This window comes from Polyodon spathula, chromosome 13, assembly GCF_017654505.1.
Source record: "Polyodon spathula isolate WHYD16114869_AA chromosome 13, ASM1765450v1, whole genome shotgun sequence".
In the NCBI taxonomy this organism is placed as follows: Eukaryota; Metazoa; Chordata; class Actinopteri; order Acipenseriformes; family Polyodontidae; genus Polyodon; species Polyodon spathula.
The window spans coordinates 28,671,518-28,734,970 of NC_054546.1; the positions used below are offsets into that span (position 1 = coordinate 28,671,518).

The window sequence follows — 63,453 nt, forward strand, 5'->3', positions numbered from 1 at the left end:
AGGAGGAGAGTCTCTGCAGGGCCTTCGTCATGTACAGGGACTTACTGGGGACCAATCCTTGGGGGCTTGTTATCTGAAACATACAGAGAAGCACACAGACAGAGACCACGAGCATGAGACACTCATCCCGTCACACAATCAGAGCCACACAGTGGATCATCATGAGCACTACATGCACTGTGACATCAGGGAGACTCCGATTGCATATCAGTGTAACCCATTCCTGGTTTTACTATTTCAATAAGACACAAATGAGCTTGTTCCCTCCACACTGTGGCTAATCTAGTATAGTAAAACCTATAATGGGTCATACTGTTATGCAACAGCAGTCTTATTACCATCCCTGTGACATACAGACAGATTCACAGATGCCTCCAGGTATTGTACCATCAGATTATTGTGGTAAAGAATGTCCTTACCAAGTTTCTCTCCTCTCCATCTACCCCAACCTTGTTCCATCCACACCTCCCCCTCTTCTGTTCCTCATCCCTCTCTCCTCTCTCCTTCCCTCTCTCCCACTCCTCCTCTCACACTCCTCTTGCCCCTCCTCTCTCCACTTATTTTCTCCCCCTCGTCCTCCTCCTTCTCCCTCTCCACGATATCCTCTCTATATCATCTCCCCCACTCTCTCACTTACCAGATCTGTCATCACTCCTCCTAAGAAGGCAGGTCTCAGTTTCAGATCTATGTAGCAACAACACCTAGAAAGAAGGAACCAAAACAACAATGAAGCCTAATGCAAGAGGAACGGCATCTATACACTAAGGTTTGTACACTTGAAAAAATCTAACATGGTTTGACAATGATTCCTTTGTACTGGACAACAGAGCATTTGGATATTGAAGAGTGTGTAGTCTGTATCATGGAAAGACTAAGAGGTTAAAATATCCTACAATCATAGCTTTTAGTATCAGGAAAAAGAAGGAAAGTAAATCAAACATCAATTACTAGTGTTAAAGAGAGTCCTAACCAAGTTCCATTCCAATTGGACAAGCAGCGCTGTATTAAAAGATGCAGTGTATTTGAATTGCATTTATTTATCTCCATAATTACCCAGTTTGTTCCCTCACATGCCTCACAATATCAGCTTTCTAGGAGCTTCTTGTAAAATGTTGTCTGTGTACAAAAACAACAATGTAAACAAAGGGGAATGGCGATCTCCTTTCTTTTTTTTCTTCCCTGAACTGAAACAGAGCTCACTGTATATACAGCGTTCCTATCATACCCCCCCCCCCCCCCCCGTGCTGCTGCAGGTCATAGGTGGAGGATGTCTGTCTGTCTGTTTAGTTTTCATGAGAGTGACAGAGAGCTTCAAGGATAGAGGAAGCTTGTGTGCCTGCCTGCCTGCCTGCAGCTAAAACTACCTGAGGGAATGCAAACAAACTGGAGAACCACATTGCTGCATTGTTTCTAATGAAGCAGTTTTGTTTCTACATTGCTGTATAAGGCACTGAAACCTTTAAATTAGTTATCAGGGCAGGTAGTAGTTGTATTAAAGAGTTTCAATAGTTGCTAGAATCACAGCGCCTAACAAATAGGGCAGAGGGAGCACATGCCCCCCCCCGCCTCTGTATAATCCTGCCGCATTTTGTACATCTTTATTACATTACAGCACTTTTTTCAGTACGTACTTGTGTATTTTTCATTCCCTTTTCACCAGCTCCACTGCCACTTTAATCCGTCTACTTTTTTTTTTGTTATTCAGCCAATCACAAAATCAAAATCGTAAATCCTACTCTTCTTATTGGTTGTTGCACGAGAACTGCCTGACACACACGTCAGTTCCCGCCGGCATCAATACAGCGGTGATAGCTACTGAGCTTTATAATTTGAAAAGGGATTGAAAGCAGACGTTTTTAAATTCGCAAAAAACAAACAAGATATGAAAATGAAGAACTTTGTACTGAAGCCCCAGTGCTCTCATATTCTGAGGGCGGCTTGTGCCAGGCAGCAAGTCCTCACATTCAACCGACACAAGTAAGGCATGTGTGTGAGGAGTAGGCCTAATAAAAACGATTCTCTTAAATACAGAAAATTAACTCTGTCTGGGAAGATGAGTTTTTCTTTATCGAGTTAGAAAATAAGCCCATCTGTCTGATTTGTCAGAAAGCCGCGTCAGTCATGAAACGGAGCACTCTGGAAAGGCATTTTAAAACAGTGCCTACCGATGATTTAGTCCGCTTTGTGATTGGATCTATAATTAGATAACAGCAAGTAAAGAAACTGAAAACACCCCTGAATTACCAGGAGCAGCTGTTAACTCAGGCAACTAGACAGGAATCGGTAGTTATTGAAGTGTCTTTTCAAATTATATGTTCACACACCATTTCCCAAACTTGCGTGCATCACCACTGAACGACCTGAGCTGATGTTTTTTTGACACACATGACTCAACTGAGGGAGAGGTTTGAAGCATGATTTGGTGACTTTTGTAATAAAAGGTTTTGTTCCATTTTTTGCAAAACTCTACTGAACTGGCACAAATGGGGGCAGCAAGAGTCAGTTCAGACTCTGAACTTTTGGAACTTCAAGCTGACTTTGACATGCAAGCGATACATTCGACATGCTCTGTGACTGAATTCTGGTTTAAAGTACCTCAAGAAAAATACCCCACATTGGTATCCATGTTTGGTAGCACATATGAGTGAAGCCAGCTTTTCGGCAATGAACTCAATAAAGAACAAGCACCGTACTAACAGATTGAGGAAAGACCGCCCGCAACATTGTTTGCGTGTCGCAACCACCTCCTACGAACCACGTTATCAGAATATTACAAGCAAGTTCACTCATTTCCGAAGTTACAAAGAATAAAGGTAAGTTAAAAACGTATTCCATGTTTAATGTTAAGGGGGTTATAATATGTACATGTGGCCCGCCAGTGATCGCAGAGTTACTTTTGTGGGCCTCCACATTATTTTAGTGACTATCGCTGTTCTAGGTGATGCTAAACTTTGGGCCAGAGCTGTTGTGGCAGAGTAAAGCTCTGCCCTTTATAAATTGGCAGGGATGGGGTTAAATTCCCCTACCTGTCTGGGTTTATGGTGTTCAGGTGGCTGGGGTTGATTAGTTGATTAGCATAATTAACGATCAATCAGCGCCCAGCCACCTGACATAAAAGGAGGCCTCTGCTTCCCATTAAGGGGAGGGAGCTGAGGAAGCAGGTTGTTGGTTGTTGGTTGTTGGTTGTTGGTTGTTGGTTGTTGGTTGTTGGTTGTTGGTTGTTGGTTGTTGGTTGTTGGTTGTTGGTTGTTGGTTGTTGGTTGTTGGTTGTTGGGTTTGAATTTTCTAAATCCAGTGAAGGCATTGCCCAGCCTGGAAACCTTTATTTTTGTAAGTTTTGCTTTTTGTTTTATTATTTGAGTTTAAATATCTTTTTTTGCCCTTGTGCCCTTTTATTTTGTGTTTATTTATAATAAAAGCATTATTTCTTTGAACTGCAGTTTGTCTCTGGGCCTCTATCCACTCGCCAGGCTGTCACAGCTGTATACACATTTTTCTATGTTTTGTTATGATTTTGACTTCAACAGTTTAAAACGAAATAACAAAGTGAAAAGGCATCCAGAGGATGCTGGAAGGGCCATATCGATAGAAAACTAAATGAACACACCCAACACAAGCATTTTCTATCCACAACCTTCAATAACAATCTTTAACTGCAACACAGTGGCTCTGTAGTATACTGACGAGCAGTGCTAACAAGTATGGGGCAGCAACAATGGGATGAGGCTGCTGTTGCTAGAATGGGATCACAGTTTGTTAACTATACCCAGGGGCGCTGGAACTAGGGGTGCTGGGGGTGCAGTAGCACCCTCTGGCTTTGCATGGGTTCAATCATATGCAGCGGTTACAGTTTTGTTCAATGGCTATCAGCACCCCCACTTTAAAAATCTTTCCTGTGCCACTGACTATAGCCTTCCCAAATGATCTTCAATGGCAATGCAGACACACAGAGAAACAGTGGCACTACAGCTGCAATGCTATAATTCTGTAATATGGTAGGGGGCAATGGTAGCACAATTATAGGATGGCTGCAATGACAATGCAGTGTGGGTAAACCCTTTTTTGCACCCCTGTGTGATGCTGAACTGTGCTTTGGTTTTCAAAAAACCTTCTAAGCAGTGCCTACTGTGCCTATCGACTATCTAAAACAGACTGTGCCTATACGCTTTCTCAGTAATTGAGCAGAAACTATGGCGACCTACAAAGGCAGCTTCAACAGCTTTGCTGAAACTCACTCTGAATTGCAAGGCAGCTTCAAGTGAGTTGTGTTTTATATTATTATTATTATTAGAAATGTTTTCAGATCTATGACCACTGCTTCTTTCTCTCACTGTGCAGCGCAAGTTTGTAAAGCCTGTCCACAGTACTGGGTGCTGGAGTCCAATGGAAAGTGCTGCTGCTTCTCAACTGATAGAAAGAACTGGCACTCCAGCCGGGCTAGCTGTGTGTCAATGGGGAGAAGGGGAGGGGGTGGTACCTGGTGATATGGAGAGCAAGGCAGAGCAGGTAGGATGATTAACTTTAGTGTTGCTTTCCAATCTGTCTTCCCAGGGACAGCGTGGGAGAAGTACAGGCGTGGAAAATGCAGACCAGTTTGAAAGCATGTTGACGGCTGCAGAAGCTAAACTTCAAAAAAAAAAACTATCAACATGGTCTTCAAGCCAGTAATCTGTGACACCTGCATGATGTGAGAAATCCGAGAAAACCCAGCAGAGCTAAACCAAGTGTGCATAAAGTGTCGCACGATCCAGGACTTGCATAAACTAGTAACTATGCTAGAAATGAAGCTGGAAGAAATGAGTCAGCAACAGGATCTTGAGGAGCTGGCACACCCACAATTCATGGAAGTCTGAACCACCCCTAACAGAAAGAAAGCCACCAAGGAGATAGAAGGTTAGAACAGCTGGGTTCAGGTAGGCAGAAGCAGGGAAAAAAATTAATTTCGTCAAACACAAGCACCAGAAATCAAAACAACCAACAAATTTGAGTCACTTCAAAATTTTGATGAGCAAAACCAACAACAAGAGAACGAAAGGAACAACATCCAGGACCCTATTGACAGTGGTGACCAGACAGCAAAAAGAAGGGAGGTCATGATTGTTGGGGACTCCATATTGAGAAACACAGCAAGTTCAATTCGCAGTTTGGACCCCCTCACTACCACAGTGTGTTGCCTTCCGGGAACCTCTGTCAAGCTCATCACTGAGAACGTGGACAGGCTCCTAGGACGAACAGGAGATGACCTGGTAGTAGTCGTCCACATCGGTACAAACAACATTGGAAGAGACAGACCAAAATCCCTGCAAAACGAATTCAGAGAGCTAGGAAGGAAATTAAAAGAGAAAACCAAACTGTCATCCAGTTTCAAATAACTTTAGCATAACTGAGGCAGAAGTGTTAAAGGGACTAGGAGCTCTTAAAATAAACAAATCCCCTGGGCCGGATGAGATCCTCCCAGTAGTACTCAAAGAAATGAAAGAAGTAATTTACAAACCGCTAACCAAAATCATGCAGCAGTCTCTTGACACAGGGGTGGTACCGACAGACTGGAAAATTGCAAACGTAATACCGATCCACAAAAAGGGAAACAAAACTGAACCAGGTAACTACAGACCAGTAAGCCTGACTTCTATTATATGCAAACTTATGGAAACTATAATAAGATCCAAAATGGAAAATTACCTATATGGTAACAGGGTCCTGGGAGACAGTCAACATGGTTTTAGGAAAGGGAGATCGTGTCTAACTAACTTACTTGATTTTTTTGAGGATGCAACATCGATAATGGATAATTGCAAAGCATATGACATGGTTTATTTAGATTTCCAGAAAGCTTTTGACAAAGTCCCGCACAAAAGATTAATTCTCAAACTGAACGCAGTTGGGATTCAAGGAAACACATGTACCTGGATTAGGGAGTGGTTAACATGTAGAAAACAGAAAGTACTGATTAGAGGAGAAACCTCAGAATGGAGTGTGGTAACCAGTGAAGTACCACAGGGATCAATATTAGGCATAAACGTGATTTAGATGCTGAAATTATTAGTTTAGATCCCGGTAAGTCAAGTAAACCTTCGCAGACGAAACAAAAATGTAGTCGACGGGAGTAAATGGAGAGGGTAATAATCTAGGTGGTATATAGGTTTGTGGGTTAAAACGGGTTTTAAAGGGTCTTATATGAGTGGTGTAATGTATTATGGTCTAACACTGTAAAATGTGGGGGTTAGTATATTAGGCTTTTTTACTCTTTTTTAACATTTAGTTATTTTTATTTTTTTGGGTAATCAGATTGTAGTTTATTTGCGAAGTAGGGTTACTCGTAAGTTATGTACTCCCGTTTACTAGTTTAGTACATATAAGTTTTTTTTCTTGGTTTTGATCTTAGTAATATACTTGTAATATGGGGTTAATAGTTTCAATGTACTTAGGTATAATATACAGTTTAAATTGGTAGTAGGGGTTTGAAAGTATTAATAGTATTTAAGTGTATAGCTTTATATTGTTAGTCATTTTATTGGTATAAATAAAAGTAAATAAATAGTTTAAGGAGCGAGGGTATAATATAAATTTGGGGGTGGGTTGTAAAAGGTGGTAAAGTATGGGGGTTAATAAAAGTATATAAGGTAATTTAATATGGTAATAAAGTTTAATTATAATAGATGTAAATTTAATAATATTATATCATGGGTAATAGGAGGTGGTTAAAAAGGTATTAAAAGTTAAAATGGGGGGGTCTATATGGTTATAGGGTTAGATAAGTTAAAATATTGAGTATATATAATATAGACAAAAAGTATTATTGGTTTTATTCGGTGTATGTATAGAATTGATAACTTTTAATTTTGAGTAAGGTATGAACAATGGGTTGTAACTTTTTGTTAATACAGTAATTTAATTAAAGTAAATAAATATTATGTTAATATAGATACGGGGCGGGTCAAAAGAGTAAAATTAGGTAATATAGGGGTTTTATATGCGTACTATGTTTAGTAAAGGGTTTTAGTAATAAATAAGAATTGTATATATTTTTTCAACTTTGTGTATAGAATAAGTTGTTACTAATTAATTATTTCCGCATTTTTTTAGAGTATAAATTAAGAAATGGTAATAATGAAGCTTCCCCTTTATTAGTATAACATTTTGTTCAGTTAATTAGTGTAATATGGGTATTGGTTATAGTTTTTTATATTATAAAATATCATATAATAACAAAATAATATAGAGTGTTATAGTTTTAAATAAAATAAAATAGGTTTTCTTTTTTCTTTCTTATATTTTGCATAAAGTGGGGTAAAGGTAGTAATAGGGTATTTAGCTTTAGTTTTTGTTTTTTCTTTTTTTCCATTATATTCTATATTGGTGGGTGTAATAATTTTAAGGCTAGGTGTGGTAGAATAAAATATTATTTGTTCTACGCGTTTTTTTTACTATTATTTTTTTATTATATGTTAAGCAACTGTTTAAATTTTGTCAGACGAACACAATAATAGGAGGAGTGGCAAACACTGTTGCAGCAGCAAAGGTCATTCAAAATGATCTAGACAAGATTCAGAACTGGGCAGACACGTGGCAAATGACATTTAATAAAGAAAAGTGTAAGGTACTTCACGCAGGAAATAAAAATGTGCATTATAAATATCATATCGGAGATACTGAAATTGGAGAAGGTATCTATGAAAAAGACCTAAGAGTTTTTGTTGACTCAGAAATGTCTTCATCTAGACAATGTGGGGAAGCTGTAAAAAAGGCTAACAAGATGCTCAGATACATTGTGTAAAGTGTTGAATTTAAATCAAGGGAAGTAATGTTAAAACTGTACAATGCACTAGTAAGACCTCATCTTGAATATTGTGTTCAGTTCTGGTCACCTCGCTATAAAAAAGATATTGCTGCTCTAGAAAGAGTGCAAAGAAGAGCGACCAGAATTATTCTGGGTTTAAAAGGCATGTCATATGCAGACAGGCTAAAAGAATTGAATCTGTTCAGTCTTAAACAAAGAAGACTACGCAGCTACCTTATTCAAGCATTCAAAATTCTAAAAGGTATTGACAATGTCGACCCAAGGGACTTTTTCGACCTGAAAAAAGAAACAAGGACCAAAGGTCACAAATGGAGATTAGACAAAGGGGCATTCAGAACAGAAAATAGGAGACACTTTTTTACACAGAGAATCGTGAGGGTCTGGAATTAACTCCCCAATAATGTTGTTGAAACTGACACCCTGGGATCCTTCAAGAAGCTGCTTGATGAGATTCTGGGATCAATAAGCTACAACAACCAAACGAGCAAGATGGGCCGAATGGCCTCCTCTCGTTTGTAAACTTTCTTATGTTCTTATGTTTAAAGCAATCTCTTTAAACTAAAATTCTTGATTAATGTTGCATGACCAAGGCTTTACATGAACTCACCCTCCTGAGCACAACATTCTCCCAGGCCCCTTCTTGTTTTACTGTTGAATTTGTTGTTTTAGCTTCAGGTCTGATGAATGTGATTTGGACACCTTATTGGCTCTACTCTGGAATCTGAAACTAAAACTAAAACTATGTCAGGGATGTCCAGCTGAGGTTTGTTTAGAGTTCATACAGAGCCAGGTGAGTCGAATCAGAGATTTCTTTTGGATTTGACTCTCTGAGGTCACAGAGGGAGAGTTTCTCTGGGTAGACAACACATAGAGTGCAATGAGAGAACATGACACTCTGTACTGTAGAGCACTGCACTAAAACCTGGTGACACATTGTTTTGTTTGTTTTATTAAGTGCAGGAGCTTGCTTGTTCCTGCGCATATCGCTGTGATTTGCTGTGTTAGGCAAACAATAGAGGTGATGAATGAAGCCTCACATCTGAGTTTTTTTGGTGTGGTTGGAAGGCGTGCAGTATGTGGTAGAGAGAAGGGAAGTGGGAGGGAGGGCAGGAAGTGAAAGTCTATTAGGCTTTGTTGTGGTCTTTGGTCCTCAAAGACAATTACTCTAGAGCAGTGCACCGCAGTTTATAAAAGTACGAAACAGAAAGTGAAATCCTAGACCAGTGGTTCTCAATTTGTCGTCTGCAGGCTCAACTCTCCATCATAAGTCTAAACTCTCCATAATATATAGTTTTGGATTGTCTAAAATGTCTTTGTTATTAGGGAGTTTTCGTGTATTGTGCTCACGTGCAGCTTGTACAGTAACACAGGACAGGGTGTATGTTGTGTTGCATTAACATACAGCTGTAGTTGGGTTGGATGCATGAAGTGAAGCAGTATATTTGTTGTAAGCATTGCACTAAACTGGAGATTTTCAACATTTCCATTTATTGTAATTAATTACAATGAATGAAACCTCCATGCTGGTCTCAATCACTCCATAAACACAGCTGGCTTAACCTGCAATGTTAGCCTTGTTAGTGATCAAGCATTTAAAAATGCCAATCGTATTTTTTGATAATGAAAAGATACAGAAAAGGAGTTCACTGTCCACGCATTACTACTGCTGACCTAGAGAAGCTAATATAAAAATAAATTATTGGCATTTTTAAATGCTTGGGCACTAATATCAGACTATGATTGCGGTTTATGTCAGCATTGTTTACGGAGTGACTGAAACCAACACAGAGGCTATCATAACAAAACTGAGTACTCTTGGCCAGCTGAATTACGCACTGAAACATATAATTATCATAGCAGACTGTTAGATTTCAAGACAAACTGTTTTTAAGACGATTACCATTTCTTTGTTTCACCAAATCAATAAAAACATCACCTGCCCAAGCATTTTAGTTTTCTTCGATTTCATTAAGTTGTTGACTTCTTAAATCTTTGTTTTTCTTGCTTTTTTCTTTTGTCAGGAGGTTTTGCTTCTTGTAATTATATGCCCTTATCCACTGTCATGCCTACTATTTTGCAAGGTAAAAAATTCTCAACAGCCAATCAGCGTGCACCATTCAAACATTCCATTGTATTAGGGCTGTGTCCGGAGGTTCGAAGGTTTGTTCGCTAGCCAGGGATTCGAAGATTGTTTTAAACCTCCGAAGGTTCGTCAGACAGCTTCACGCACTGTGTTATTATTTTTTTTTCCTGTTAAAAGAAACTGTTTGACAATGTGTGAGTACTATAAACCACACACTAAATGTCACTGACATGCAAAATTCGATCTTTTGATTTGTATAATGCATATTAAGTATTAAGCTCATGTTATCCAGAGGCAAATCTTTAATTTCTTCATTCGCCGTCTCGACAGCAAAGCATTGTAGCATAAGGCATAACTGTATTGAAAGAAATTTCTCAAAACCCCTCTGATGTTTGTGATTTTTTTTGTTAACTGCCCAGACAACCAAAAAAATAAAAAATGAATGCAGTGCAAGTGACGCGTATCAGTGAGGCATAACCAATGTCTGGGGTCACTTTACAAGCATAAGTTCATATTATTAGTAGTATTTTTAATATTTTTAGTAGTAGTAAAATGTGACTGATAACCTGCTTGGAACGGTGACTGTTAAAGAAAGCTTTGTCCGCAGAAGTTTGTTGCTGCTGCAATGCAAGCTTGTATACAGTGCCTATAGAAAGTCTACACCCCCTTGAACTTTTTTCACATTTTGTTGTGTCAGTGCCCTAGAGTATCATACATTTAAATGAGGATTTTTTTTCACTTATCTATACACTATACTCCACACTTTTAAGGGGAAAAACGTTTTTATTGAGAAAAAAATTATATGTAAAAAATACAAAACTGAAATATCATAATTTGATAAGTCTCCACCCCCCTTAGTTAATACTTGTTGGAAGCATCTTTGGCAGCAATTACAGCTGGGAGTCTGTTGGGATAGGTCTCCAACTTTGCACACCTAGATTTGACAATATTTGACCATTCTTCTTTACAAAACTGTTCAAGCTCTGTCAAGATCCTTGGGGAGCGTTGATGGACAACAATCTTCAAGTCATGCCACAAATTTTTGATTGGATTTAGGTCGGGCTCTAACTCAGCCACTCAAGGACATTTACCTTTTTGTTCCTTAGCCAATCCAGTGTAGCTTTGGGTGTGTGTTTAGTCTTTGTCATGCTGAAAGGTGAACTTCTGTTCCAGTTTCAGCTTTCTTGCAGAGGGCAGCAGGTTTTCCTCAGGGACTTCTCTGTACATTGCTCCATTCATTTTCCCTTCTATCCCGACAAGTGCTCCAGTCCCTGCCGATGAGAAACATCCCCATAACATGATGCTGCCACCATCATCAACAGACGGGATGGTGTTCTTGAGTGATTGTGTTGTGTTGGGTTTCCATCAAACGTAACGCTTTGCATTTAGGCCAAAAAGTTCAATTTTGGTTTCGTCAGACCACAAAACTTTTTGTCACATTGCTACAGAATCTCCTGAGTGTTTGTTTGCATATTTCAAACGGGATTCAAGGTGGGCATTCTTGAGTAATGGCTTCCTTCTTGACACCCTACCATACAGGCCAGATTTGTGGAGTGTGTGGGATATTGTTGTCACATGCGCACTTTGACCAGTCTTGGCCATAAAAGCCTGTAGCACCTGAATAGTTGCCATTGGCCTCTTGGTAGCCTCTCTGATCAGTCTCTTTCTTGCTCGGTCATCCATTTGGATGGGCGGCCTGGTCTTGGCAGGGTCTTGGTGGTGCCATACACCTTCCACTTCTTAATAATCATATTGACCATGCTCCAAGGGATATTCAAGGCCTTTGATGTCACTATGTAACACAATTTTTGTTCCTAGGCAGTAAGTGTTATTTCCTAATTGCTTATGCCTCAAAAGTATAGAAAATGGCTATTATTCCCAACAAACTTTGCTTTTGTGACCAGGACAGTGATATTTTGAAATTTACCTATTTCCAATGAGAAAACGGGCAAATTTGTGTCTTTTTGTTCATTTAAAGTCAGAAAAAAACAACATATGAATCCAAATTAACATGTATTTATACTAAAGTAATACAAAAATGACTACAAAAGATTTAGAAGTGAGTAGTTTTTCGAGATTTACGATTATACTGTAAATCCCTTTCATGAATCAGCCCCCAAATGTAGTCTCCCATCATGTTCTCATTATACTGTCCTTGGTAGTGGTGTTCAAAGTCCAGTATATCCTGGTGGAAGCGCTCGCCTTGCTCCTCCAAGTACGCTCCCATGTTCTCCTTGAATTTATCAAGATGAGCATCAAGGATATGGACTTTGAGGGACATCCTACAGCCCATTGTGTCGTAGTTCTTCATCAGAGTCTCAACCAGCTCCACATAGTTTTCGGCCTTGTGATTGCCCAGGAAGCTCCGAACCACTGCGACGAAGCTGTTCCAAGCCGCTTTCTCCTTACTAGTGAACTTCTTGGGGAATTCATTGCACTCCAGGATCTTCTTTATCTGTGGTCCGACGAAGACACCGGCTTTGACCTTTGCCTCAGACAGCTTAGGGAAGAAGTCTTGAAGGTACTTGAAGGCTGCCGACTCCTTATCTAGAGCTCTGACAAATTGTTTCATAAGGCCCAATTTGATGTGCAGTGGTGGCATCAGCACCTTCCGGGGGTCCACCAGTGGCTCCCACTTGACGTTGTTCCTCCCCACAGAGAACTCGGTCCGCTGAGGCCAGTCCCGCTTGTGGTAATGCGCCTTGGTGTCCCTGCTGTCCCAAAGGCAAAGATAGCAGGGAAACTTGGTATAACCGCCTTGGAGACTCATCAGGAATGCTACCATTTTGAAGTCTCCTATGACCTCCCAGCCGTACTCATTATACTTCAAGGCATCCAGCAAGGTATTGATGCTGTTGTAATCCTCTTTGAGGTGCATCGAGTGAACCAGGGGAAGAGACAGGTACTTGTTACCATTATGGAGCAGCACGGCTTTGAGGCTCCTGGATGAGCTGTCAATGAAGAGGCGCCACTCATTTTGGTTAGAGGCGATTCCGATTGCATCGAACAGACTGGTCACATTGTGGCAGAAGCAGAGCCCATCTTGACGGGTGAAGAAGCTGGAAAAAGGTTGGTGACGCTTCCTCAGATCTGCGACTTGCACACTTTCATCCAACAAGTTCCACTGCTTGAGCCTAGACGTCAAAAACTTGGCATTGGACTTGGTGAGACCAAGATCTCTAATCAAGTCGTTGAGGTCTTTTTGGTTGGGGTAGTATGGGTTTCGCTCCTCAGCTCCACCTCTGAAATTGTCATCTGGGTCTACAACGTCTTCCTCGCTCTTTGACTTGCTGCTCTCTTCTAAAGACGGCTGCTCTCCGGAGGAGTGGGTACGGGGAGCTCATGGCAGTGTGGCACTGGGGCGATGGATGAAGGAAGGTCCGGATACGTGATAGCAGGTGCATTCTTGCCAGTCCGACGTTTGGAAGGGTCCACCATGCAGAAGTAGCAGTTGCTTGAGTGATCAGTGGGTTCCCGCCAAATTCTTGGGATAGCAAACTTCATGGCTCTCTTTTCCCCTCTGTACCATCCTTCAAAAATACATTAATTTCACCCATGACCAATGTGTAAGAGATATATTGAGATGATATATTTTTTCAATAACATTGAAAATTGTAAAACATTTTAAAATTAAAAACTTTTACAATTTTAAAAATTTTAACAAATTTTATAACATAAAATTCAGAGCAACAATTGTCCATCTTACCTTCCAGAGCTTTTTTTGCAGTGCTTGCAGGTGAAATGAGGTGCCCTGGGTTTGTCTTGATCCCCGACAGGCATGTCGAAATGTGCCTTTTAGGCCTCACACATCTTAGCAGATGCTTCCACAGAGTACTTTTTCGCTCTTGTCTTGATAAATTGGCCACAGACGTAGCAAAATGCATCTGCCGGATGCTTGCAGCCTCTTGATGCCATCTCAGAAAAATGCAGCTATGTATCCACTTAGGCAGCTGGAACTAAACTGAACTGGTGGGCTTAAGGCCCCTGTATTTATACTACTATTTATATTACTGGAAAGTTCTAGAAAGTTCTAGAAGTTACTCCAAGTTTACTCAGCACTGAATCTATCTGGAATGTTCTGGAAAATAGCTAAATTTCAAAATATCACTGTCCTGGTCACAGAAGCAAAGTTTGTGGGGAATAATAGCCATGTTCTATACTTTTGAGGCATAAGCAATTAGGAAATAACACTTACTACCCAGGAATCAAAAACGATGTTACACGGTGTATTTTTTTTATACTCATTCCCTGATCTGTGCCTTTTAACAACTTTGTCCCGGAGTTCTTTTGAAAGTGCCTTGGTGTTCATGGTTGAGTCTTTGCTTTGAAATGCACTACCCAGCAGAGGGAACCTACAGGAACTGCTGAATTTATCCTGAAATCATGTGAATCACTACAATCTAACACAGGTGGAGGCCACTTAACTGGGTGTGTGATTTTGAAGGCAATTGGTTACACCTGAGCTAATTTAGGGTTGCTATTTCAAGGGAGGTGGACACTTATCCAACCAAGCTATTTCAGTTTTTATTTTTAATAAATTTTCTACAAATTTCTAGAATATTTTTTTTCACTTGGAAGTTGTGGGGTAAGATGTGTAGATAAATTTAAAAAAAAAAAAAAAAATTGTAATTCCAGACTATAAGGCAACAAAAGGTGAAAAATTTGAAAGGGGGTATAGACTTTCCATAGGCACTGTATATCACAAGCAGGCTCAAATTATTGTTCTGTATAACGTATTTTTAAACTACATATTAATGTTTTATTCCATTTTTATAGATTACCTGTAAATTGGATTTTCAATCAAATATAAACAAGTAGCTACGGTGACATCACCAATAAGTTTTGCAAATAAGTACCATTTAGGGTTCGAACCTTCCGTCGATAATGTCTGCTGTACCTTCAAAGGTCAAAATGTACCCTTTGTTGCAGCCCTACACTTTATAAATAAAGATTATAGCTGGACAGTCATAGCTCCAACTGTGCTCGTACCTCATGGATGTAACTTCACAGATTATTAATTCACATAAATCAATTTCTGCTGTAATTATTCATTTAGAAATAAAAGTCGTTCTTTTTACCCCTCTCGGTAAATTCGTGTTAATGAAAAGTAAACTAGAACCATTCTTCAAAACTTTTAAACACTGAAACAGGCCCACCCATCGCACTGAAACAAAGAAAGTCTAGGGTTATTCTTAGTATTATAGTGATTTTTTTTTTTTTATGTGCTTATTTTTCAGTCATCAATACTGTTATTGTGTGGTCCGTCGAGATTAAAAGAAAAATTCAGGTGGTCCACGAACAAAAGTTAAGATAACCTCTGTCCTAGACAATCGCTGAGTATTGTTTATCGCTTTACCCCTCGGTGCATTATACAAGGGGTGCGGGTTATAATATGAATGTCTAAACATCCTAGCACTCCTTCAACACTAGAGGGCGCTTGTAATATCTGTTTCAGCTTATACTGATGCGCTTCTTTGACTCACTCACAAGAACATGGGCCAATACAGCCAGGCCCCCTTCAAATCCTTTGTATTTCCCCAGGGTTAGACTGCATCCTGCTAAGGACTTATTTGATCGATTCATTAGGACTATCCCTGTCCCCTGATTCAGACTTTCATTATTTGTTTTCTGTTTTACGCCCAATATTTGTGTTCCCTATAATTTCCTATTGCTATTCCTGCTTAGATTACTTTTTGCCATGTTTACTAACTATTCTAGCAATAATTGATTCTGGGAGGCTGGAAAGCATATCAGTGTTGCACAATATTTCACTGCACAGTGCAACACTAATATGCTTCCTCATTCTAAATTGTATTCAAGTTATGCATTATTAAGAGATCTGTCATGTAAAAAAAAAAAAACTTAACATTTTGTTTTGGGGTTTTAACCCTAAAATCACAGCCTCAGTTTATGTTGTAGTGCTTATTGGACCGATCTGGTGAACTTTCTTTTTTTGTAACTGCCATCAACATTGCTGTAATATAATAAAGTATGGATCTCTTTAAAGGTCTCCTGCAGTTCTTCCTCAGTGTGTGGGTTGTTTCTCAATTATACCAGGGTCAAGCTTCATCCAATGTAGTGGAAGTGGAGGGGGGACAATTTGAAGAGTTTTTTTTTATTTTTTATTTTTTTTGGCACAGTGTTATCGTACCAGCGGGTCATCGTGTGCGGTTTTGGGGGTGAGAAAACTGTAATTGTAGCTCTAACATTTTCAGAAAATGAGCTTTGCTTCAAAATAGGTCTCTATGTGGTCAGGAAATGGGAGTGTTAATGCTGCTGCACACAGAGTGAAATTGTACTGTTGTCACAGGGTATTAGTGCCTGACCAGATATAAATAAAAAGATTTTCAATGGCAATGCAGACAGACACTGGCATGGTAATACAATGGTTCTGTACTGAGAGGTGATGGGATGTACAGGGAGGGATACTAGTTTGAAAAAACAATAGTGATAACAAAAATATTGCTAACAGTAAGGGGGTATTGCTGTCCTTCATTTTCCGTAACCACTTTAGTGGGGCGTGGTCTGTGACAAGATCAAATGAATGTCCCAGCAGCAGGTAGTATTGTAAAGAGTGAGTAGCAAATTTAATGGCCAACACTCCTTTTCGACCACGGAGTAGTTGCGCTCCCGATGAAGCATCTTTTTACTAAGATATAATATATGGTGTCAGGATTCTTGCCAGCGCTGTTGAGCGTAACAGGCCGCTAAGTTGCTACCTGGAAAAATGATGCTGTAATCAGGCCGCAACTCTGTGTTTTTAGCTTGCATAACGGCCAAAAAAAATAATAATAATCCTGTGAAACATCGTTGATTATTCCTTTATGTGAGAAATGTGTTTGCTTAAAATACTTGTTTCAGCTTTCAATACTCTTCAATGGGTTGGTTGTGACAGAATGTTCTTTAGTTTGGTGCATGTAATATATGCGACACAGAGACGAAATTGAACTTCACTGTTGACAGATGAGACTAGATCCTGGGCGTGTCCCTGAGACAGAGCTCTGTAATAACCAACACCATTGCAGATCTTTATTATTATACCACAACCACATTCCCTCTAAGGCTTTCATTTAGTTAGCCACTGTAGCTAAAGTAACTTAACATTTTTTAGCCACACTGGAAAAACTTTATCCACCTAACAATACTATAAACAAGTTATAAACATACTGTTTCAGCAAGGCAAAAAGACGTGGATTTTATCTGAAAACATACAAAAATTTGTTATATAATGCCAAACCCTACCATTTACAATACACATAAATATTATATTTAATTTGCTGTATAACTCTGATTCCCATTTAATAAATGTCAAACTTAGTCCCACATGAAAAAAACATTACAGATTTCCTAAATGCTGAATAGGTTTGCAGAGGTATTCATGTACTGCATACTCCTATACATTATTTTGACTGTGACGCGGTTTTCTTTCCACTATAGAATGGTAAAGCAAAATTGTGCCAGCAGACAGTGCTATTAATGTATGTTAATATTACAGTAGCTCTCAAAAGTATTCACCTCCCCTTGGACTTGTCCACATTTTATTGTGTTACAACATGGAATCAAAATGGATTTAATTAGGAGTTTTTGCCACTGATCAGTACAAAAAAAAAGTCCATAATATCAAAGTGAAAAATAAAATCTACAAATTGTTCTAAATTAATTACAAATATAAAACAGAAAATAATGCAAAATGATCTGTTGCTCTTGGACAGTTGTTGTGACTCTTGGTTTCCCAGTTTGTTGACAGAGTGTATCTGGTTATACTGTCTCACCAGGTTTAAAGTTGCTGTGAGCACCCAAGACAATGAGTCACAATACGCTGCCCTAGTCCAGCCTCCAACATGCCGATTGCACAAAGTCGCTGCTCTCTTGACAGACGTGGCATGTTTTTTTCTGTGATTTTCTTTGTTGCTTTTATTCAAACTTGGAAATCAACAGCTGAAATCACTCCATATCCAGTGTCCAATCGACTGTCTCACTAATTAGGTGATTAAGTATATATGTTTCAGTAGTAATATGAAACAAGTAGTTTCATAGTCATTCAAGTGTGTCATGGTCAGGGATGAATGATCGCGTGAATTAAAAGAAACCAAAAACATTTAATCAATGTACATCATTTATATATCTTATTTTTGTCAAAAACAAATGTGTTAATAAGTGATTCCTTGTATTTTTTACTTAGTCATTTATTGAGAGGAACGGTAGTTCATCGTACAAGTTAGAAAAACATGTTTGAAACTATTGAGTCTCTATACAGCTCCAAGAGTTTTGCTATTTTCACCATGTTGCAGGGGCAAAACTAAATCAATTAGAATTACTATCTGTACCACTACCAAAAGTCTGAAACTTTCTACATCAAATGTGAAAAAAAAACTTACATACCTCTTATACACAGAGATATAAGTCGTCAAACTAAGGTAAAATTGTTATTCTTCCTCTTCCGTTTATATTTTTAAAAGTGTGTAGCGCATTTCAAACAGAAAAGCTAAATAACTGCACATCTACCAATCATGTGATTCCACATGTTGGTCAACGTCAAAATAAACCAGAGAACGCAAGCAGTTTGATATCCACGCCATTTATATTAAACAATGTATTTATGTTTTAAAACAGCACATATCGCAGAAAAAAGAAAAATAATTACTGTGGTTTGAACATGCAACTTGAGGGCTTTGAAGAGTGCAAGGCCTTAGCCCACTGCACCACTGGTGAAATGCATTTATTTATCAAGCTTACGTCCATGCCTGACCAGCTTTGGCTGAAAACAAAGGTTCTGCTCGATTCTGGAAATGCTCTACTTCCTGTTTGGTAGAGTGTAGCTCCTTGTTTAATTAAAAATAAATAAAGTAATAGTTTATTCGGTAGAAATAGATAACTGATTTAAACAAATGCATAGACGAATAAATACATTTAGAAATAAATGTAGAAATGAATACATGTTTATATTGTAACGGGCACTGCTGGACTGACTCGGCATTGCCACCTGTTGGCGAATGGAGTGCCCTACTCAAAGCCAGTTTTCTACACTTAGGTTAATGTGTACCAGAGGATGCTGGGCGTTAGAAATATGGTAGGGAAAAGCTTAATTATTATCATTGTGTTTCATTATTAGTTATTGTAAAGTTCCAATATCATTAAATGCATTACCCTGTAATTGTGATTACCCTTCCAGTTTTATTTGTGGAATATTTAGATCTCACCTTAAGAGGCAGAGTAGTGCTCTGGGGTGGGGAAGGGTTGGCTGTGAATATATGACTGGTGGGGATAGGTTGCTGGCTGTTAACTGCATAATAGTGCATTAAAACTGAGATCCTTTGTATGTCTCCAATATTTTTCATGCTCGCTTTAGTATTGTAAATGTAATAATAAATAGGAAGCTAGGATGTTGTATTAGTTGATTTGATTGATCAGTTTATCCACAGGAATTGACACTTATAAGCCTATATAAAAAATACAAGTTTCATGTAAAACATATACGTTGAGAAACGGTAGACACTAGTTATCCTTTGCTTGCAGCATTTGTGGAGTAGCAGTTAGAGCACTGTGCTCCTGACTGGAGCATTGCAAGTTCAATCACAGGTGTGGGACACATTGCTGCTGGTCCAGTTAAAAACCCAACTGTATAAATGGGTAATTGTATGTCACAATTGATGCTGGCCTGGATAAGTGTGTCTGCTACAAATAATAATAATACATGTGCCTGGTTAGTATTTGGATGGGAGGCTGCCTGGCAATACCAGGTACTTGAAACTTTTCTTTGAAGTTTTACTCAATGGTGTACGTCGAGGGTATATGCAGGTAAACAGCGTTTACCCACTTCTCATATAAGGGATAGTGTTTACTCACTTCTACTCTCCTGTGATGTGTAAAGCCTGTTGTGTATACACATACACATACACATACACACACAGAGTGTACAAACACTTTCCTAATATTCAGTTGCACCCCTTTTGCTCTCAGGACAGTTTCAATTCATCGGGTCATGGACTCTACAAGGTGTCGAAAGCGTTCCGCAGGGATGCTGGCCCATGTTGACTCCAATGCTTCCCACAGTTATGTCAAGTTGGCTGGTAGTGGATCTCTGCTCCGAATAGCTCATTCCATCTCATCCTCCAGATGCTCAATTGGAATGAGATCTGGTGACTGGGCAAGCCACAGCAGTAAGCTGAATTCACTGTCATGTTCGTGGAACCATTCCTGGACAATCCAAGCCTTGTGGCATGGGGCATTATCCTGCTGAAAAAATCCATTAGCAGATGGATACACTGCTGCCATGAAGGGATGCACCTGATTGGCAATGATGTTCAGATATCCTGTGGCATTCAAACGTTGCTCCACTTTTATCAAGGGGCCCAATGTGTGCCATGAAAACACACCCCACACCATCACACCACCACCAGCCTGCACGCTGACACATGGCATGATGGATGCATTTTTCTCCATACCCTAGCCCTCCCATTTGCGTGAAACAGCAGGAACCGGGATTCATCAGACCAGGCAATGTTTTTCGAATCCTCCAGTGTCCAGTGTTTCCATTAGCCCACACAAGTTTCTTGTGTTTTGCTGAAAGAAGTGGAACTTTGTAGGTCGTTCGTGTCAAGGTACGACGAGTTTTGCATTATTTTATAGGTCATTCGGCACCTGTGTTTGTGGGTTGTTTTGAGTTCAATGAGCTATTCGGATACAAATAAGCCCTGTATGAAGCTAATTTGATACGAATCATATGCAAAGTTTGAAATGTGCGTATGTTTTCAGTTTTTTTGTTTGTTTGTTTTTTTTGGGTCAAGGTATGCGATTAACCAGGACAATTAAATAGTATTCCTTTCTTTCAGGCTGATGGATCACCCTGGCTGTACTAATGTGTGAACTATCCTTAATTTAAGAGTAAATATAAACTGTGTTCACAGCGCTGTATGGTGCATAACTGTAGAACTGTATAAGAACAATAACCGCAGACAGAGGGACACACGCACACACACACACGGATGACTTTTCTCACATTTTTATATGGCACAAATGCAGCTCCACAATTATATATATATATATATATATATATATATATATATATATATATATATATATATATATATATATATATATATATATATATATATATGAAGAGTTTAGATGCAAAACACAATATATTCTATTTGCACCAAAACTGAGCTAAAAGCAGGATCATTCATCTCACAGAGCCTACTTTCTGATGTTCAGAGTCCTTTGTCCTCAAAACACTAAACACCCCACGTTAAATACAACTCAAATGATCATTTCTTTCCATAACTCGCTATACGCCAGGCTTCTAATTTAGCTAAATCCGACATATTATTATGGAAGCTCCCAGGAGGAGTATAGTAGCATATTTAATCTTGTAAATTGTTATGTTATGATTAAATGATGAATATTTTTTTTTTTTTTAAATGCAGGGAAGTCAGTTTTCTAACAGGATGTAGCAATGGTGAATAAGCATTCATAGATAATGCTTAGAAAAGTGTCACTCGATCGGAACTGTGAAACCTCCTGTTATCTGCCTTGCAATGCCAACCCCACTTAATCCTTTATAGGGCACACATTTATCAAAAAGGGATAAGAACGCTTGGTTGGAAGTTCAGTTGTATAAGTATGTAAATTACCAATAAAATAAAACAAAACTCTTTCAATTCCATTTTCTTTAAACAAATATACACACGATAGTGCTTTGCATTAAAAAAAAAAAAAAAAAAAAAACACCTTGTAATGATTTCATGACAATATACTCCTTTCTATACGTTCAGTTACTTCTTTTTTACTTGGTATGGTATGAAAGAAAACAGTTTCTTTCTGAGGACATACAAAGGGCCAACTGACCATCCAAGCATTTGCTGCACCTCCAGTAGGTTTTCACCTTAGTAGGGCACAACTTGCATATTTTCCTAACAGGCTCATACATCGCTAGACATCACACCTGCAACCTGTGGAATTCGTGTTTCGAAAGCCCACTAGTCATAAAGTGATGGCAGACAAACCACACCCATGTACCAGACAATCCCAATTAAATGTCTGATTTCATCGTGGTTTGTGAAGCAAGTGGAATTGATGTCATTCTGCATGATATATAGATTTGTCTGATCAACAATGTGATCGATCATTTCAACAGTAAACAGAGAGATACAATATTCAGCAGGAGTTTTAATAATGTTAGGTGTGTCGAATGTAGGTTCTGTGGACATGAAGAGTGGAGTGTCGTCTTTTACCCATCGCCAAGTTGAAGCCTTTCTTTTCCTATACTCAGTGTCTCTCACAAGTGGAAAGTCTTCACCCTCAAGGGGTAGTAAAATGTTATTCTTTCCTCTCTGGCAGTCCCTTGTGTTGTGTTGTTTTGTTGGAGAAAGACTAGAACAGCGGCCGGGGTGATCACAACTGCCTAAATAGATAAATTAATTTTACTGTGATGGATTACCTGCTGAAGCAGGTAGGCAGTAGGCAGGTGAGAGCCAGAACACACCGCACAGGCACGCAGTTTTAAATACAACACAGACCACTTGCGTACAACACCAACAATGGTACAAAGGATATACAGCCATGTGTACAGAAAATACAAAACTATAAATCAAATATGTGTTAAACTGGTGTGCGCTACCTCTAAAAGGAGGTTCAGTCATAGCCCCGATCTTAACAATCAGCACCTACCGCTCCTTCTCATGATATATTGTACACTTCTACAAACATTATTGTATTGATGTACATATCATTACCACTTGGTGGTTTTCTACGGTGCTGCTCTACCTGATCCATCGCAGAAGGCCCAGGGTGATTATCACCACTACCTAAATAGATACATGTTTTAGGTAGCACATAACTATAGTGCCAGAATAAACACCATCTTGTATACTTTATACACTCCTACAAGCATTATTGTATTGCTGTACATGTTGCACATAACTACACTACCAGAATTCACTTTAAAGAATTCCTTTATAATATAATTTATTTATTATAAGATAACATGTACTTACTACATAATATATGCAAATAAATCCAGAAAATCGAGTGCTTTCATCATACAGAGCTAAGACAAAGAACCCTGAGCAGGCTAGGAGACAGATTTGAGCCCTATATACTACAAATTAGTTTATGGACATAGCTTTATGACATTCCAAAATCCACATCATATTTGAAATCTATATACTTTTAGGTACTACAGTTATTATTATTATTTTTTTTATCTTGATTATCTTCAACAATATGTACATAAACAGCGATCTAACGCAACTCTTAATAACAATTTTCCAATTCCGCAAAAAATGCCAGAAGGAAAAATGTAATACTTATTTTGCTAAATGCTGCCTTCTACGGCTGGGCTTATTGCATCAAATCTCTGAGACAGATACAGATTTTTTTATATGTGAATATTATACCGCTGAAAACAAGGTGCCATATCTGTCCCTTAAACTGATTTAATGGTGTTTTCCGTTTGTGTTCTCCCACTGCGTGGGATGTGAAGTTTATCTTTTGAAGTTACTGAAACGCGTTGCATCAAGTGTAAAATCATTTTACAAAAATGTGGAGATTTGTTTTTGTTATTAAAAATAAAAATTAAAATTAAAAAACAATTGATCACAAAAAAATGTGGAGATTTATATTTCGTTATGACCCTGACTGAAGATGTCATTAGCAAAGGGTGCCGTGGTACTAACGAGGTCAAACAATAGGTCACGTTTTACTAAACATTTTAAAACTAATAAACAAACAATTCACATAACGAACATTACCGCAGTATGTTGCTTAAAACATAATAACACAATATTCATAATAAAGTTGAGTTCTTATTTATAAACAGTAACACGTTTAAAGCTTGGGACTCCCTCTCTGTAGTTTGGTGATGTTTACATTATTTTCTGCATATTTTAAGTAATTGAAAGCTGAAATTACTTTTTTAAAGACACACTTTTCTTATACCAATACAGTATTGGTGATTGATAATCAGTTTGTTTGAAAACCAGGCCTTAATCACTGATAATTGGTGCACAGGCGGCGATTCCGTGAGTGCTGCGGGGCTCAAGCACCCATGAGAGAAAATAAGGTCCTGCACAGTGCAAATAAATCACCTGTTCTGTCAAATTATAGTGTGGATGCTTCACAAGTAGAACTGTTATTGTAGCATTTAAAAATATAAAATCCATTTATACAAAGACTCCCAGCTTTCTTGAAAAGATCTGCATTTCCCTTGTTTTTCTTTTGTATTTGTTTTGCTCTCATTAGTATCTATAGTAGATACAGTGTCCGTCAGTACTGGCAGATTATACTGTACTTGCTGAAGTGGTTTTCTCCCACTGCTGATTAAACAATATAGCCACCTAGCTATTTCATCCCAAGGGCTCAACCTGGGTCATGCCTATTGTAGATGCCTGTAACTAGATCCAGACCTCCGTGCTTAAACGTATGCCTGGAGAGGATATTCATCTTATGGACTGTGGACTGTCCTGTTTCCTACTAGCTGGAAAACACAAGTATGGTCAAATCCATAACCATTTTATTTAGCAATGGAGTCACCCATACCTTTGAACTTTTACGCTCAAAGCTTGAAATCATGGATAGAGTTTACATTGTTCGAGAGCAGTTTCCAGTCATTGGTGGTCATTCAATCACTATTCACAAATGTCAGGGTATGACTCTAAATACAGTTGTGCTAGATATTGATAACTCCATTCCTCCTATAGATAAAGTTTCGTTGCACTTTCCAGAGTTTTTTTTTTTTTTTTTTTGTGTCTAAGCTGAAAGTTAAAATCAATATATGAATATAGATTTGACACTTTGGAAGTATGTTGGAACATGAACTGTATGGCAAGCAGACGATTGGAGGAGAGAGTGCTGAGTGATTTGAAACGTGCAGGACCAGTGAAGACGCCGTCACTGTTTGAAGTTTATAATACAAGAACAGTTATGTTTGAAGTTTATAATAAATTACACACCTTTTGTTAGGTGTGGAAAAACAATATATATTTTATATATTATATATATATATATATATATATAATATATATATATATATATAATTTGGTGTTTAAACAATTGAAGCTGCGGGTAGTGGTCTGCTGCATGAGTTAGTTAAAACAACATGGATTCTGTGTGTTTGTTTTTATGTGTGTGTGTATCTATCTATCTATCTATATATATATATATATATATATATATATATATATATATATATATATATATATATATATATATAATTTATTTATTTTATTTTATTTTTTGTTGCCTACGGAAAATCGTTATGGAGCTATTCTACACATTTATTTGAGGACTGCTGACATCCGTAGCGTGACTTAAACAATATTGTTTTTTATTATTACGGAAGATCCCGTTGTTTTTTTTTTTTTTTTTTTCCCCCTTTCTTGTTTGGGAAAGTGACTGTTCAGACCTATGTTTGCTTGCGTGGTTATTTTCCGTGCTGTTATAGCCTCTCCGTCATTACTGCTGATACTTACCTTGATGCCAAAAGCCTATGTGTATGTTTGTTCTTGGGTTGTTGGTTTCATAGTGTGTTTGTCTGGGTAATGTTGTGAAAAATATTGCCTGTTTGCAAACCAAGTATATCTATGATCAGATTACAGAAAGTAATTGAATATTTCTCATACTTATGTATTTCCTTCTCTATTTAAAATTGTATAAATTGGTTCTTTGCATATGAATAACTTAAACTTATAATTGCTATTTGCACAAGTTTGGTTGAACATGTGATATGAATGTGAATGCTGTATTTAAATATAGTATTATTGCTTAGTTGCATAAGTATTAATGAATTTGTTAAATTGTTCTTGCTGATGTATGTAATTGTATTTGCATGTGAAATGTTTGGTGGTATTTCACAATTGAAATGTTTCCAGTTTGATTATGTATGGTATAAAGGAATGTACCTGAGCAACAACTAAAGCCAATCATTTGGAGAGCTCAGTACAATTAATTACTTTCCATTTAACTATCAATCTTATTGGCTATTGTTCAGTTTAATTTATTGTGTCAAGGATAGTTATGTAAATTAAGAAATATGCAGTTGTTATTGTTAATAGATATATTGTTAACAGTAATTTGAAACTAATTGAGAAAACTAAAGGTGGAATATATATTTTGAAAATATATGTTTTGAGTGCTGTGCAGAAATAAGTAACAGTGCTGGTTGTGTAATAAATGTCAATTGTTGTTTACTTAAAGCCCTGCTCTCAGTTATCAAGTCAGGTGTAATTTCTGTATTGTAGGGTCGCGTAGGTAGAAACTTAGTTTTGCTACAAGGTCTGAGTAACGAGTTGTTTTATCTTTTATTGGGAAGTCTATATATACTTCCCTGGCACCCAAACTTTATTAGACACATTTCGTTACAATCTTATCAGCTTTTTGACCCCATCTGCATTTAGGCACCTCAAACTGCAGTTGCAGAGTACAATAGGCTCAGAGGGATGTATTGCCCTAAGTTGATAAGCTTGAAGGAGACCAACACACACAAGGTAAAAGATCGAGTGCATTTCATTCAGCGAGCCATCACTAATGTTCAGGAACAGTAAAAGCCTCAATCTTCTAAGAGAACACTTGCACGTACACATCCATTCAGAGGCTTGAGCAACCCCAATTTTACCTCATGCTGTGCAAATGCAACATTGCTGTGCCTTCTTCACTTGCAGCCTTTGAAGGATTCATTAAAACACAGTCAACACGAGGCTATCAGGAGCTTTGTTTAACACTATGATCACTTGCCATCCACTGCATCTCTAACTACTGTGGATATTTGTCACTTCTTTGGAAAACCATTCAGTAGAGGTGAGCAGCAAGATGTTGCAGAGTTTCTCACCAAATTGCCTGAAATTTGTCCTGAATTATCTTACATGGTTTCAGTCACAATAAGTTATGACATTCTATGTAACTACTGCTCATCAAACCGACAGGTTTTGCATGTTTGCCCTCTACTGTACCTGCTGGTACAGATTCCATGTGTTTGGAAGAACTCATTTATAGAAATGACAAATGGGCAACGATTCTTGATAGCAAATGTAGGCAATGCAAAACTTCTCCAGTCATGAAATGTGAACTTAGTCAGTCAGCAGGAGGAATGATTGCAGTCCAAACCAGACAGGACTGTTACAAAGCGACACGATGCCAAGTTTACTGCTATGCAGAAGGGCAAAATTACTATGGACAACAGGAATGACCAGTTATCTTCCATTATCATACACCAAGGACAGGGTGTTACTTCAGGACACTGTCTCTTCTTGCTGTGGGTACTACTGGAAAATGGGTGCATGCAAATGATGCACTGAATCAAGTTAAATTAATGGCCAACAAATGCAAAGGACATGGACATGGCCTTTTAGCAAGAGATTGAATGCTTTACAAATGCCTTACATTGGCCTAACTTCATAACACCTCTATAACAAGGAGGCTATGTTTTGTATTTCAGCATTAAAATGTGCTAGTATACTACCCTTTAGCACAAACATGCATATGTACTTTTTTTAACCATTCATAACAGTTTTGTATCTACATAAATATCAATATATCAATACCTATCAAAACAGACGTATTGTTTTCACCATTCATGGCTGTACATTTCCAACTAAAACAATACAATGTTTACACTTTCAATATTGTCCAAAAGTTCCTTCTCCCATTATTTTACTTTCAAATCTTTTCTCATTTCTCTTATATTACTCTTATTATTCTCTTGTCTTGCCTGTCTATTTACCATACACATTTTCGAATAGCTTTCCCTTGCTTTATTCAGACAAGTTAAAACCAACAATTGTGTGAATGTTGGGCCCCAGCACCTTTCCAATTGTGCCTGTTTGCTTGATGTTTGACAAGGTTGCCTCAATTGCTTATCCTAACTTGGGCTTTTGTGTTTGATATCACCATTTTAAACGGCTGTTGCATTTTTCTAACTTGTTTTTTTACATTGACAATGTTTTTGTTATAGATAAATTACACTGGACACAAAACGACACTGAAACACTTATTTGCAGAACAAAAAAAGGGATTCTAAATGCAAAGAAAGGCCAAATGTCCCAAACAAACATCAGAGGCCAATGCTGTCACGTTCCTGCTACTCTCTTAATTGCCACTAGATGTCAGGCTATAGTCTATGTAGACACACAGCTCAAATGATAAGAATCTGTAAACAGAAAACAAACCTCTTATCAGAGAATCTCTAAACTGGAAGGAGTCTCACTCTGGGTGGACGGCACTCCTCTTAATAACAAGGCAAAGCAAGAGCTTCACTCTCATTCTGAAATCACTGCGGAGGATTTAAAGGTCATATGGTGATGCTGGTAAAGAGTCTGGTGAAGACTGCACAACTACAAGCAAAGAATTGCCATGAGACCTGTTTACATTTCTAATGCAAATGAAAAGGATTCAAGAACTCTGTGATAGTCTAATAAAAAAAATAAACTAAGGTTATTGAAGCACAGAGAAATCAAAGGGCAGCACTCCATGATGAAAGTCCTAGAAGTGTCTTCATGTGACACTGGTAAAGACTTCCTGTTGAAACAGTTCCCTTCGGTGCAATGCTAATATGCTCCCCCACCTTCCTTATCTTTGGTTCAGAAAGTATCTCTGATTTTATAACATTAATAATGGGGTCTGTCCTGTCATACTACAGCAACATGTATAAAGGGATCTGTCATGTTAACAAATCATTCAGTAAAAAGGTTTTTTTTTTTTGGGGGGGGGGGGGGGGGTAACAGTACAATCTGAAATGAGGACCCCCCCCCCCCCCCCCCCAAAAAAGAATCCACTGTGCTTTAGGGCAGACAGTGCTTCAAGCAACTTCCTGTGGAGTGATCCCCCTCCAGGGGGAAGGGGGAGGGGAGAGGGGAGAGGGGAGAGGGGCGTGGCGGATGCGACTGCACCTGGGCCCAGACTGCTGGGGCCCATACTAATGATATTCTGTAATATCTTTGCCCATACCAATTGTTTTTTTGTTTTTTCAAAGTCCATTATCGAAAAACAAAAACAAAAAACTCTTCTTCTGGTGGTTAAAAAATAAACCGTGGAGAAGTTGTACTGTCAGTCAAAAACACACATTATTAAATCACAGTTACATCGGAGGGACTCGGGGTGAAACTTCATAATAGGCCAGTGTCGATTAAAAAACAGCAGACTGTTCCATTTACGGGGGGGGTTGCATTTCTTTCACAGCTGCTGTTTATAAAGATTATAACAAACAGTTTATTAACAAGGTATATAATCACAAATACTTCTGAAAAAAAAATAAACACATAGCCCTATCAGCCAACTTTAATTTTCAGTGAAAACTCCTACATCACACACCCATTTTCCATAATAGACTTGCCTAGTAAAAAAATAAATAAATAAATAAATAAAATACAAGTGCTCGGTGGAAGTAAGCTAACTTTTCCAAAGTTGTGGTAATAACCTACGTATATCAAATATGCCATCAAAACACAAGTCGGGTAGTTCAAAGCCAAAAGAACAGAAAAGACAGCTAGAAATTTCCCCAAAAGAAGCAACAGAAGATGGTGCGCGGCAGCGGAACTGCCAACCTCCTCTTCGCACGAAAAATAAACAGTTGAGCCAGAGAAAAGACGTGAATCGGAGACGTCGGATTGGAAATGTACAACAACAGCAAATACAAGGTACTGAATCATGTATCGTAAACCCGGTACTCTGTCAGCCACCTTTATATAATTTTTATGATCCAGCTACTTGGCCTGACTTTTGTACCAAAGAGCTAAGAGTTGAAATCATGAAACATAAACCTGTGCAGCTAAATAAACTCATTCCCCAACAATCGGTGGCCCAGTGAATCCTAGCACCGGCCCAGACAGTACAGCTATGGTCAAACGTTTTGCATCACCCTATAGAATTAACACATTTTGCTTCATAAAGTCAAATAAAACTTGATAAATAATGTTACTTTAACATATTGAATTACAAACCATTTCCATATATAAAAAAGTGACAAAAATTGACATTTCGAAATCTAACATGAAATACTGCACTACTATTATGGCTTCCGGTAGACTTATCTTTTTGTAGTTACATGATGTTAAATAAAACATCTAAATTATGTTAATTATTTTTTAGTTAGGTCTCAATTCTACAATTCTAGATGATGCTAAACTTTTGCCCCTAGCTGTACATTAAAACCCTGTAACCATGATAATGGTGTGAGTGCTGTATATAAAATGTGAAATGTGACGCACAGGAAAAAACGATCTAAAACTAACTGATGTCCATGAGCACACATTTTAAGGTTGAAATATTGAATCTATTAACTAAGCGAGATGCACAAAGGAAAGTCTATTTTGTAACTAGCAATTTTATACTTCCTCTTCAAACAGCCTGTGTTCTGATTGTTTAAGAACTAACCTTACTGCAACATGTTTGTGGCAACAAGTGGTTCAAGCCAGTTTTTGAGGAACTTTCTACATTGCACATCAAAACTGCTAAAGAGAGAGAACCAGGGTTTAACAGACACTCCTGGTACACTTTATTATTATTATTAGTAGTAGTAGTAGTGGTAGTATTAATAATATTTTTTCCACTTTGCTGTGCTTTTACTTGTGTGGTTTCATTGCATAATAACTTATTATCAAAGACAACATACAGTTTTGTTTAATTTTTTCAATTCTAACATCAAGCCCTTGAAATGCTTCAGTTTGCAGATTGAAATGCAATCCCCACACTTAATATTTCTCTGCTTTCTTCAATCAAAAAGGCAAAGAGAAAGAGCCAACCAAGTAGGGTACTGTAATAGTTGTTTTTGTTTTCATCATCATTTTCGTCATCAGCTAGAAGAAAACGTTATGAAATCGTGTCACTATAGAGTTTTTAAAATGTAATTTATACAGTAAACATTACACTTGAAATCCATGTTGTTCTCCAGTAAACATCTTCTGAGCAACAATTACCACAGGCTGGTAATGAGAACTACAGTCTGGCTTTTAATTGCACAAACGCTTCTGTGATTCAAAAGAAAGAAGCAAATACATTGCTTAATATGACCTTATCAAATGTTATTGTAACCTTTATTGACTTCCTCAAACTTCTGTAGTCGACTCGGCCACAGGAAAGTGTGAAAGCGCAGTTTACAGTGAAAGATGCAAAGAGCCTGAGGTCTATGACTGCCTTTGCTTTATGCACAAACACCACAAGACCAGAGAGGAATTATCAAAGCTTTAAAAACACCCCTCAGGGCATTGTGCCATTGCAATAAATACAGCCTTGACTTACCATCATGAACAGGCAGGCAGGCAGTAGCACTACAGTACAGTGGTAATGCAATGGTTCTGTAATGAGAGGCAATGGGACGAGACTCCCACTGGGAGAATGGCACTAAATTATGCTGACTGAAAGACCGTAAGTGACACTGCAAGGGCAATGTAATGGTTTGTACTGTACCAAGGGGCAATGGTAACAGAACCACAGGGCAGCTACAGTGGGACAAGGCTCTCATTGGTGCAATACTATCATACTGACTGTATATGTGCACATTGCATCCCTTGACTTACTTCCTCAAACTTGAACAGTCTGCTTGGCCACAAGAAAGAGTGAGGCTGAGTGTTGCACGCTGCTGAGCTGCCTTCACTTTGTAAGAACGCCACAAGACTTCTCTTTTCTATCTTCCCGTTTATCTTTCAAAGCTTGTTTATTTTATCAGTAATAAACTGTGTTCAGAATGTTTCATGTGTTTTTTTCCTTAAGAGATTACGAGACATGTCTTATAATATGCATTGGGCATACAGTTAAGTAGGTGCTTGTAGATGATAAAATAATTTTGATAAATCTTATGTAGATTTCAACTCCTTTGGAGGGATTCCTGACACGGTGAAGTTTATGATCTTCAAATTTTGAATAAATAAATAAAAATAATTCTCCCCCGCTCCCACAGAGGAATTCTGAAATGGGAAAAGATCGGTGTTGTGTGAAATTTAATTACTTTAAATTTAAAAGGAAGTTGATGTGGAAGTAAATAAGACAATTACTTCACAGAGTAATTTTAAAAGGTCCTTTATTATTTCACACACACACACACACACACACACGCAGTTACATACACAGATGCTATACTGCGAATAACGATATCCCTAACGGGACATAACCCAACAAGGTTACATACAAAGATTATATTAATCACAGATCAATACAATCCATGAGACGCAACTGAACTAATTCTTACCCTTCCAAGCGGATCGGGAGAGCCCTTCGACCCTGGTAAGAGAAAGCAGCTGTCTCCAAGAAATTACCGAGCAGGACTGCGCGCTAATCCTCACGACTGACTCTCATCAGAGCAGGGGAGAACCCCGTCCTTTATAACTTACCAAGTTAGGCTTTTGCATGCGAGAGAGTAATTGGCCAGATCACTCCCTCGAGGCTCGGCCCTCTGAATAAACCATCCCTTTCCCTAGAACATTCTAACAAAAACAAGTTATATAAAAGTGACAAAAACAAGTTATATAAGATACGGGGTTATTATAGGGCAAGGGCACAGATGAACTCGAATGCATTTCTAGAACTTTCTAGAACACACTTTTTTTTAATTACATTCGGTCCTTCGGTCGAGATTCATTTGTGCACTGCCAAATACATTGTTCGCTGTGTAATTCTGCGAAGATAGATACATAAACATATTTGCCATACACATAAAAGAAATACAATTCCCAATAATATTAAGATGGGATGGATTAATATATTTAATGTTCCTTTAGCCTTTGGTGACCATCCCTGAAATATGGACCACCACGCATCTTGTGCATTACGATGGTATTTTGTGCCATTATCGTTCTAATTTTTAATACAGTAGCATTGTGTTGATGTTGTTTTGCTAAGTCAACTAATTCAGACGATCGATTCAGCAATACTTGATGTTTTTGCAGGGAAATGTGAATTCCTGAATGGAGAACTTCCCACTGGATCCTGGTGAGAAGCTCTTGCTGAGAATGATTGGTTAACAAATAAGTATCATTTCCCCAATGCCAAAGATATATGTCTGATAAACACCCAGAATAAGGCACATAAGTAAGTTGTGGATGGGCATGCACCGTACTTACACATAATTTATGAGGGCCAACTTCGTGCAAAATTTCCCTCAACGGCTCACGTCTCCATTCACACAACCCCTGTCCGTCTGTAAAACACGGGTTAGTATATCCTGTCCTTAATAAGCAAACCATGCCTTGGTCTGTCTTGTCACAATCTAGTAAATCATATGTCTGATTAGTATGTGTATCCAACCACATGCCTGTAACCTGAAGATACCAGTGAGCTCCCCCAGCAATTATGGGATGCACATAGTACTTACATACAGGCGTCACTCTCGTTACATTATGCGTAACATATCTCCCTATACACATAGTTTTGTTACACATAGTAGACTCTTTTACCACATTCACCCATAACTCTGAAATATTCCACATTTTTTTATATTCATGATTACTTTGTCGTAGAATCAATGATTGTACTTTGGTACGTTGATGAGATGCATATAACATTTGTAATGTACATTCTGTCCAGTTCATCCACTTGGTAATGTTCTGCCACTGTTGTAGAGTTACGTTAGTTATGTCTATGACCAGCTCGGATGCTACTCGGTCCCAGTACGCTTGATACACATGCATGAGCGCACCGTCGGGCATCCACTGTACAATTTTATCCAGGGCCATCCGAGTATTATAGCCCACATTTTGCAATTTATGTGCCGTTACTTGTCCGTCAATTGTGTTCATGAGTCCTAGTCCAGTCCCTGTTCCCCCCAGTAGGGTATCATACCAGGCACGTTTAGTACGCCAGGTACATTCAGGAAGTGGAGGAAACTTAATCGTAAAGTGCACATGAGTTGAGACTAGAGGATGTGCCATACGAGTACATGTATGTATGAGGGGTATTACATGAGCATTCATATTCTTTGGTCGATCAGGCATAACCCAGATGTCATACAAATATGTGGTGCGATTAGTTATCTTGGTAGCGTTCATTATCCATATCGTTTTATTAGGACATATTTGATCAGTAATGTTTTGTAAGCATGTAAGTGAGGTACGATTTGCCACACAGAGGGAAACGTGACTTGATACATTCACACAGGTACCTGCCGTCACCACACACGCCGGTCGATTGTCGACATTGCAATTTTTACAGCACCACAGTGTCCCAGTGACGTTGGCGAATGTACACTTTGTATTACCATTGCAGGTGAAGTTATCTTGGGTTTGGGTTTTGGTGTAGTTATTCCAGCTCAGCGTGACCCGATCCAGCTTTGTTAATTGATGTCCTGGAGACCAGGCCTGCAGCATCCCCACCACTGCCAATATCGCCTTCGTTCACCATACCCAGTGCTTCATGGTGAATCTGCAAACAAACATACACACTCACAACTCATTAGTTTTCTCTTATATAACATTTAGTAGCTGGGACATGTTCCCAGCCCTCTTCACAAGGTTTCATTATTGCTACCGTATTATCTTTTCCTACTGCAATCACATCTGCCGATTGTGGCGGTCCTTCCGCCTGTTGTACCCACACTTTAGCTCCATTAATGTCCGTGGACCCAAACCCTCCTATTCCTCTAGCTGTGTTAGTTAAGGGTTTATTTACTTCTGTGACATCATTCATATTACATGGTTTTATCAGTAATTGTGCTATCTTGTCTCCTCCTGGGACCTCTGACGTGTTTTGCAATACCACCTGTAGAGGTCCTTGATAATTTCTGTCAGTAATCCCTGCCATCACAATCACTCCTTTTAATGCTAACCCTGATCGAGGAAGAACATGTCCGTAAGTTCCCTCCGGACATTCCAATCCTAACCCTGTGTTTATTTTCACTACTTCATGTGGTATTAACATACAAGTCTGCAAGCTTTTTAAATCAAGCCCTGCTGATCCTGGGGTGCCTCGAATAGGAATTGACACTTCTGGGTCTATCTTCCACATTTTAAGAGATCACTGAGGAGTTAACATAGCAAAGCCACCGTAGCTCTGCAATTAAAGCACATACAGATGCATGTGACATCACTGAGGAGTCATCATCAGGGATATACAGTCATGGAGAACGTGCTTTCACCTGGAGAATCAATTGTGTTGTAATTTGTTATGATCAGAGTGTGGGGATATCTTTACATTTGCCTGTCTTTACATTTGTTCCTACAATGTCACGCATTTTTACTTTTCGTACACCTGCACTTACACCACTATGTTCAATGTAGGTCATGTTGATTCTTTTTCTGTTTTAAATCTTGAAATCAACGCAACCGGTCAGAGTTGAGAATCTAATACAAATCCAGGTTGCCATTGTAACTCGTCCGGTACCTTTTGTGTGATGTTTGCAATCAGGCTGAATTGTTCACAGCTGTCTTGCTCTAATATTTATATTTTGTTATAAAGTCATGTTTCTGTATTGCTCAGTCTAACTGGCTGCCATCTTGCTTGGAGGCCTTTTTATTTCATCTTGTGGCTCTTGGGTTTGTGATAGAAAGGACAGAGCCTGTCTAACATGTACAATGGCTTGCGAAAGTATTGACCCCCCCTTGGCATTTTTCCTATTTTCTTGCCTTACAACCTGGAATTAAAATTGATTTTTTGGGGGTTTGTATCATTTGATTTACACAACATGCCTACCACTTTGAAGATGCAAAATATTTTTTATTGTGAAACAAACAAGAAATAAGACAGAAAAACAGAAAACTTGAGCGTGCATAAGTATTCAACCCCCCCCCCCCCCCCCCCCCCCCCCCAAAGTCAATACTTTGTAGAGCCACCTTTTGCAGCAATTACAGCTGCAAGTCTCTTGGGGTATGTATCTATAAGCTTGGCACATCTGGATTTTTGCCCATTCTTCAAGGAAAAACTGCTCCAGCTCCTTCAAGTTGGATGGGTTCCGCTGGTGTACAGCAATCTTTAAGTCATACCACAGATTCTCAATTGGATTGAGGTCTGGGCTTTGACTAGGCCATTCCAAGACATTTAAATGTTTCCCCTTAAACCACTCGAGTGTTGCTTTAGCAGTATGCTTAGGGTCATTGTCCTGCTGGAAGGTGAACCTCCGTCCCAGTCTCAAATCTCTGGAAGACTGAAACAGGTTTCCCTCAAGAATTTCCCTGTATTTAGCGCCATCCATCATTCCTTCAATTCTGACCAGTTTCCCAGTCCCTGCCGATGAAAAACATCCCCACAGCATGATGCTGCCACCACCATGCTTCACTGTGGGGATGGTGTTCTCGGGGTGATGAGAGGTGTTGGGTTTGCGCCAGACATAGCGTTTTCCTTGATGGCCAAAAAGCTCAATTTTAGTCTCATCTGACCAGAGTACCTTCTTCCATATGTTTGGGGAGTCTCCCACATGCCTTTTGGCGAACACCAAACGTGTTTGCTTATTTTTTTCTTTAAGCAATGGCTTTTTTTCTGGCCACTCTTCCATAAAGCCCAGCTCTGTGGAGTGTACGGCTTAAAGTGGTCCTATGGACAGATACTCTAATCTCCGCTGTGGAGCTTTGCAGCTCCTTCAGGGTTATCTTTGGTCTCTTTGTTGCCTCTCTGATTAATGCCCTCCTTGCCTGGTCCGTGAGTTTTGGTGGGCGGCCCTCTCTTGCCAGGTTTGTTGTGGTGCCATATTCCTTCCATTTTTTAATAATGGCTTTAATGGTGCTCCGTGGGATGTTCAAAGTTTCGGATATTTTTTTATAACCCAACCCTGATCTGTACTTCTGCACAACTTTGTCCCTGACCTGTTTGGAGAGCTCCTTGGTCTTCGTGGTGCTGTTTGCTTGGTGGTGCCCCTTGCTTAGTGGTGTTGCAGACTCTGGGGCCTTTCAGAACAGGTGTATATATACTGAGATCCTGTGACAGATCATGTGACACTTAGATTGCACACAGGTGGACTTTATTTAACTAATTATGTGACTTCTGAGGTAATTGGTTGCACCAGATCTTATTTAGAGGCTTAATAGCAAAGGGGGTGAATACATATGCACGCACCACTTTTCCGTTATTTATTTTTTAGAATTTTTTTAAACAAGTTATTTTTTTAATTTCACTTCACCAGTTTGGACTATTTTGTGTATGTCCATTACATGAAATCCAAATAAAAATCCATTTTAATTCCAGGTTGTAAGGCAACAAAATAGGAAAAATGCCAAGGGGGGTCAATACTTTCACAAGCCACTGTAAATCGCACCACGGCTCGTCAATGACTATGCTCAGACATCTAATAATGTTTGGAATGTATTTTTATAACAATATGCAATGGTGATGCATGGTTCTTTTCCCCACATGTTTGCACATCAATCCCAGAAGGTGTCACAAGATATGAGTCACAAGTTTTCATAGAAACAAACAAACATTCACATCTATAGAAAGAGTTTAAGAGGTAAAGACAAAAGCCCATAATATTTAGTGGGAAATGATTTTATGAACAGATTTGTAAATACAAAGGACAATTCAGAGACGTAGCCAGCCATTATAAACCACGAGGCACTGTTCTTTTCCTTATGCTTTCCAGTCCCTTATTCACAGATTTTGAAGAGCACTATAGATATCAGCAGGACTTGGGAATTTATTTATGCAAACGAGGGAGGAAATGCATGTAAAAGGGCCTTGCAGTTTGTGAATCAATGCTTTGTTCTTTTTCTCTCTCATGGCAGGGAGGAGGCTGGGAATGTTGGGAGTGAGCGTGAGCCGGAGTCTGCAGAGACCAGGGAGCCGCCGAAAGGGATGGAGCCGCCGACACCACAGCCGAGGCTGAAGAGACTCAGCCACGGTCTGTCACAAAATAAAGTTACTGAAAATTATGAGTCATTTGTGGTGGTAACTAAAAAAAAAAGGAAAAAAATAAAGAACCTGCAATTCTGCCTAAAGCAAACAGGGAACGGAGCAGAGCCCCGAGTCTGTGCTGGATGGGGGCCTGCAGTTTCAGACAGGGGTGTCTGTCCCTCCTGACATGGAGGGAGAGGGGAGTGACATGGTGGCAGGCTCCCTCTCTCTCTGAACCCTAGCAAGCGGAGGCAGAGGCAGAGGCAGCGGTGACGGTTGTGACTGTGCTGGGTGGAGAAGAGGAGAGCAGTGCTGTGGAGGTGGAGAGAGCAGTGGAGGAGCTGACAGTGGGGATGGAGCAGAGGAAATGGAGGAGGAGCTCACTGACTCCTCGATTATCTCTGACATCCCCCATAGCCAACCCGTTAACAGGGGGAAAAACTTTATACCCTTGATGAATTTAAACAGTTCATGGAGAATACAAAAGGGAAAAGGGGGGTTGAAATTGAAAACAGAATTGAGATTATTCCTCCACTCAGTACACATCGTCACATGGAAGGCAACATTAGAGGAATTTGACCAGCAAAAAAAGTACCGTCTTAAAAAATATGTTCAAACAAGAAAAAGATCGCTAATGTTGCTAAATAATAATTTTAAAATGGATACTTTTAAGAATTGTTTTACTGTTGCTTGTTTTACTCTGTCAGTTTAGTTATTTTTTTAGCCACTATGGAAAAGTGTGTTTTTATCTCTTTTAACGTGAATGGCTGCAGACAGTCTTTTAAAAGAGTGCAGCTGTGTCAGTTTTTAGAGCAGAAGCAGGCAGGGGTAGCGCTACTGCAGGAGACTCGCTCAGACAGGGAGAATGAGGTGGTGTGGCTGGCAGAGTGAAGGGGGCCACGTGTGCGGAGCCACGGCTCAAGTAGTAGTGCAGGAGTAGCAATTTTATCTAAGCTCAGCCTAGAAACAACAATTTTAGATATTGAATACATTGAAAAGGGGAGGATATTAAAAGTAAGAGCAAGGTTGGGTGGCACTTGCTTTTATTAATATTGATGCACCAAATAAGATGAGGGAACGTTTTTAAATTTTTACCAAACTAAAGCAAGCTCTTTTAAGTGTTGATAATGATAATTTTAACTGCGCCATTGATTTTACTATGAATAGAAACAATGAGATAAAATGGATAAAAACTGCAGTTTTTCAGTTCAGTGGCCTGGTTGATGTCTGGAGGTGTGTGGCAATTTGGCCAGTGATTGTGAACAGGTGTAGAGGTGATACAGTGCAGAAAAAATCACAAACAATTGTAATCTGGTAGGAAACAGAGGTTTTAATTATAATCCGGGTCTGGTGACCAACAAAAGAAAAACGCTCTGGCAATACACGACAATGTGTAATGCGCAGAGCCAAACAAATGGGTTTACAGTCCCAAACAATCAACTTTATCCGGCCCACAATACTAGAACACAGTCACCAGTCCTGGGTGCGTGTAGTAGTGCTCGTGGTGGGTGATAACAGGTTATTTGGTGAAAGTTCGTGCAGTGCAGTTCTGGCTTGTTATGGCCCAAAAGTGTCGGCTCCGGAACGTGTTTAGCCATCTAGTGATACAATAAACAAGACAATTACTAACACACAAAAAACAAACAAACACTCACGAATATTCTTCTGCAGTTTCTACTGCAGCTCACAGTCCTTCCCAGTTTACGTATACAACCCAGGCAAAAAAAGATTAGCGTTTCTCTGACCCCTTTTATGCTACCCCACATGATCCCTTGGTAAATGATTCCAGCTGCGTTTGTAGCTTGCAGCTGCTACCTCGTTTACCTTCCGGGTCAATACGTTCCTGCAACAGAGTCTCGCTTCCATCCAGGCTGACCGACTTCCCGACCTCGGAAATGAACTGTCAGGCCAGCCCATCCAGATACTTTTCCTTTCGCTATTTAGCACCCTGACAGGTCGAGAAGGAGATTTACAAACAGAACTCATTGTATTTCTCTCGCATAACAAACCGCTCAGAGTGGAGCCGAAGGTACACTTGGCTGAATCTACCTTTCCCATTACTCCCCCCTCCTGGGAAAGATAATCAGCATTTTGATGGTCCTTTCCCACACGGTGTACCATATGGTACATGAAGGGCTGCAATCCCAGATACCACCGTGTCGTTCAGGCATTGCTGTCTTTCATTGTGCTTAACCATTTGAGTGGGGCGTGGTCTGTGACAAGATCAAACAAGTGCCCCAGCAGGTAGTATCATAAAGAGTGAGTAGCCCATTTAATGGCCAAACACTCCTTTTCGACTGCGGAGTAGTTGCGTTCCCGAGGTAACATCTTTTTGCTGATGTACAGTATCGAGTGTTCTACTCCAGCTACCTTTTGGGACAAGACAGCTCCCAAACCTACATCCGATGCATCAGTGTGGAGGATGAATCTCTTGGTGAAATCTGGTGTGATAAGTGGGGGCCTGGCAAAGTCTATGCTTAATCGCATCAAACACCCCTGACACTCAGCTGACCACTTAATTAAATTAGGAACACTCTTTTCGGTGAGGTCAACTAACGGGTTAACCACTGTGGTATACTCAGGAATAAAGCGGCGGTAATAACCGGTTAATCCCAGTAGTGATCTCATCTGAGTCTTGGTTGTGGGGATCGCTGCATCAACTAAAGCCTGGATTTTGGTGACTATGGGTCTCACCCTTCCAGATTGGAGATAAACCTCGATTTTCCCAGTCTATCTAGAAGTACGTCATCCTGAGGCATGGGTTACGCATCCAACTTGGCAATAGTGTTTACCTTTCTGAAATCTACACAGAAGCGGTTGGTGCCGTCCTTCTTGGCCACTATGACAATAGGACTGCACCATTCGCTTCTGGAAGGTTCAATCACCCCAAACTCGAGCATGTCCCATACCTCTTTGTGAGCGAAACTTCGTCGACTTTCTGGGATCTGGTAAGGTCTCTCTCGCACGATGACAGCTGGTGGAGAGATAATGTCATATTCAACCAAATTAGTTCTGTGGGGCAAGTCGGATAAAAACATTGCTGAACTCCTCAATAAGCTTACGCAGCTCTCTTTGCTGATCCGGAACCAATTCTTCCCCCATCGAAATGATTTTGTGCTAGGAGTCTTTGGACTGGGGCCTAAATCATCCTTTATACTGCCTGGGGCTATGAACAAGACCTCCCTTGCCTGCCAGGGCTTTAAGAAATTTACGTGATAAATTTCACGTTCATTACGGGCTGTCTAATTTCATAATTCACTTTTCCTATAGACCGGATCACTTCATATGGCCCCTGCCATTTAGCGCGCAATTTAAATTCTGATGAGGGAAGTAGCAGCATTACCTTGTCTCCTGGTCGAAAGGTTCGAATTAGTGCATTTTTGTTGTAATGCTGCTGCTGTTGGTGCTGAGCCGATCTGAGGTTGTCCTGGGCCAAACGACCGACCAAATCTAGGTGATCTCTTAGTAGGAGCGCATGCTTCACTACATTTTTGGACAAGCCTTTTTGCTCCTCCCACACCTCTCTCAATAGATCGAGGATACCGTGAGGCCTTCGGCCGTACAGGAGTTCGAAGGGAGAGAACCCTGACGAACTCTGCGGCATCTCTCTCACTTCAAAAAGGAGGTACGGAAGAAGCAATGCCCAATGTTTTTGCTCTTGTGTTACAAATCATCTCAGCAATGACTTCAAGGTCTGATTAAAGCATTCCACCAAACCGTCCGTCTGTGGATGATAAACGGACATCCTGATGGGATGTATTTTTAATATTTTATACACCTGCTGTAGCGTGTTAGACAGAAAATTGGTTCCATGATCAGTCAAAATCTCTGGGGATCGCTACTCTGGCCATAATCTGTACTAATTCATTAGCTATTGCAACGGTGCTAGTGGATCTCAAAGGAACTGCCTTGGGTATCGCGTTGCATAATCTACCACTGCTCATATATGCGTATACCCATTGCAGTGCGTTCAAAGGGAGTGGAAATAATTGGCAGTGGAACCAAAGGTTCGGGGTGCACTCGACGCGACGCTCACTGTATTTCTGTCTCAAGGTGTCTGCACCCTAATGCAAGACAATACACCTGGTCTCATTGTCGCTCACAACAAATATATACAGCAAGGATATACGGCTTCTACACATCACACACTCATCTGAATAAATTCATTAAAGCCAACATCATCCCCGGTAGCCTCTCTGACCACCACTGCCTATTAGTTACAGTAACACCTACCACTGACTCTCACAGCACCTCCTACTGGCATTTTAATTTAAATTTATTACAGGACACAATTTTTGTAAAGCAATTTCATCATTGGCAAAATGCACATTAAAATCTTTAGCTAGCATTACACATTCAATTCAACAGGGTCACTGAACGCAGCGGTGAGAGAATTGGAGGTTAAAATTATCCAGTTAAAGAGCAGACCCTGCAAACCCTGAGGGAGCAGAAACACATGCTAGTGTGCTCTTGCTTCATGGAGCTCAAAGACATGGACACCCCCTCCAGTTTCTGTTTTGGCTTGAAGAGGAGGAGAGCAGATAGCCAGCAGATGCACTGCGTCTGGATGCCTTGCAGCAGGGAGCTGTACAGCCAGGAGTAGATCAGCAAGGAGACAGTAAAATTCTATACCGAATTATATCGCAAACAGCCATTTAACCAGCAGGATACAGGATTTGCCCAGCCTGAGCGAAGAACAGCATCAATTAGATAAGCTGCTAACATATCAGGAGTTGACCACTGCTGTTACACAGCATTCCAATGGAAAACCTCCTGGAATTGATGTACTGCCTACTGAATTTAAAATATATATTCTGGACTGTGATTGGAGAGGACTTTTTGCAGGTGCTGGGAGAGAGCCACCAAGAGAGAGAATTGCCCCTCAGTTGCAGGAGGGCAGTAATAACACTACTGCACAAGAAGGGAGACCTGCATTTATTAAAAAACTGGAGACCTGTTTTGCTTTTATGTTCTAATTTTAAAATAATTTTAAATATCTGGCCAATAGACTAAACATGTGTATAGTAGCTGTAATTCACATGGACCAAACTTATTGTATACTGGGACGTTCCATTTTTGATAATTTCTTTTTAATCAAGACTTTATCAATGGCTAATACATGTGATTTGAATGGTAGGCTGATCTCTAGGTCAGGAGAAAGTGTTTGACAGGGTCGACTACACATACATATTTAAAACCCCGGAAGCTTTGGGATTGACCCTGTTTTTATTTCTTACATTCAACTTTTATACTAAAATGTTTTTCAGCATTTTAAAGATCAACAATGGGCTGAGTCAGCTCTTCCCAGTGTGCAGGGGTATTAGCAGGCACAGGCTGGTGTGCCTGGACCCTCCTCGTTGCATGGTGCAGGAGATATAAAGAATACTGCTGGTGCTCTTCTCTGGTGAGAGACATTGGCTGCGGCCAGCAGTTCTGTATCTCCCCACTGATGAAGGGGGGCAGGGGCTGGTCAGCATTGCCAGCCTGTTAGGAGCCTTCAGACTGCAGGCAGTTCAAAGGCTCCAGTCCGCTGGTGAGGAGGCTCATTGGAAGAGGCTGGCTTGTTTTTTCCATAGCAAAGTAGGGGGGCTGGGGATAGAAAAACACCTGTTTTTAATTGAGAGTACCTGACTAGCTAAAGTAGGTCTCCCTTCTTTTTACTTCAGTGTTTTAGATGCCTGGAGGGTAGTGCGGATGGAGAGAGATGAGGGGTCTCTGACAGGCAGGGTCCTTTTGGAGGAGCCCCTATTTTTCAATCCGCTCTTCCCTGTTTGTTTCTTTCAGTCCATGGCGCCCTGTGCCAGCTTTGTGAGGGCAGGAGTGACCAGACGGAGCCATTTGATCTACCTTGAGCTCTCCTGCTGGTTGATTGTACAGGGATACGATGTATAATTTTATTCAATGCAGGCCACTCACGGTGTATAATGTTATTCAAAGCAGGCCACTCACGATGTATAATGTTATTCAATGCAGGCCACTCACGATGAATAATGTTATCCAATGCAGGACACTCACAGTGTATAATGTTACCCTATCCAGGACACTCACAGCGTAATAATAATAATATATTCAACAACAGACCACTCGCACATTAATACTGTAAAGTGCATGGGGTCAGGGTTGTAGGTGACACAGGACAGAAGCCTGATACGTTCCTAGCAAAAGGGCAGTGGTTATCGTGTTTCAATGCGGAAGTTGCAGGGTTCGAACCCAGCCTCACCTCACCTACGGGAACCCGTGGTCGACACAATATAAATTGCAAGGCACTCGCACAGTAATAATATGTGTATACAGGACACTCACATAGTGTAGAAATTACTAGGAAATTTAAATGGAAATTAAATATTAATGACCCAGCAAAATACCACCTTTGCTATCTCAAATATCTTCTTATGAACCGATTTAAATCTTGAATTGAAATTGACTAATTAAAATAGGCTACAATAAAACAGTTCACAATGTTCGACACACTGATAACAGCCGGTTTCTACACAGTGTCCTAGGACACCACAGGCCACTCAGACACTGGCTTTAGTGTCCCAGCACTCGGGACTCAAATTGTTTCAACCCCTACTGAAAAAGCTACTACAAGTCCTGCTGAACAGAACGTAAAATAAATAGCTTTCAGAAACCAAACGACAAAAAGTATTCCTGTCGGCAAATTAAATCAGTACTACAACGATCTAGCACAGCCACCTCGCTTCAGCCTGCTGCTTACTTTTTCACTGTTGGAATTTTAGACCCGAACGTGCTGCATATATTGCCTTTGTTAAAGTATGCTAAATTCCCTTGGTTAACCGAGTTTTGGGGCTGTTTCTAATCGATTTCCACATCTGTATAACTTGGCAAAGCTTTGCCTTAACGTTCAACCAATTCAGTGGACGCAGAACATGCAGTCTCAATGTATGGGCAAGTCAACTGCAGGGGAATATTGCATGCTTGCCTTTAACAAATGACAGAACTCTGACAGAATGACAGAAACTGTTTTAGTAAGGAAGCAAGTACCACTATTTATAGGCGTTATATTGCTGTGAAATACTGTCTACTTAGGTTTATTTAATGTTTAAACAGGTCTGTGAAATGTCTGCAAAATCCTCATTTTATTCCACAACCTACCCATGAAAAATACATACATTTACCGCAATTTAAATAGACACCTACTTATTGGTAATGTCCACTGTCTGTCTGGGGCTGCTTATGTAGATGAGACAGATACCTGAGCAGACTCATGAGCAGCCAGATGGAAACCCAGGCCTCTTTCAGAGGAAGGTGAAAGGCATGAATGCGAGGCTACTGAACTAGCCCGCTGTCTGCCCATTTGAAAGCACCTGGATACCCTTGTGCTGCAGAAAGACTGCCTCTGAATACAAACACTCACACATTCACAACCCTGCTTGTAGCAGCTCAGCGTCATGAGACCCCAAACAGGACTGAAAACACCCTGATTCAGAATTTCAAATCTACAGTGCAGCCCCTACCACGGCTATCAATACACAATCAGAGCTACAGGATCAGAGTCCTGTTAGAATCTCAGGATAGGAGGATTTGGATCCTCTATTGAAAGTGAATGGCAGAGAGATTCCACTTGTAATACCTTCTAAACCCATATCTGAGTCCTCACTCCTCATACAGCACAATAGCTGCAGAGATTAAGAGCAGTAATAATGCGTCACACGGGCTGAAGTGTGAAACCCCACTTCCTCTAGCCCCTTTCCAGCCCTGTAGAATCTGCACTGTTAATATATATAGCAGCCAGATCTTCCTCTCTAGCTCACTTCTCTGCAGCACTACCTATGGAGACAGACAGCATTTACACTGGGCTGCAGAAGCCCTCGGAGAATGTCTACTCAACAGTAAACCAGACCCAGGGCAGGAGAGCAGATGCACAACAAGCAGGTAAGTACCAAGAGGCTCACATTTTAACATGTACCTGCTTCACTTAACTACTGCTAAAAGTCTAGCCATTCACTGAAAGGTTTGTGCAAGTAACAGAAGCTAATTAAAACTGAAGCTCAAGCAAACTGATTCACATACTGAGAAATAATGTCTTCACATACTTTGTTTATTCCTTTACCTTTTTCAGCAATCTTATCTGGGAAAAAATATTGCTTTTTAAAGTAGGAGAGATACTTTATCATTTGTATAATGTTTTATTTCTTATCTATTCAAAACATGACAAACCAGGGTAAACTATAGTAAATGTATAGTATAAACATGGAAAAACTAAAAATTACCTTGCAAATGCACCATGGTAATCTTTTATAAGGGAATATCCCTTTATGTGTGTTCTCCATCATTATCTATTGTTTATGTTTAGATCATTTAGAACATTAATGACTAATGTTCTAAGAGTGTGAAACACAAAACATCGAATTCTTTAAGACTAGAACCCATAATATTTTACATTTTAAACAGGTAAGAAATAAAATACCATGAAAAAATGGGTGTGAAGTACAGTGTGCCTTAGAAAATGAGAAAAAAAAAATAATGAAGTTGTGTTTTAAGGAAGTTAAATATACCACAAGACAAGTGCAGTTCTGTGGTGTTCCAGTTACAGGACAGAAGAAACAATGAGAAAAATTGAACTACTGCCACTGAAACCTCAACCCTATGTTGCATACTTCTGAACTGATTAGCCTGAAAAGTATTCAAGCACACCTTACTGTGAACACTTTAAAAACTTTTGAAATAAAACACTGTCTGAGTAGTAGAAATGAGCACAGTATATTGAGACAGTGTGGACCCTTATACCTGGGCTTAGTGAGACTATCACCATATGGATCTTTGGGGCCGATCGGAGACCCCCACATGAACAAGCCTAGGAGCAGCTGTAAATACGGTGAAGGGGGGTGGAGGGATGTTTATGCTAGCAGATGCACTGTTGGCTGACTAGAACACTGGGCAGTGATTCGGCTCTGGGGCTGTCCCTGTGTGCCTGTGCATGTGGTGTGAATCAACACTTTCTCTCTCTGTCCTCTCCTCAGACCCCACTGCTGGTAAAGCTCCTCCATACAGATGGGCTGCATTGGTCCTGGCAGGACTGTGCACTCTCTCAGTGGCTGTCATTATATTCCTCACAGTCTACAGTGAGTATTGCACACAAGACACCGTGTACACGTTATCCATAATACAGCAGTGTGCAGAATTCAAAGGCAGTGAGTTGTTTTGATAGGTTCAGTAACAGGGTTAGAAACTCACAGCAGCCCTGCAGCCAATCCTGGGTTTCAGAAATCAGAACTGAGAATATTATTTTTCACAATTGTCCGCAATGTCTTACGTGTTGCAGGGTTCAGTCCTAAAGTAGCTCTGGAGTCATTACAGAATTCAAAATCAAGAGGAAACTAGAAATTATAAACAAGAACAAAGCATCCCCGGTCCCATCACCGTGTAACAATTATTATTATTATTTTTTTGTTCCTGGGTAGTAAGTGTTATTTCCTAATTGCTTATCCCTCAAAAGTATAGAAAATGGATGTTATTCCCCACAAACTTTGCTTTTGTGAGCAGGACAGTGATATTTCAAAATATCACAATTTCCAATGGGAAAACGGGCAAATGTGTGTCTTTTCGTTCACATAAAGTCAGAAAAAAACAACATATGAATCCAAATTAATATGTATTTATACTAAATAATACAGTAAATACAGTATAATCGTAAATCTCGAAAAACTACTCACTTCTAAATCTTTTGTAGTCATTTTTGTATTACTTTAGTATAAATACATGTTAATTTGGATTCATATGTTGTTTTTTTCTGACTTTATGTGAATGAAAAGACACACATTTGCCCGTTTTCCCATTGGAAATAGTGATATTTTGAAATATCACTGGCCTGGTCACAAAAGCAAAGTTTGTGGAGAATAATAGTCATGTTCTATACTTTTGAGGCATAAGCAATTAGGAAATAATACTTACTACCCAGGAACAAAAATAGTGTTACATAGTGTAATCGAACGGGTTTGTCATATCAGACTGAATGGGTTGTAAACATGTAGTAGTAGTAATATATAAATGTGAAAGATCTGTATCATTTACTGATTCAGTGAAACACGTCCAGACATTAAAAACAATGGGGGTGATGTAAGGATACGTGTGGGTGCTGACCCCATAATGAGACCGTAAATTGCTTAGCAGCTATAAAATCTGATTAGGCAATTTGAATTTTGTGTCCACAATTTTTTAACTGTGTCTGCATCACCCCTAATGTGACAGAGGTTCATTTCTACTGGACACCACCTATAATGGAACTTTATAGAGAGAATCATAGAATACCATCAGGCACCCATTATAAGCCAAGGTAATCACAGATACATACTGTATGTGTGCCAAATATGAAGTCAGTATCTCAAAGCGTTAGGTCTTTATCATCTGAAAACCAAAGTCACATGACCTTGATATGGTGACTATCTTTCCAAGTACTGTTCAGAGACTGTTTTGAAGAATTATATACAGTTTGGTATTCATTCATCCTAATGTAATACATTGTTAATAAAGAAGCCAAGCCAGTCCAGAACCGTTTCATTAATGTCAAGTTATATTTTATAATAAAAGCTGTGTACAGGGCACTGGATCCCTCTCAAATCTGGGTACTGTACTGTGTTACACAACAGCTAAAACCAGCCTCCTGTATCATAGCTATGTACTGTATAGAGGCAGTAGGGTTTGTGTGCAGCTGTTTGACAGAAGCACTCCATTTCAGTTTTACATATGCAGTCTAAGTATTCAGAAGTGGAAAGGAACTACACTAATCTGTACCACAAGTAAGTGCTGTTTCAGATTCTACTCAATCACATACCTTTTGATTTTTTTTTCTAAACTTAGCTCTTAAGTACTGGTAATTTAATTATTTTTCAACATTTAATTTTTTTACAATTTTTTTATTCAGCGCTACAAGATTATAGGACAGTAGCCAGTGAAAACAATAAAAAACAGCCGGTACATACAGTATATATTAGTAAGGTGGTGATAACATACAACAGGCTTTATAATATTGAGACCGTCGAACAATAATTAGGGTTGTGAAATGTAATCATTTAGTAAATTTGCTATTTATTTTCTTCGTCTATGATTTTGCCATTTGTATCTCTTAGACATTGCACCTCCTGTTTCATTGTTCTTTGTTGCTGTAATATTGAAGAAAAGATTTTGGAGTTGGTTTTAGCCCCATTAGCAATGTTCATTTCTATCTCTCTCTTGGCCTTTCAAACTTCCTTTTTGACTTGCATTTGCAGTTCCATATACTCCTTGACACTTGATACATTCATCAGAGTCTTTTCAGAAGTGTTTTCCTGACAGCATGGCAAATAATGATCTAAGCAGATACAACAATAGAGAAATGATATAGAGCAAGTATAACTGGATATTAAACCTGGAAGATAGTTTCGTAGGAAAATATAGACAATATGCAGTGTCTCTTTAACTGAGTTGTTTGAAGAGTGTTTTTCAAGTCAGTTTCAATGGATTAAAGGTTTGTTGTAGACTTGATTGGTTTCTTTAACTGTCTAAAAACAGTTCTGAGAAAAACTATCAAATCAAAAGAGACCCCAAAATGAGCAAATATGAAGTCTGTATCCAAGAAGGGTGGAGCAATGGTTTATTAAACAAATACTTAAGCATTAATTAAAAATACTCATGTGTCAATTATTGCTTAGTGTTCACACTGGAGAAGAACTACAGCAACATCTCAGAGAAATACTCAGCATTGGACCAGTACTGTCCCCTCACAGACACCTCTTCCAAGGGTGAGTGGTTCATTATTTCAAGGAGTGGGATCGGTGGGCTGGTCCATTCATGTCTTTGTAAGTAATGGCCTTCTTCAAGTCTATAGCTCGAGATGCTTCAGTCCATAATGTTTGGTCATTTAGATCAAACCTGTACATCATCACTGCTTCTTTCTGTCATTGTGCAGAGCGAGTTTGTAAATCCTGTCCACAGAACTTGGAGCTGTTCAATGGCAAGTGTTACTACTTCTCCACTGATAGAATGAACTGGAACTCCAGCCGTGATAACTGCACATCACTGGGGGGGCACCTGGTGATTATAGAGAGCGATGGAGAGCAGGTACGACTGTCTTCTTTACAATGTTAGATTTTCAATACACATTTCTGTTGCTCACTTCACTGCTAGCTAACACTGGAAATGAAGTAGCATGTATGATGTCAGTGTGCAGAATACTTCTTTCACCCAGAAGCAAACGCTATTCAAATAAAACAAAACTTTCACTTTCAAACACTTGCCACTAGGTGGCAGACTACAGGCTCAGACACAGGTCAACTGATAGAAGTTTGTTTTCTGTTCAGAAATTCCTATCTGAGAAGGCCTGGAACATCACACAAGAGGCTAATGTAATGAAGGAAGAAGAGATACCCCACTGGATCGGCCTGACTGATGCTGTTACTGAAGGAACCTGGCTCTGGGTGGATGGCACTCCTCTCATTGGAAATGTCAAAGCAAAGTAAGAGCTTCAACCTCATTCTGAAATCACTGCTGAGGATTAATAGGATAAACCATGTTCTATAGAAAGTGACAGTAAAGCTACTGGAGAGACAACACAGTATGCTTCCTTTAATACAACAAACTGCCCTCCTTACTGTCCCCATGAGAGCACTAAGATATACCATAGCAAGTGTAATACAGCCATGAACGGATTACCGAATGGGCACCCGGGGCAGTTGCCCAGGGGCCTTCGGCCACCAGGGGGCCCCCAACGACATGTAATGTACATGTATGCCACTTTAATAAATTAGAATGAGCAAGTCAACTGTCCAATCATGTTTACACACTCACTGTTTAAGCACACCAAATTGACTCATTAAATCATGTGAATATTTTCTGTCAGAGATATACCCTTTACGTTTGGTACAATGGTAAGGGAGGGTGGGTTTAATGTACAGGCTGACAAAATTAAGAAAAAACTTAGCTAGCCAGCTAAGAGCAAAACCAGAAAAAAGCATGGATCGAGGCACTCCTAGCGGGTACTTTAAGCGAAAGCAAAAAAATGAGAAATAAGCGAGAGGGGCAGCTCTTTTACAAAGTGTGCCTTCTATCAACAGCTTTTTTTAAAAGGAGCTTGCTAGTTGCTCGTCAGAGGAGGCAACTGTTGCTAGTGTTAGCTCGTCAGGTAATGTTAGCAATGAGGCTGATTGTGAAACCACCAGTCAAGCTTGCAAGCCCGATCCGCCGGAGAGTTTCTCACCACCACCTGGAGCAGCAGTGCTACATGCGACATGGTCCCAGAAGTTAGCAGCACCAGCTCAAGCACAACCCCTGATAGCAGTGGAAATATGAACGACCCATCTTTGTGGGGCATGAGAGACGAGCGACTCCGGACGATGTTAATTGAAAGCGGGGTGTCTGCCTTCCAAAACCCGACGGCCAAATATCCGGCGTCAACGCGGGGTGTTACTGGGAGTAGGACACGTTCCCTAACAAATGATTTATTTTCTTGCCGCTTACAGAACTGAGAAATTGTTTCAAGAGATTGGCTCATTTACTCATTTATATGTGTTCTGCTTTGCCTGCAAGGTTTTGTCCACTAAAACACATGCGTTTGCAATAGGATTCAGCGACTGGAAGCACTCTGATCGTGTCATTGAACACGACAAGAGCTTACAGCATAGAACTAATATGCTTGCGTTATCACAGCGATGTAATGCAATTATTACTGTTGATGCATCCCTTGTGCGGCAACTGGAGGGGGAGAGCAGGTATTGGATAGAAGTGCTGAGGTGCGTTGTTGCCGTGATCAAGTTTTTAAGTGAGAGGGGTCTCCGATTCCATGGCGACGATGAGCTTCTAGGGTCAGTGCACAGTGGAAACTACTTGGGAATTTTAGAGCTGATTTCTCAGTTTGATCCGTTTTTGGCTGGTCACATTCAGAAATATGGTCAGAAGGGTAGAGGCAGTACATCCTATTTGTCTTCTACAATATGCAAGGAATTTATTGTGCTAATGGAGGAGAAAACTAAGAGGGTCACTGCAGCCAAGCTACAGCATGCCAAATATTATTAAACCCATTCAGGCCCATTTAAACAAACAAAACACACTAATTCATTACATACCATGCACTGCACATTCTTTGAATTTGGTTGGTGTCAATACCATTGAGAACAGCTGCCAAGAGGGTAGTAATTTTTTTGGGATGCTGCAGTCCATGTTCAGTTTTTGCGCTGAGTCAACTCACCCATGGAATAAAGTTTTTCACAATGCTGACATAAAAGTAAATATGACTCTGAAATCCCTGTCATGCATGCGATGGAGCTGTCACGCTGACTCAACAGCAGCACTTTGGAAGAACTACAACTCAATAAGGGATGCTTTGGGGAGTTTGTCAGGTGACACGGATGAAACTCTTGATACGCGACGCAAGGCAACTTCGTTGAGTGGCAAAATGGAACGTTTGGAGACAACCTTAATGGCCCATTTCTGGGATGTTGTCCTGCACAGGTTCAAGATGACAAGTGAGCTGTTGCAGAAAAGCGACATTGATTTAAAGACTGCTGTGCGATTACTGGAGTCTTTGCAGTCAATTGTGGCATCACTTTGGGATCAGTTTTCAGACTTTGAAAAGACTGCCATGGGTGTCAGAGGTGTGTGCCAGACCTATCAGCACGACTTTCATTGGATAAGGAAATGGAAAGCATTTGCAGATGAAACCAGGGAGCATGAAGTCACAATTGAGGGGAGACATCAATTTTAAGTTGAGACTTTCAACATGAAAATTGATCAGTTACTCAGCTGTCTCAATCAACAACTGGATGCATACAGGCCTCTAAATGAATTCTTTGTAAGAGCTGAGCAGGATAAATCACCCTCAAAACTGCTGCAGATTGTGCTGAGAAATGGCCTACAATCAACCTTTCTAAAAGACTTTTCTTGACTCCACCTGTAACTAATTGTGATGGTGAACGATTGTTTTTGCAAATGGCAAGAATAAAAAATGAACTCAGAACAAGTATGTGTCAGAAACGCCTTAGTGTGCTTTCATTGACGGCTATTGAGTCCGAACTTGTTAGAGAGCTGGGCTTTGATAATGCGCTGACTGAATTCTCAAGGAAGAAATCAAGAAAGAGGCCGATCTTCTAAGGTACGAGGCACATTTATTTATTATTACATGCTGTTATGCTCGCTGCTGGTACGTATGATTTAATTACATTGTTGGTAATCTAGATGGTGTGCTGTTCATTGTTCATTGCCTGTAGCCTACCGAACAATCAATTGAATTTTGTAACCGACATAGTTTTACATATAACTAGCTGAGGCTGAGTTGATTGGAGGAGAGGTGGGAGGAGGGGCCCATGATGCGTTTCTGCCCAGGGGCCCAGAATTTGTTAATCTGGCCCTGAATACAACACAGTGAAAGTATGGTACAGCATAGGTAGGCATTGTAAAGACCAGGGAGGTATGGTAAAGCATATAAAAAATTGGTAAAGAATAGTTAATGCATAGCATAACCAGTGGTAGTCTAAGGCTGTATCTTTACACTAAGTGCTGATTTAAGTGTTGCAGTGAAACAGTGAGCATGTCCAATGTAGTGCTGTAATACTGACTGGCATTGCTGCTCATCTCTTACAGATTCTGGGCCACCAGGACACATGATGGTGTTGAATATGGTAAAGAGCCTGATGACTATAAAGGAGAGGACCTGTCTGGTGAAGACTGTGCAGAACTACATCCACTGAGGAATTCCTATGAGATCTGGGGTGATTCTTTGTGCACAAAACAATATAAAAGGATTTGTGAAACTAAGGCAGTGATAGCCTAATAAGAGGATAATCAGGACAATAAAAAGCTAAGGTTACTGAAGCACAAAGAGAGACTAGAAAGAATAGAAGAAACTCAGTTCAGATAGACAAGCATGCAGGTCATCCCCCAACATTACCATATTAACCGTTTGATTCCCACATTATGAAAAAGCAGAGATAACAATGAGCTGGTGGTTATTTGTACTGAATGTAGTCTGGCCTTGAGAACAAGATTGCATTGTTGTTCTGAAACAAAGCTGAAACATTAAGAATCTCACAATATGAAAGTGCAGCTTTCTGATCTCAGGTAGTTGAGCAACGTGAACAGAAAGGTCAGTGTTTATTTAAAACCACTGCACACACACACCCAGGGGACTCCCTCACACTAAAATTTTGTAAAATATTTGATTTACCCAAATGTAATGTGAAAGTTTTCTAGGAGGCTAGGAACAGTTATTATGTTCACCATGTAGAGTGGGACAGACAGAAGTCATTGTATTTTGTACCTTGCTCTTAATTGTACTGTAATTCTTGATGTATTTATTTTTTATACTAATGTTAGTTTCCCTGGTTAAGGGCGTCTGCTAAGAAATAATAAATACATAATAATATTTTACTAAGCAGTGGTAATTGTTAACCCTCTGGTGGGCGTCCGGCCGCACTGCAATAGGGGGAGCTGGTCTCCTGACCTCTCCCCCCATTGTAGTCCTCTTTTCTCAGGCGCCGGCCTCGGTGCTTCCTGCGGTCCTGCCAGACTAGCAGCTGCCCCAGGCGATGCAAGTCAGGCAGTGGCCCCAGGTGATGCAAGCCGGGCAACGGCCCCAGGCGAAGCAGAGCCCGCGGCGACCCCAGACGAAGCAGAGCCTTCGGCGACCCCAGGCGAAGCAGAGCCCGCGGCGACCCCAGGAGAAACAGAGCTTGCAGCGACCCCAAGCAAAGCAGAGCCCTCAGCGACCCAAGGCGAAGCAGAGCCCTCAGTGACCCCAGGTGAAGCAGAGCCCGCAACGACCCCAGGCGAAGTGAGACCCTCAGCAACCCTAGGGGATAAGAGACACAGGCAGCCCCAGGCGATGCGGAGCAGCAGGTAGCCCCAGGCAATGCGAGGCAGGCATCCTTGAGAGGTGCGAGGCTGGCATGCCCAGGCGATGGCGAACTGGCTGTCCTCCCAGGGCGGTGGAGGCGGAACCAGCAGGTATTCTCCCTCTGCTGGTGGGTACCTGGGCTGTGGACATTTGGCCTTGCCCCTCTTGGGCTGTGGACGCTCTGACTCCCCCTTCTTGGGCAGTGGACGCACCGACTCCCCCTTCTTCGGCTGTGGATGCACAGACTGCCCCCTTTTGGGCTGTGGATGCACTGACTCCCCCCTCTTGGGCTGTGGACATTCGGGCTCCTCCCACTCAGGCGCAAGACATTCAGCCTCCTCCCACTCAGGTGCAGGACGCTCGGGCTCCTCCCCTTTTGGTGGAGGTGGCAGAACCAACATGTATTCTCCCTCTGCTGGTGAGGATGAGCACAGTAGGCATTCTTCTAGTGGAAAGTGCCCCCACTCCTCACAGAGGTAGCACTTCTGTGTCACCCCTATGGTGTGGAGGAAGGCTCCCCAGCTGCTCTCCTCCAGTAGCTGTGGTAGGACCAGCAGGCAGTCTTCCTCTGCTGGAGCAGGCTTGGGCTGTGGCTGTTCGAAATCTTCCCTCTTGGGCGTTGGCTGGGTCTGGTCTCTCACCCAGAACCACTCCGCCGCATCCCCAACCAGGTCCTCCTCATATTGGGGGTCGCCATAGGGGCAGTCCTCACCATAAAACTCACCACAGGCTCTGCAAAGGGAGGCCAGACTCTTCTGCTGCTGTGGTTGCTGCAGCTGCTGCTGCTTCTCCTGCTGCTTCTCCTTTCCATTTCCTCCTGTTCCTCCTACCTTTTCTCTTCCTCCCATCTTTTCTCCACAATAATAATAGAAACGAAAAAAATACTGCAGCACTTTCTCTCTGGCCTGAGACGGAGGCTGAGGTTTATCCCATGGTGACACCACGTGTGACAGGATGACGCTGAGTGGTGACATCAGGCCAGATGCAGGAACAGAAAACAAAGGCAGTATTGCAGTTGTAAAAATGCACTGTGGCACCGTTTGTTAAACAACAAAAATAAATAAAATATTTTAACAAAAATAAACACTTGCTCACAGAGCACAAATAAATAGTTGAACAAAACAAATCACGAACACAAATAGGTCAGGCTGGGCAATCGCCTTCACGGTTCCTATATGTTTTAGTTTTTAAATTAATCTCTCCTCATTCTCGTTCCGCCCTCTCGAACACCCCACCCGGAGCGCAGAGAGCTGCAGGTTTATAAACAGATGACCTTCTCCCGATTAGAAACAAATTAATCACTTAGTTAATTCGGGAGATGGCCACCTTCTGCACAAGGTTTTTAATCATTCCTGGCAGAGGACGAGTTTACTAACCTCACCTCTGCCAGAACATGTTTCCACATAAAAACAAAACAAATGCACGCACAGCTACGCCATCAAAACAATAGCAAAACGCACAGCGTTCGCAGGCATTTATACAATATATCATAAAACAAACAAATACAATATAACACAGGCAGTGGGGGAAACCCTGTTCTAAAATAAACAAATACATTTAAATAGCAGGGTTTTCCTACCGCCCTGCTATGGAGGCCCTATCAATCAATCAGTCTTTATTTTATAAAGCGTCTTTCATAGTGGACCACCATCACAAAGCGTTTTATAAAATGCAGTAAATACAAGAAAATCCACAATACTTCAAATACAGAGAAATGCATAATACATGATATACAGTAAAAAAAAAAAAAAAAAAAGCATAATACACTAAATACAGTGGAAAGTGCATAATACATGTAGTGCATTAAATAGAGTGAAAAGTGCATAATACATAATAGTAGCATAATATGTGAAGTAGTAGCAGCAGCTAATAACATATCAGGTTTAAAGAGCATGGAAAGCAAGAGAGAACAGGCGGGTCTTGAGTTGATTTGAAGCGAGCGACGGTGGGAGCATCACACATCAAAGCTGGGAGAGAGTTCCAAAGAGTCAGAGCCATGAAGCTAAATGAGCGTTGTTCAAGTGTGGTGCACTTTTGCTTGGGGATAACAGGCAGGTCAGAGTCGGAGCTTACGGGCAGGGACGAGTCAGCAGGTTGAGGAGGTACTTGGGACCTGTGTGAAGGGAATTGTAGGTGAGCAGAAGAGTTTTGAACATAATCCTGAACTTTACAGGTAGCCAGTGCAGCTGGGCAAGATGGGGGGTGATGTGATCATGTTTTTTACAGCTGGTAAGGATCCTGGCAGCAGCATTCTGAACTTGCTGCAGTCGGTTTATGGTGCGTGCCAGGAGACCACCATATAAAGAGTTGCAGTGGTCGAGTCAAGAGGAAACAAATGCATGACAAAGTATCTCTACATCTGGGAGAGAAAGGTAGGGACGGACTTTGGAGATGTTTCAAAGATGGTAGAAGGAAGATTTGACCATGGAGGATCAGGGCATCAGAGAGGTTGCTGTCAAAAAGTACACCAAGGCTTTGTACTGTGGGGGAAGGCAGGAACAGACAGTTTCCGAGGTTCAGGGCAGCTATATTGAGATTCTTGAGTTTTAGATCCTACTAGAAGGAGTTCAGATTTGTTAGTGTTCCCTTGAAGAAAATTGGCAGACATCCAGGCCTTGATGTCTTGAATGAAAGCAGAGGGCTGGCAGCGTCGAGTTTTAAGTAGAGGTGGTTGTCATCAGCATAGGAATGAAACATGAGGATGAGGTGACCCAAGGGAAGCATGTTGATTTTGAAGAGAAGGGGCCCAATAACATATCCTTGGGAGACAACACAAGTGACAAGGTTTACAACACCACTATGTCCAGCATAAAAAACAGACTGCATGCATCCTGATAGGTAAGAGGGGCATCAGGAGAGACAGGTTCCAGAGATCCCAGCATACTTCTGAAGGCGGCCAAGAAGAATGGCATAATCTATGATGTCAAAAGCAGCAGTTAGGTCAAGAAGGACAATCACAGAGGGAGCACCAGCATCAGCATTGAGCAGATCATTCACAATCCAGAGCAGAGCAGTTTCAGTACCGTGATGCAGCCGGAAACCAGACTGTAGAGATTCAAGCAGATTGTTGTCCATGAGATATTTCATCAGCTAACTGGCTACAGCCCTTTTGAGAGTTTTTGAGAGAAAAGGGAGATTGAAGATGGGATGGAAATTAGATAAGTCAGCCTTGTCAAGACAGGTTTTTTGAGTACCGGCGTAACTCTGGAAAGCTTGAGGGCAGCAGGAACTGAGCCAGAGTCCAGGGACAGTTTGAGAGTGTGCATAATGGAGGGAGCAAGAAAAGAAGCAGAGAGACAGACAAGGTTAGTCGGCCAGGGGTCCAGGGGGCACGTGGCAGTAGTTGATTTCAACAGTAAGCTGGAAACATCAGCAATGAAGAGAGAGGAGAAGGAGGAGAGGGCAGGAGGGGCAACTGGAGGAGCATCAAGGTGGTGAACTGGGTTTGTGGTGGGCGAGCACAGAATAGATGTTGTCAATTTTGTTCCAAAAGAAAGAGTAGAAATCATGACAGTTGAGAGAGGAGGATGGGCGGGAGTTGGATCTTTCAGTGGCTGGATGTAGGATTTGTTCAATGGCCTTAAACAGGACATAGTGTCCCATAGTTACGATTTCAGAGAAGTATTTCACTCTAGCCATGGCAAGCGCACGCCTGTAGCTTGCGAGATGGTTGTTCCAGATCTCTCTGAACCATTAGTCCAGATGACCTCCACTTGCGCTTGAGCTTGCTGCAGGCAGATTGAAGCAGTCGAAGTTCGAGGGGGTACCAGGGGCAGTTTTGATCTTTCTTGACAGTTCTGGTTGTAAGCGGGGCAACAGTGTCAATGATATGAGTAAGGGTGGTGTTGTAAAGGGTCACGGTGTCACCAACTGAGGATGGGAAAGTACCAGTTAGAGGGGATGCAGAGACATGAGAGTTTCAGAGGATTCAGAAGATTTTTGGGACAGAAGGAAACAACAGTATCAGTAGCAGAGGAAGGAGCAGGGAGATTAATATTAGCAGTGATTAAGAAATGGCCAGACAGACATCTGAGATGGAGAGATTGGAGACATCAAGGCCCCTGGTGATAAGCAGATAAAGGGTGTGTCCTCAGGTGTGAGTGAGGACGTTGACAGATTGAGAAAATCCAAGACAATCCAGAAGCGTGTTGAAGTCGGTTACTAAGGGAGAGGAAGGCAAATCAACATGAATGTTGAAGTCACCTAGGAGTAGGATATTGTCAGTTGGAGTGCAGACGAGGGAGAGGAATTCTAAAAACTCTGCAATAAAAGCAGAGTTGCCCTTAGGGGACAGTAGATAACAACAAGGGTGAGGGACATGGGAGAGAGCAGCTTGATGGCGAGATGTTCAAATGAAGAAAAGGCAGCCAAAGTAAGAACTGAGGAAGTGAGCACAGAATTAGCAATAACAGCAGTGCCCCCGCCTCAATCAGTGAGGCGAGGTTTGTCAAAGAGGAAATAGCCCCGTGGGGTGGCTACATGTATAAAGTGTGTTTCGTTTACAGAGTGCCAGGTTTCCAGCTAGACACAGAAGATAAAGATTGGTATCAGTTATATGTTCGCTGAGAAGCAGAGATTTGTTGGTCAGAGTGTGACAACTGAAAAAGGAGATTTTCAAGTTTGCAGCAGGCAGCGTAGGGGGAGAAGCAGTTAGTACAGGTATGTGCAGCAGATACTTACCAGTGTTCATTCTGAGAGTGGAGAATGAGCCCTCTTTGCCCAGGGGATCCAGACATTAGGTGTCAAGTAGGAATGAGGCCTCTAGTAACCATTGGGAGGGATTTGGAAAAGGTCCTCGCTCCAACTGTCCTTGCTGATACTGTCACAGCTGAGACTGCCCTTGGACTTCTGGCCCTTAGACTGGCTGGCGCCTAGAATGGCTGGCATTCTAAGACACTGATTGCCAATATATACTATCCTGTTCTGCCTGGTGTTGTATACTTAACACACGTTTTTAATCAGCCTTCCAATTCAACACAGCCCAGCACACAAAGGAAATCTAAAATTACTATTTTTAAGTGCAGCCTAATTTACCTTAACAGTCACTGATTTAACTAATAATTAACTGTAATTCACTTAACTATGTCAGTGTTGTTTTTCGCCTGCGGCTGCAAACACACGCGTCTCTGCAGTTACTCACAAACCAGTGCAGAACACTCCATATCTTCAATGAGGACCCTAACAATAAGATCAGGAATCAAAGTCTTAATTGTAATAATGGGGAGATTCAACCTGATTCCTCACAGGGAGGGGCCAGCTCTACCTGATAGGTTTGTGTGTTTTTTGAGTTTTGCTCCCTCTAGTTGCTCACAGAGGGATGACTGATAGTCACACAGGAACCAGACGGTATTCCATGGGCCGTTTTTTCAAAACTTTGGTAATCGAATTTCCTCGTTTGATCTGGATTATATTGTGCAATTGGGTTTTTCAAAACATCAAAATGCGATCGGGATTACTGTGATCCAGATTTCGTTTTGGTAATCCGATCACACTTTAAATCATGATTAAATGTTACAATTGGTTTTTTCACAATTTGAAGAGGAGATCACGATTACTTTGATCCAAAATACCAGGATTATTGTGATCTTGCTGCGGTGGTGGATTTAGCTTTTAGACAATCATAGAACAGTGATATTTTGTTTGAATTGTCATAGCAAACACACACTATAAGGTTATGTCTTTTCAGAGATCTTCGTCATCTTCCTCGGCGGTCGGAAGTCCAGCATCTTTTAGACGAGTGTTAAAATGAGGTGCATGTGAAGGCGTATATGTGTATGCTTTTTATTATTATTATTAAAGCTATACCACTAAATATGTGTTTTCCATTTTGTTGCATGGATATAAAACTTAAGTTTTATTTTTATTCAATTTGGATTTAGTTATTTAATTTCTGCTAATTGGACATAAATAAAATAACCATTAATTGCATGCTTTATATGTGCACTAACATATATATATATATATATATATATATATATATATATATATATATATATATATATATATATATATATATAAAACAAAATAGTTGTGTATTAATCATTATTACCACGATCTTATTTCTTTTGTTAAATATAGGTTATATCATAAATAAGGCATCATATATATATACATTTTCTATACTTGTGAGGCATAAGCAATTAGGAAATAACACTTACTACCCAGGAACAAAAATTGTGTTACATAGTGTAATAAATCCCCGGCAATACACAACAATGTGTAAAGTGCGGGGATAACAAAAACAGAGCACAGTCCCGAACAAAAACAAACACACGGTCACCAGTCCTGGGTGAGTGCAGTCGTGCTGGTGCTCAATGCAAACACAGGTAGTGTGATGTGCAGTGGTGCTCCGGACAGTGCTGACCCTTGGCGACAGCTCCGGAGGTCTGCTTTAACTGTCTAGAAGTGAAAACACAATTAACAAGACAGACACAACAATACACAACACATAATTCTTTTCACAACGAGAGCTCCTCTCTCGATCCTTCTCTCTCCAAACATTTACCCAAACGAAGGAAAAGATCAGCATTACCCTGGCCCCTATATGTAATCCTGCATGATATCTAGGTAAACAGTTGCAGCTGCCTTATTACTTGCAGCTGCCCCTCGTTTACCTTTCAGAGGTCAATACAGTCTTACATCAGAGCCTTGCTTCTTTCCAGGCTGACCAACTTCCCAGTCCCAGAAACAAACTGTTGGGCCAGCCCTTCCAGATACTTCTCCTCCCTTTCTTTAGAGCGCTTACAGGTCGGGAGGGAGATTTATCACCAGAACTCATTATCTTTCTGTCACAACCCCTTAGGCTTTTCACAGATTTCAAACCTAAAATGTTATTAGATCTTAAGTCCTAATAATAGCTGAAGATAACCTGATTAAACAAATGATACAAAAACATGATACGTTTTCAACATTTATTTATCCACAAATGATTCAATATCCACGTGTAAAAAAGTATGTGAACCTTTAGATTCAGTAACTGGTGGCACCCCCTTGAGCAGCAATGACTTCAAATAAGCATTTTCTGTAACTGTTGATCAGTCTCTCACATCGGTTTTGAGGAAATTTAGCCCACTCCTCCTTACAGAACTGCTTCAACTCTGACATTCAAGAGCTTCTTTGCATGGACAGCTAGATTCAGGTCCCGCCACAACATTTCAATGGGGTTTAGGTCCAGACTTTGACTAGGCCATTCTAAAACACAGAATTTCTTCTTCTGCAGCCATTCTTTTGTAGATCTGTTTGTATGTTTAGGATCACTGTCTTGCTGCATGACCCACTCGGTTCAGCTTCAGCTCACAGATAGATGGCCTGACATTCACCTCTAGAATCTTCTGATACAGTGTAGAATTCATGGTTGTGTCAATGATGGCAAGCAGTCCAGTTCCTGAGGCAGCAAAGCAGCCCCAAACCATCACACTCCCACCACCATGCTTGACGGTTGGGATGAGGTTCTTCTGTTCGAATGCAGTGTTTGGTTTTCGCCAAACATAACGTTTCTCAATGAGGCCAAAAAATTCTACCTTTGACTCATCTGGCCAGAGAACATTGTTCCAGAAGTCTTGTGGATCAACTGTGTGCTCTTTGGCAAACTTCAGACGGGCAGCAATGTTTCTTTTAGAGAGCAGTGGTTTCCTCCTGGCTATCCATCCTTTAACACCATTCTTGTTCAATCTTTTTCTGATAGTTGCAGCCATGAACACTCACATTAGCCAAGGCGAGAGTAGCCTGCAGATCTTTGGATGTTACTCTGGGGTTGGTTGTGACTTCTTGATGATATTCCGGTTTGTTCTTGGAGAGATTTTGGTAGGAAGACTACTCCTGGGTAGAGTGACTGTGGTCTTGAACTTTCTCCATTTGTAGACTGTCTGTATCTGTCTGACAGTAGATTGGTGGAGCCCCAAATCCTTAGAAATGGTTTTGTAACCCTTTCAAGACTGATGAGCATCAATAACTGTTTTTCTGAGGTCCTCAGATATTTCTTTTGATCGTAGCATGACATGTTTCCACACACCTGTATGGTGAGGACCAAACTCACAAAGTTTCTGATCTTTATGTAGGGTGGGGCCTCCCAAACCCCTGAAGATCTACCTAATTATTTAAATACCTGATTCTAATTATCCCCTTAATTGAGCTGATAAAACAAGGGGTCTACTTACTTTTTCACATACCCTGAATCTTAATTACTCATTGTTTGTCTAATTCATACATAATTTTGTTACAAAAGACATGGAATTGGTTATATATATATATATATATATATATATATATATATATATATATATATATATATATATATATATAAAGAACCAGCCTACTTCAAAAACTGGATTTCATTGTGATTATTTGATATCTGGATATATGTAATCCAGCAGTAACATTTTCTGAAAAACCAGATAAAAAATATAGGCTTACAATCACGATCACTTTGATCCAGATTAAGCGTCTTGAAAAACCAGCCCCTGCGATCCAGCTGATCATGTCTAAACTGTATCTGAGGGCTCTGCTCTGATCTACAATGAACCCACTGAAACAACTACTTCAGTAGATTAGTATTATCATTTTATATCCCTGCACTGCACAGCTACCCATTATAAACATTCACCCTGGTAAATGTACAGTTATTTTGCAGTTTCCTGTGCTTTAGCAGGCTTGTGTTGGATAGCCATTGTTTTTACAATACTTTACAATACATATATGCTTTATCATGATTGTGTTGTGATTCAAATATGCTTCAATATATTTTGCTGTGCTTTTACCCTGGTATGTCAATGATCATTTTTATAACCTTGAACAGTGTATCTCGCTCCATTCTGACTACAGCTACTTATCATCCCTCACTGGTACTGCTGGTGCTGAGGCATGATGGGAGCTGTAGGCACTGTATTGAATATGCAGCGTTGTCTTTTCACATATTTAAGGTTGTTGATAAAATGTGCATTATAGGTTTTCTTGTAAAATGTTATCGGTGTAAAAAACACCAAAGATGTAAACAAATAAGGAGAGCTC

The 63,453-nt window shown here is 40.3% G+C and overlaps 1 protein-coding gene and 1 long non-coding RNA gene across 5 annotated transcripts; both read left to right on the top strand.

The window, feature by feature from the left end:
• The first annotated feature begins 29,219 nt into the window (after positions 1-29,219).
• Positions 29,220-44,291, top strand: LOC121325395. The gene is made up of 3 exons (XR_005951334.1): positions 29,220-29,512; positions 37,514-37,629; positions 43,407-44,291. It is a non-coding gene; the product is annotated as an uncharacterized LOC121325395 (long non-coding RNA).
• A 394-nt stretch (positions 44,292-44,685) lies between these two features.
• Positions 44,686-53,889, top strand: LOC121325370 (CD209 antigen-like protein C). Of its 4 annotated transcripts, XM_041267818.1 has the most exons (7): positions 45,406-45,518; positions 46,607-46,708; positions 48,322-48,382; positions 49,274-49,363; positions 49,531-49,682; positions 49,922-50,076; positions 53,196-53,889. In XM_041267818.1, exons 1-7 carry the CDS (start codon positions 45,504-45,506, stop codon positions 53,383-53,385), a joined length of 765 nt encoding a protein of 254 aa, XP_041123752.1. In that variant the 5' UTR covers positions 45,406-45,503; the 3' UTR covers positions 53,386-53,889. The 4 variants fall into 4 exon arrangements, with proteins under 4 accessions (XP_041123750.1, XP_041123752.1, XP_041123751.1 ...); XM_041267816.1 differs by lacking the exon at positions 48,322-48,382 and having other exon boundaries at positions 44,686-45,518; XM_041267815.1 differs by lacking the exon at positions 45,406-45,518 and having other exon boundaries at positions 45,827-46,708.
• Positions 53,890-63,453: the final 9,564 nt, after the last annotated feature.

Coding starts and splice junctions, on each gene's coding strand:
- LOC121325370 (XM_041267815.1), top strand. CDS start 46,496: ATGCACTGTTGGCTGACTAGAACACTGGGCAGTGATTCGGCTCTGGGG. Junction 46,709..48,321: donor TATATTCCTCACAGTCTACA/GTGAGTATTGCA, acceptor ACTCCATTTCAG/TTTTACATATGCAGTCTAAG. Junction 49,364..49,530: donor CACAGACACCTCTTCCAAGG/GTGAGTGGTTCA, acceptor GTCATTGTGCAG/AGCGAGTTTGTAAATCCTGT.